This window comes from Leptodactylus fuscus, chromosome 6, assembly GCF_031893055.1.
Source record: "Leptodactylus fuscus isolate aLepFus1 chromosome 6, aLepFus1.hap2, whole genome shotgun sequence".
Lineage (NCBI taxonomy): Eukaryota > Metazoa > Chordata > Amphibia > Anura > Leptodactylidae > Leptodactylus > Leptodactylus fuscus.
Genome location: NC_134270.1, coordinates 40,823,775 through 40,895,863, shown reverse-complemented (window position 1 = coordinate 40,895,863; position 72,089 = coordinate 40,823,775). Strand labels below are relative to the sequence as shown.

Genomic DNA, 72,089 nt, shown 5'->3' with positions numbered 1-72,089 from the left:
GGTTAAAATGTAAATAAAACCATATAAATTTGGTATCCCCGGAATTGTACCGAAACACAGAATACAGGGGACACGTCATTTTGGCTGCACTTCACTGTAAAACCGATGCTCGTAAGAAAGTCGCAGAAATGCAGTTTTTCTTCAAATCCACCCCATTCTGATTTTTTTTTCCTGCTTCCCAGTACATTATATAGAAAAATTAATGGCGGCATCATGAAGAAAAATTTGTCCCGCAAAGATTAAGATCTCATATGGCTCTGGGAGTGGAAAAATAAAAAAAGTTATGGGGTTTAGAAGGAGGGGAGTCAAAAACGAAAATCAAAAAATGCCATTGGCGGGAAGGGGTTAAGAAAAACAATAAAATAGTCAAATGTCTACATTATCTCCTTAGTAAATGTTAAAAAAAAAAAAAAAAAAAAAAAGATGCATGTGCTGTTCAATAATAGAGCATGAATAAACTACTGTCCTGTCCCATGTAAGGGGAGAAGCTTTTACTGTGAAAGATCATGATCACTGTTCTTCCAAATACTGTATATACTATGTGTATACTATATAAGTGTATATCCTCCTATATAAATGTGAAAGTTTTGATGTTTGTGGGTTTGTGTGTTTGTTCCTCAATCACGCAAAAACGGCTGAACAGATTTGAATGAAATTCGGCACATCGATAGTTTGTAACCTCGATTAAAACATAGGCTACTTTTTACCACGGTGAATGACATGGCTTCATGACTGTTATGAATTTATGTTCCCATACTATATTACACTGCTCCTGCAGCAGCCTTAGCTCAGGTCCCAGGTCTGTTATCTCGTACACACATTTGCATATCATCTGATCTGCTCCAGGCAGTGCAGACAAACTGACACCTTTAATCCAAATTGGCAGTTTATCAATTTTAAACATGCCGGGAAAAAGAAAATCTAATTTGTCGCAAGCAACGAGAGCTATGAAGGTAGCCAGAAGTCACAGAGTTCTCCTCAAGTGGAGCTTAGGGGGATCATCGACGCCAATAACACTCTCATTATATGGCTTCCCAGCAAGCTGCTGAGGTGCCGGAACAATCCCAGGCACAGTGCGAGGAACATGTTCAGCGGCAGGCCAGCTTGAGAGTTGCCAAAACGCCGGAGCTTGTGGCTCATCAACACCAACAACACACTCATTATATGGCTTCCCAGCGAGCTGCTGAGATGCCAGAACAATCACAGGCACGGTGCGAGGAACAAGTTCAGCAGCAGGACAGCTTAAGGCTGCGTTCACATGTAGTAAAGTGGAGCGCAATCTGGCATGTATACGGCGTGTCAGAGTTTGCACGCTCAAAAAGATCCCATTGATTTCAATGGGATTTACGAGCGTATACGCCGCGTAATTTTACGCCCATAATTTTGCGACCGCAAAATTACGGGCGCAAAATTACGCGGCGTATACGCTCGTAACTCCCATTGAAATCAATGGGATTTTTTTTAGCGCGCAAACTCTGACACGCCGTATACATGCCAGATTGCGCTCCACTTTACTACGTGTGAACGCAGCCTAAGAGCTGCCAAAACGCCGGAGCAGGCAAACCATTAACGGCAGCTATTTGCTGAATATAGGCGGATCACCCAATCCAAAAAAACACAGACGAAATCGCGGGCAGAGGCTACACTATATATGTATGAATATCTATTTAACCCCTTCCCGACATCCGCCATATTAAGACACCGCCCGGTGTTTAAATATGGCAGTCGCTCGGGATCCGGGAGGCCACCATAGCCTCCGGGGTGTCTGCTGTTTTATACATTGCAGAATCGGTAAAAATAGAGAAAAAATAATCCAATAGACATTAATCTCATTAATTGGTCCACTTCAATTAATGGAAAAAAAAAGTAAAATTAGCAGCATACAAAAATTTAAATGTTATACGAATACAATTAGAATGTAATTAAAATAGATCTTATTTTTAAAAAATTCAATTTTTTTGTTAATTGAAGTGAATCATCATGTGGACTTATTGAGAACACTTATTGTGAAGCTTTTGTCGTCTGCTAGTGAAGTAAGAACAGGACGGGAAGGAATATTCACATTTATTCAGACCTTTTTATTCAAGTTTTTTGTGAATATATATGTGTATATCTGTCTACATATGCATACATATATTTATTTATAATAGCAGGATGATCTATTTTAATTGCATTTTAATTGTATTTTTATAGATTTTTATTTTTCATTTTGCATCCTAATTTTGTATGCTTGTTAATTGAAGTGGTCCATCTGGACTAATTAATGAGATTGATGTCTATTGATTTATTTATTTCTCTATGTCAGTGATGGCGAACCTTTTTGAGACCGAGTGCCTAAACTGCAACCCAAAACCAAATAAATTATCACGGAGTGCCAACACGGCAATTTAACCTTAAAACTCTGTGGGTCCACAATTGCGGACCCACAAATTACAGTCATGTGACTGGGGCTTTACAGATCTTGTACTGAAAGGTAAAGGTCTCTGCATTCTGTACTTTTAAACAATTAATTTTCACTATTTACATCGCACAGGATCTGTTTTATAGTTTACCGTGCAATGTTATTACATCCTGTACTAATTTCACGTCTGCTATAAAACAAATACTGTGTGATATACATAGTGAGGGGACCCCACACAGTACAATCTGCCCCTCAGTGGCCCCCCACACAGTACAATCTGCCCCTCAGTGACCCCCCACACAGTACAATCTGGCCCACAGTGGCCCCCACACAGGATTATACCTGTATACTCCACAGTAGCCCCCTCCCACACAGCATGAACTGGTCCACAGTAGCCCCCTCCCACACAGCATGAACTGGTCCACAGTAGCCCCCTCCCACACAGCATGAACTGGTCCACAGTAGCCCCCTCCCACACAACATGAAATGGTCCACAGTAGCCCCCTCCCACACAACATGAAATGGTCCAGAGTAGCCCCCTCCCACACAACATGAACTGGTCCACAGTAGCCCCCTCCCACACAACATGAAATGGTCCACAGTAGCCCCCTCCCACAGAGCATGAAAGATCCACAGTAGCCCCCTCCTACACAACATGAAATGGTCCACAGTAGCCCCCTCCCACACAACATGAAATGGTCCACAGTAGCCCCCTCCCACACAGCATGAAATGGTCCACAGTAGCCCCCTCCCACACAACATGAACTGGTCCACAGTAGCCCCCTCCCACAGAGCATGAAAGATCCACAGTAGCAGCATAAAATGGTCCACAGTAGCCCCCTACCCGCACAGCATGAAAGTCTACAGTAGCCCCCTCCCACACAACATGAAAGGTCCACAGTAGCCCCCTACCCGCACAGCATGAAAGTCTACAGTAGCCCCCTCCCACACAACATGAAAGGTCCACAGTAGCCCCCTCCCATACAGCATAAAATGGTCCACAGTAGCCCCCTACCCACACAGCATGAAAGTCTACAGTAGCCCCCTCCTACACAACATGAAATGTCTACCGTTGCCCCCCTCCCCTGACAGTGCAAACAAACACAATATAGTTACCTGAAGAGCTGCCGGGTGTTCTCTCTTCTGTTCACTGCGCGCGCTGATGACTTACGTCATCACGCCCGCGCTTGTTCAGAGGTCACACTCTGTAGTCAGTGTAGGCCGCGTAGTACGCGTGGCCTACACTGAGCTACACTGACAGCTTTCAGCTGGATGCGCATTTGCACAACCAGCTGAAGGCAGCGATCGCTCACTAACGGGGAATCCTGCATCGGATTCGCCGTTAGTGAGCGATCAGGGCGACAGCACGCGTGCCAGCAGAGGGGGCTCTGCGTGCCCTCTCTGGCACGCGTGCCATAGGTTCGCCATCACTGCTCTATGTTCACCTGTGTTGTCATGTGCTTGAGCAAGAAGCATCTCCAAATCATTTGTCTTATTTATATATCATTTTAATAAATATTTATATACAGTATTAGAATATACTCTAAGGGGGCAATCACACTATCGCCAGTGTCCACCTCGGGACACCGACGGTTACCGTATATACGCGAGAATAAGCCGAATTTTTCAGCACAGTTTATGTGCTGAAAAAGCCCTCCTATTCGAGTCAAGCAATAAAAAAAAAAAAAAGATATATACTATATACTATATATATATATCTATATCTTTTTTTTTTTTTTTTTTTTTTTTTTTTTTTTTTAGTCTATGACCAGCCGCAATAGTAATCCCTCCTTTCCCTATAGTACATACAAAAGTTGTAAATGACTGTGAAACACATACACATTAGGTATCCCTGTGTCTGACAGTGCCCGGTCTACTGAATATAGGGGATCTGCAGTGCTCCTGTTCCATCAGGAAGGGGTTAATAGGAGCACTGCAGATACCCTATAGTCAGCCAGACTGAATTCCAAGTGGGGGGGAAAACCCAGTCCTCAAGCTCAGGGAAGGGGCAGACAGACAACCAACACCCCCCCTCCCCTTTCCCAGCAACTACTGCACCCAAAAACTCCGACCATTTTAATTTTTGAAATTTTCCAGTAGCTGCTGCATTTCCCCCCCTCGGCTTATACTCGAGTCAATAAGTTTTCCCAGTTTTTTGTGGTAAAATTAGGGGGGTCGGCTGATATTCGAGCATATACGGTATATACCCATACACTCATCCATGGCATACAGCTTATGATAACATACAGTATCACACTATGTATCCACTCACTGTTAATACATCACCACACACATTCCTTTTTATTTAGACATCAAAATCTGAGCAAACATTCTTATGCTGATTAAATGTGAACTGTGGACAAGCCCGAGCTTGTACGGGAAACTTAAAAGGTGTCACTCCAGCAGGTAACTATGGAAACCACAAGGCCCAATCAAGACCGGGATTGCCATAAAGTTTTTACAACTTAAAATACTAGGCCACATAGTCATGTTTATGTGTTGAGTGGACGTTGTGCAGCCGTTTCTATATAAAATGCAGATTTCTTTTCTGTGTATTGGGATGTTATCATCCATATTCCTCCGTGTGGGTTCCATCCATCTACAGGAGTGTCTTGGTGAGCAGGTTCCTGGGGCCAGTGGAGTGTGCTTGCAGGTAAGCAGTTGGAAGAGTCACTCATTATGGGGAGCAGTTGGTGCACAATGCCTTGGCTTTGTTGGTAAACTCTTCTCTATGGATGCAGCTTGGTGGAATCCGAGATGACTGACTACGGCAGCAGGCGGGGTGAGTGTACAGGACTGTGAAGCCAGTTACCTTGGCTATCAATCCCAACAGGTGACTCATTTACATGTCTGACAGGCAACTGTATTACCTGACCTGATAAGTGGCATTATGTATAAGGCGCCTAAGGAGTATCAAACGGGGTGTGTAGATATACGGCCAAGGTTCTCAGACTCCTTCGGTCACAGGCTGAGATTTCCATGTCTCTTGTGCACTAAGGATCCAGTGACTGCAATGGGATTCTAATTTTATATAGTATTGATTTAGATGTGGATTCCATGGTGTTTGTGCATAGGTTGTAGAGTATGAATATTTTATGGGCTGCTTTACTTTATGCGAGAAAATAAGGCGTACAATAAGTGTGACTAATAAAGAGAACACTTGTCATTTTAATAATAATAATAATAATACATTTTATTTATATAGCGCCAACATATTCCACAGCGCTGTACAATTTGTACAAATACAGACAGAAAGATGCATTACAAAGAAAGTCATTTCACACAATGGGCTGAGGGCCCTGCTCGCAAGAGCTTACAATCTATGAGGTAGAGGGGGTGACACAAGAGGTAGCAGGGGCGGCATTGCTTATACAGAGGTCAGACAATTCTGTAACAGAGATGACTGTCATTACACAAACATAAGACTTTATGAGCCGTCACCAGTTGTGTCCTTTAACATGTGGATGGAGCTTGGACCTATAAAGTTAGCCTGAAGTGGCATCATATCATGTGGGGTAATGTGGGAGCGGGGACAGAGGAGGGTTAAATTTTGGGGATTCTAATTATAGTACGGAAGGGTTTACATTGGAAATTGTGATAGGCCTGTCTGAAAAGATATGTCTTTATTTTATTTTAAATTTGATTTTTATTGAGAAAAAAGGATTTTACAATATATAAAACAAAAAGAACAAGAAACAACCAGAGCACCGTACATTTACATATCAGCCTATAAGATCAATGCGCCATTCAATTCTCAGGACATAAAAGCGCCAAAAAGAACAAAGTACCAGTAACTACGGTGTAGCTAGAAGAACAAATAAGGACAGGAACAATGGGAGGGGGGAAAAAAGAGAACCACAAGAAGAGGACAAACAAAAAGGAGAGAGAACAGGGGTAACACAATAAAAACAAAAGAAAACAAAAGAAACAAAACATGCTCAAGAACAGTATACCTGAGTATAATGCTGGTTACACAAAAGAAATACAGCAGGAACGAAAGTGAAGCCACCCGTAGTCAGAGAGTAAATAAGGGATCTCAACGGGGCCTACCTAAGACTGTAAGGGAGGAGGTGCATTCCTAGTGTCCATATAAGAGGACCAAAGGGTCCACCTAAGACGGAAGTTAGCATATGTATGGTTTTTGTTGGCCAGCATACGTTCCATAGTAAATGCTAAGTCGACATGGTGGATTAACTCAGCTACGGTTAGGCAAAGAGCAGACTTCCACTGACGGGCGATCATAGCCCGAGCTGCCAGCACTATCTGCCCCAGTACAACCTGTGACCCCAAGGGGAAACGATCAGTGTCCAAAAAACAAAGAGCCAGACCAGGGGAGGGGTGTATAATAAGGCCAGCTACATTAGACATAAATTGAAATACTGCTGTCCAAAACGTTAGAATTGGAGGGCACTCCCACCATAAATGCATGAAGGAGCCTATGTGACTGCATCCCCGCCAGCAAAGATTCGAGCAGGAGGGATCTATGTGCGCTAATTGGCTTGGAGTCCTATACCAGCGTAATGCTACTTTCAGAGCCGTTTCCCAGTGGGCTGCACCCTTAGAAACCCGTTTGACAAACCCATTTGCAGCGTACCAATCCGACAAAGAAATGGATCTGGCAAGGTCTGATTCCCAACGAAGCAGATGGAAATGTTTGACCTGCTCAGCAGGGACAGAGAGGAAAGTATAAAATGTGGACAACCCACCTGAAAAGATATGTCTTTAGTTTACGTTTGAAACTGTAGAAATTGGGAGTTAATCTGATTGTCCGGGGGTAGAGCATGGGTCCGGGGTGGATGGGATTCATGTGAATCCGGGGCGCAGACACGCTGTTTTGGAAATCACACCATGTCAATTCTATCTATAGAAATCATCCTGACACCATTATTACTCTTTTCAACACTGTTTGGTCGTTATTTGAGACTGTTCACATTTTAGCAGTAGTGCCACCCTTTTGTTCTTTTTTTGCTATTATATCTACGCGGCTTCCCCGTAGATATAATGTAACAAAAAGTCTGTGGAGGAAAACGCTGAGAACTTTCTGTTTAAAGCGCTGCGGGAAGAACCGCGATGTGGATCGTCCCATGTGACCTTAGCCCACGTTGCGGAAATACAGCAGAAGGTAGAATCATAAGAACTTCCTATATATTTCCCATTCTTATTGTAACCATTCTTGGCTTTAGCTCAAAAAACAGCAGCAAAATCTGCAACAAAAAAAGCTGCGTTTTCGCAACGTGGGGCTTCAGCCTAAAAAGGTTGTCCAGGGAGCCTTTTTACTTACTGTACTTGCTCCTGGATTTTTTTCTTTCTGGACATGGAGGGTTCCTGGCTGGTTCCAACCCGGGGATCAGGTTATTAGGACCAGCACCTGACCCCCGGGTCGCTCTACCTCCTCCCTGCTCTCCTGTATTTACATGTAGTTACCTGGAGGTCTGTCTTTAGTATAGTCTGCTCAGAACCCCCAGATCCGGCATGAAAAAACCCCACAGCAAGAGAGTAAAATAAAACTCCCTGGACAACGCTTTTAAGTTTTAAGCGTATTTTCCTCACTCTGTATATATGAGCAATATAACACAATCTAATCAATTAACCCTTTGCTACGTTAGGGTGTATTCAATATTTACTAGGAGCCTCAGCACACATCAGCATGGGTTAATATATATTAACCCCTTAGTTTTTCTTCTTCTACTTTAAATAGCAAGAACTGTTTTTTCCATCAATGTAGCTGCAATTTTTGTGTTGTATTTTTCAGCCGCACCATTTAATGTACCATACCGTACTGAACAACTTTTATGGGATGAAAAGGAAAAGAAACTGCAATTCCACTTCGCTGTAAAAACAAAGGGGAACATGATACAACCCTTTGTGTTTCAGGGAAGTAGTTATATGTTGGGTACGTAACACATTGTGTACCGGTTAATTCCTCCATTGTTTTCAGGCTTAATTTTTTCACAGTGTTCGCTGTGCGGTAAAACTGACATATTACGTAAGTCCTCCTACATAGAAGTAGGGACATCTCAGCAGCCACCTGAGGTAGTTGGGATCGCAACTGTTCCTGAATGTCTCATAGATGTAAATAGGAGTCACAAAAACCTTTTTTGCTCCTTTAAGGAACCTGAACATGCAATCTCTATATTCTCTATCAACCTACCTATGTGACGTCTTATTCTTTGCGAGACGAGTTGTACTTTCATTCTACACTGATTTGGGGTACATATAATATTTTATTAAAATTTTTGGAGGGTCCGTGTAAAAAAAAAAACACATTGCATTTTGTTTTTATGGTGTTTACTCTGCATTAATATCCGGCGGGTCATTATGATTACGGCGATACCATATTTATATTGGTTTTATTATGATTTTTGGATCACTCTTTATTACTTTATTACTATTTTTGGGGGAAAGTGAGGTGACCAAAATACATTAAAGGGATCCTATCAGTAAAACACAATTTTTTGTGACTAACACGTAGGAATAACCTTAAGAAAGGCTATTCCTCTCCTACCTTTAGATGTCTGCTCCGCGCCGCCGTTCGGTAGAAATCCCGGTTTTCGTCGGTATGCAGATGAGTTCTCTCGCAGCACTGAGGGCACCAGCTCTCAAACAGCACTGGGGGTGTCCCCAATGATGCAAGAGAACTCTCCAGGGCTGCCTCCATCTTCTTCAGGAACGGCCTCTCTGCGTGTCTTCTTCCGGCGCTAGGGGTTAAACTTCTAGGCCTAGGGCTTCGGGCAGATCCGACTGCGCATGCCCGCGGCCACAAGAAAAATGGCCGCTTACACGGTAAGTAAGCGGCCAATTTCTTGTGTCCTGTGGACTTGCGCAGTCGGCTTTGCCCGAGGCCTAGAAGTTTGACCCCCCAGCTCCGGAAGAAGACACGCAGAGAGGCCGTTCCTGAAGAAGATGGAGGCGGTGCTGGAGAGTTCTCTCACAGCATTGGGCCCGCCCCCAGTACTGTTTGAGAAAACATCTAAAGGAAGGAGACAAATAGCCTTTCTTAAGGCTATTCCTATGTGTTAGTCACAAAAGATTGTATTTTAATGATAGGATCCCTTTAATTTACTCATTGTGGTATATATATTTTTTATGGTGTTCACAGTACAGTATAAATAATGCTATTTTTGAATAGTGGGGACTTACATGCACACGGGGATACCTAACAGCTTTTTTTTTTTTTTTCTTAAACTTTTTATTGTTTTTTTTTTTATATACTTGAATTTAACATTTTTTTTTAAACTTTTCACCCGTCCGACAAGGGGACTTGAACCTGGGATCTCTGATTCCCAGTGTAATGTACTGCAATACATTGTATTGCAGCACTTAGAACATTAGCTCTATATGTGTTATAGGGAGTGCTGTTACTCGGCCTCCTGGCTGCCATGGCAACCTTTCGAACCCCATGTTCTAATCACAGGGGATCTAAGAGGTAGAGGGTGGGGTAATACTGCCCTGGATGCCGTGAATACTATTGATTGCGGCATCCAAAGAGTTAATCCCCTGGAGTCGTGGCATTATCTATCCCCAGCGGCTATCCTGGAACTTGGCTGTGCAATACAGCTGAGTGCCGGAAGTAATGCCACAGCGTGACGTAACCGCAGGGCACAGAGAGGAAGAAGGTTAACTCGCCAAAAGGAAAGAAAATACATTAAGCATCCCCACTTCCCCAAACTGTCCCATGTAATAATATTTTTTCTATACAGTGAATGCCATAGTGGGGGGGAAACAAGAGTCAAAACTATCATTTTGTTTGCCTTTCAACCTCCCATAAAGAAAAGTTAAAGGGGCTCTATCAGCAAAATCATGCTGATAGAGCCCCACATATGCGTGCATAGCCTTTAAAAAGGCTATTCAGGCATCGGTAATGTTATATTACACTACCCCCCCCCCCCCCGTTTTAAAAAAATAATCTAAAAAAGAATGTTCTCTACTTACGGATCGTGCACGCTGGGTGGGCATTCAGGGTGTGTCGTCATCTTCTTCCCCGCCTCTTCTTCCTCCGATGTCCTCCGGTCCCGTCTTCTTCCAGCGCTCGCGGACACTGATATGAAAAAACGGCCTGGGCGCATGCGCAGTAGCATGCGGCTTCTACTACAGCTACTGCGCATGCGCCCCGGCTATCACTGTCCGTTCGCGAGCGCTGGAGGAAGACGGGACCGGAGGACATCGGAGGAAGAAGAGGCGGGGATGAAGATGAAGACACACCCTGAATGCCCGTCCAGGGTGCACGTTCGGTAAGTAGAGCACATTCTTTTTTAGGTTATTATTTTAAAACGGGGGGGGGGGGGGGTAGTTTAATATAACATTTACGGTGCCTGAATAGCCTTTTTAAAGGCTATTCACGCATATGTGGGGCTCTAGCAGCATGATTTTGCTGATAGAGCCCCTTTAAGGAATATCATGCGCCAAGAATGTTATTTTTTTAAAAGATTTTTTTTAACCCCTTCCCGCCGATGGCATTTTTTGATTTTCGTTTTTTGTTTTTGACTCCCCTCCTTCTAAACCCCATAACTTTTTTTATTTCTCCGCTCCCAGAGCCATATGAGGTCTTAATTTTTGCGGGACAATTTTTTCTTCATGATGCCACCATTAATTATTCTATATAATGTACTGGGAAGCAGGAAAAAAATTCAGAATGGGGTGGATTTGAAGAAAAAATGCATTTCTGCGACTTTCTTACGAGCTTTGGTTTTACGGCGTTCACTGTGCAGCCAAAATGACATGTCCCCTATATTCTGTGTTTCGGTACGGTTCCAGGGATACCAAATTTATATGGTTTTATTTACATTTTGACCCCTAAAAAAAATTCCAAAACGGTGTTAAAAAATTTTTTTTCTAAAAGTCGCCATATTCCGACGGCCGTAACTTTTTTATACATAGGTGTATGGGGATGTATAGGGCGTCTTTTTTTGCGGGGCCGGGTGTACTTTTTAGTTCTACCATTTTCGGGAAATGTTATTGCTTTGATCACTTTTTATTCAAATTTTTATCAGAATTAAAACAGTGAAAAAACGGCGGTTTGGCACTTTTGACTATTTTTCCTGCTACGGCGTTTACCGAACAGGAAAAATATTTTTATAGATTTGTAGAGCGGGCGATTTCGGACGCGGGGATACCTAACATGTATATGTTTCACAGTTTTTAACTACTTTTATATTTGTTCTAGGGAAAGGGGGGTGATTTGAACTTTTAATACTTTTTATATTTTTTTTTACTTTTTTTTTTATTTTATTTTTTTGCATTTATTAGACCCCCTAGGGGTGTTGAACCCCAGGGGGTCTGATCACTAATGCAATGCATTACAATGCTAATGCATTGCAAAAAATCATCATCTCTTTTGCAGGCTGTATACACCAGCCTGCAAAAGAGAGAATTTGCAGACCGGCTGGGAGCCTTTAACAAGGCTCCCGGCTGTCATGGGAACGTGACGTCGGCCCTGGAGCATGCTCCAGGAGCCGGCGATCCCTGCCAAAATGGCGGCGCCCATGCGCCGCCGGGAAAATGGCGCCTCCGGCGCCTTTGACAGCAGCGCCGGAGGGGTTAATGCCTCCGACCGGTCCGGGGACCGATCAGAGGCATTAGAGCCGGTTGTCTACTGCTTAAAGCAGTAGACACCCGGCGGCTATGGCGGACGCCCGGCTCCCGTGCGGTCGCCATAGTTACAGACCCGACACGCGCCATACTATTACGCCGCATGTCGGGAAGGGGTTAAAGAAAATATCAATTTTGTATTGCTGTAATAGGCTAACCCTCAGAATACAAACATAAAAAATAAACAAAATGAAGCCCATCAAAAAGTTGAACAAATGCAGCTTTTCTCAAAATCTTCCCCATTATGACATTTTTCCAGCTACCCAGTATATCATATGAAATGTTAAATGGTACCAATACAAAGTACATTTTGTCCTGCAAAAATGAAGCCCTCGTACAGTTCTGTGAATGAAAGTGATGGCTTTTAAAAGAAAGGAAGTAAAAATTTAAAAATGTCTGTGACGGGAAGTTAAGCAAAAACATGAAAATCAAGATGTTTGAAAAAAATGTTGATTTTATTTTTAGGTAAAAATCGCTCAGGCCTTCTCTGTTGGTTATATTAAGAATATTAATAGAACTTTCATTTACATGACAAATTTTTACCTTATGAGAAAAAATAAAAGCAATGTACAAATGTTAGTTGCTCGATTCAATGGTGGATCTACAGCTGCATCTAAAGAGGTGACCGCAGAGTAACATGTGAGTGTCTGATGTCTCACCCAGCCATGACACTAAGCGGTGAGAAACGCCCACCCAGTACTAGTCTATGGATGAGTACTTTCAGGAGGGGTGTTCCTCACAAGTTACCCTCATTGCTGGACATTAAAGGGGCTCTTTCATTGGGAAAAGTCATTTTTAGCTAAGCACATACTTGCATAACCTTTAGAAAGTCTATTCCACACTTACCTTTTGTATGTAAATTGCCTCAGTAGTTTTTGAATAAGTCCATTTTAAAAAAAATTCCTATGCTAATTATCCTTCTCCGTGCACCGGAAGTGTTTGTGTGCACCCTCTGCTATTCTCTATGTGTATGTATAGCAGGGAGATGAGTCATCAGCACAGCAGCCTCTCTGCTCCCATACACATAGCAGAGGGTGCACACAGACACTTCCAGTGCACGGAGAAGGCTAATTAGCATAGGAATAAAAACTGACTTAATCAAAAACTACTGAGGCAATTTACATACAAAAAGTAGGTGTGGAATAGTCTTTCTAAAGCCTATGCAAGTATGTGCTTAGCTAAAAATGACTTTTCCCAATGATAGAGCACCTTTAAGGCGCACCCCTCTGACAGTACAGGGCTATGGACAAATATTGTTGGGGAGAAGGTGTTACTCAGATCAGCTAGACTGTCAGGAACACCCTTCTGACAGTGAAGCACCGATGACTCTTGCCCTGGGGCATATAACGGCAAGGCTGACAGTAAACTGAATTCAGTGCACTGTCGGCTTTCTAGCAGTATATAACACCACATGTGCCCGAGGACATGAAAGATCCTCTTTAACCTCTTCAAGACCGAGCCTAAAAGTACCTAGATGACCAGGCCTCATTTTTCAAATCTGACATGTGTCACTTTAAGTGGTAATAACTTTGAGATGCATTAACTTATCATGGTGATTTTGAGATTGTTTTCTCGTGACCCATTGTACATCGTGTCAGTGGTACATTTTGGCCAATATATTTTGTCTTTAATTATGAAAAAATAGGAAATTTGGTTAAAATATTGAAAAAAAATGCAATTTTCAAACTTTGAAATTGCATGCCTTTCATGTAGAATGTCATACTACCCAAATTACTTCATACATTTAATTTACCATATCTCTGCTTTATATTGGCATCAAACTTTAATCACCCTTTCATTTTTTTCAGATGTTATAAGGCTTACAAGTCAAGCAGTAATTTTCCAAATTTTTAAGAATATTTCCAACACACATTTTTCAAGGGACCAGTTCAGTTCTGAAGGGGTCTTAAAAGGCCTCTCTAATAGAACCCCCCATAAATCACCCCATTCTAAAAACTTCACTCCTGTAAGAATTCATAACTGCATTTAGGAAGTTTCTTAACCCTTTCAGCATTTCATGGCAATTAAAACAAAATAGAGGTCAAATTTACAATTTCAATTTTTTTTCACTAATATTTTCATTTAGCCCTAGATCTTACACATTCACAACGTGTTAAAGGAGAAAACACATTCTAAATTCTATTAAGCAATTTCCCCCAAGCATGAAACTATTCCATGTGAGAATGTTAAAAGATGTATGGGCACACTGTAGGGTTCAGAACAGAAGGAGCACTATTGGGATTTTGGAGGGCAGATTTTGCTGGAATCTGTTTCAGGCACCATGTCGCATTTGCAGAGCCCCTGAAGTGCCAGAACAGTGGAAACCCCCTCAAAATAACACCATTTTGGAAACTAGACCCCTCAAGGAATGTATCCAGGGGTATAGTGAGCACTTTGACCCTACAGGTGTTTCACAGATTTTTTTACCATTGAGACATGAAAATTTTTTTAAAAAAGTTCCCTAATATAATGTCACTTTAGCCCCCAATTTTTTATTTTCAAAAGGGGTTAAAGGAGAAATTGCAACCCACATATTGCTACACACTTTCTATTGAATGCAACAATACCCCATATGTTCTGGTATATTGATATACGGACACATGGCAGCGCTCAGAACGGAAAGAGCGCTAATTGGGTTTTGGAGGCCAGATTTTGCTGGAATCATGATCAAGCACCATGTCCCATTTGCAGAGCCCTCTAGGTGTCCAAACAGTAGAAACCTCCAAATTGTGACCCCATTTTGGAAACTAGACCCTGTGAGTTATTCATTGAGGGGTATAGTGAGTATTTTGACCCCATAAGTTTTGAAAAAATTTGTGTCAAACTAAAATTTTTCATATTTTTTACACAAAAGTGTCATTTTAAAGGCAGCTTTTTTCCCCATAACACATGAAAATAAATAAAAACACCCCAAAATAGATGGCCCCATTTCTCCTGTGTTCAAAAATGTACACTTTGTGGCCTTAATCCTATGTATGGACGCACAGTAGGGCCCAAAAAGAAGGGAGCACCAACTGGGTTTCAAGACACAATTTTTGCTTCAAAATGTTTCAGACCCATTGCGCATTCAAACAAGATTTGAGTTACCAAAACAATTGAAAACCCCCATAAATGACCCTATTTTATAAACTAGACCCCTTAAGGTATTCATTGGGGGGTATAGTGAGCATTTTGACCCTATAGCCATTTCACAGATTTTAATAACCTTGGGATGTGTAGGTGAAAAATTACTAAAATGTCCCTTTATCTCCAAAGTTTTCATTTTCACAAGGGGTTAAAGGAGAAAAAGCCCCCCCCACAGTTTGTGAAACAATTTCTCTTGAACACGGCAATACCCCATATATGGCCATAATCTGCTGTATGGGAACATGGCGGGGCTCAGAATGGAAAGAGCGCTATTTTGCTTTTGGTGGGCAGATATTGCTGGAATAGTTTTGAGGTGCCATGTTGCATCTGCTGAGCCCCTAAAGTATCAATACAATGGAAACCCCTCAAAAGAGACCCCATTTTAAAAACTACACCCATCAAGGAATGTATCAAGAGGTATTATCATTCTGAGCCTAAAAATGCTTCCCAAAAATTAATGCACAAAATGAAAATTTAAATTTTGAAAGAAATATGCCATTTCGGTGCCCAATGAGTTGCACCCACTTTGTGCACTCCTAAAACTATTAAGGGGCCATCCCGAGTAGAAAGAAGTTATATATGTGGGTGTACACTGCTGCTTGGGCACACAGCAGGGCTCAGAAGGGAAGGAGCAGTGGGCTTTTCAGCTTTTGGTGTACAGATTTGGAGGGGTTTCCTGACGCCATGTTGTTTTTGCAGAGCCCTGGAGGTGACAGTAATTTGGAATTCCCCAACAAGTGACCCCATTTTGTAGGGGAGATTTTAGAGTCTCTACAAATGTGACATGGTGTCCAAACACCAACAATCTAAATCAGCTGTCCAAAAGCACATATTGCGCCTTCCCTTCTGCGCCCTGCTGTGTACCCAAGCAGCAGTTTATGCCCACAGGTATGACACTGGTGTACCCCGGATAAGGAACCTACTATAAATTTCCTACTATATCTCCAGTAGCTACTATGTTGGGGGGGTCACTAAGGGGGGCAGTTCTGGTTTATTTTCCGTCGTAAGCTCTACATCTGGTTTGTACCCCAGTATTCGCTCGCACAGCTTATACATTCCCTTCCTGCCGTAGCCAGTTGTGTTCTTATGATTTGGTGATTTGGTTTTTTTTTGTCTTCACAATGTACAGGCTATAATTTTTTTTAATTTTTCTGGTAATGTGGCCACATGAGGGCTTGATGTTTGCGGTATGACGCTGGGTTCACACCTGCGTTCAGGGTCTCCGTACTATGGTTTCCGTCTTCTGCATGGCAGAAGACGGAAACCATAGACCGGGTCCGGCCGTGCGCGGCGGTGAGCGTTTTAGGCTCTCCGCCGCGAAACCGGATTTTTTTATCCGGACACAGAGTAGTGCATGTCCGACTCTGTGTCCGGATTATAAAACCCGGTTTCGCGGCGGAGAGCGCAAAACGCTCACTGCCGCGCACGGCATGACAGCTTTCTCACCCATTCAAATGAATGGGTGAGAAAGTCTCCTGCAGGCTTCCGTCTCCTGCATCTGTTTTATGCAGGAAACGGAAACCTGCAATAAGGACCCTACAACGCAGATGTGAACGAGCCCTGAGATGTATTTTGTTATAACATTTTTGGGTGTTTAACATATTGACTTACTTTTATTAACTCTTTCTTGGTGAATTAAAAAAAAATCCCTATCAATTCTGGTATTGTGTTTTGCCTTTAAAAAAAATTTCTGCAAAGCGTATAGCATAAGTAACATGTGACCTTTATTCTGCGGGTCGGTACGATTACGGCGATACCTCATTTATATTGTTTTTTATGTGTTACTAGTTTTGCAGAACAAAAAATCCATTTGGGGATGTAAATCAATTACTTTTACATCACCAACTTCTGAGAGGTATACATTTTTATTTTTCGGTTGACAGAATTGGTTTATGGCTTATTTTTTGCGGGACAACCTGTGATTTGTATTGGTACTGTTTTGGGGTACATGTGACTTGATGGCGAAAAAACATTACTTTTGCCGGGTTTTTTTGCGTTTTTTTTTCCGGTATTCACTGCGTAGGTTAAATATTGTTTGTTTTATTGTACAGATTGTGACGGACGCGTTGATACCAAATATGTATTGTTTTTATTAATATTTTGGTTTTTTTTTTATATCATTAATTTTATATAAGAAAAGGGAATTTGGGGGGGGTTTATAACTATATAAAAAAATTTTACACACTTTCTTTCTTTATTTTTTAACTTTTTATTTAATTTTTTATTTGTTCTATAAGGACACTAGAACCAGCGATCAGAGAGGATCGCTGGCTCTATGCTATAGACTGCAATACAGTGTATTGCAGTCTATGGAGGAAGCCAGCTGATACAGACGCATCGGCTGGCTTCCTCTATACCTGGTAGGATCAACCAGGTACTGGGGGCTCTTAGAAGCCTGGGTTGACTGGTCAGACCCCAGGCTGCAGAAGATACTTATGGGCACCCCCCGATCTCGCCGCGGGGGTGCCCAGGGGGCACTTTATCTTTGCTAAGCCCCTTGGATACGGCGGTGATGTTAAACCGCCGGCATCTAAGGGGTTAAAACCTCCGCTCGGAGACCAGCTCCGAGCGGAGTATATAGAGCACAGTGTTAGCTATAAAATATAGCTAACACTTGCTTCCAATGCCGCCCGCAGGATCATCTAACCCGCGGCGGCATCGCATGTCAGGGAAAGTTTGTTACTGCAACAAACTTTCCCTGACATGGCCGCTACATGATCGGGACCTGAATCTACCGACCCTCGGGGAGACCCGATCCCCATTTTAAAAGGGGCCGTTAATTAACGTCGGCGCGGCACAGAGCCCAAGCCGTGCCGACGTTAATCTACAGGGGCCGGTCGGGAAGCGGTTAAAACTAACAGCTCTTATTGCTCAGGAATGGAGGGGACAAGAGAAAAAAATTCCAACTGCAAGAATCAGTGGAGCGTCTTTTAAATGTTTTTAAAGGTCAACACTCAGATGATGTGTCACTTTGATGGCCGTCAGAAATGGGCAGATGTGGACATTTTTCATGAGCGTTTAAAATGTGAAAAAAAAGCTTAGTCAGTGGGTTCTTAATCTTCTTGCATACGAACAAATATAATTTTGAATAAGAATGGTAGCATAGTTGCTTATTAGAGATGAGCAAACACTATTCGAAACAGGCGTTTCAAATAGCATGCTCCCATAGAAACGAATGGACATAGCCGGCACGCGGGGGGTTAAGCGACCAGCTGCCAGCAAAGTCTGCGTGCTGGCCGCTGCCATTCATTTCTATGGGAGCGTGCTATTCGGAATGGCTGTTCCAAATAGTGTTCGCTCATCTCTATTGCTTATACTAGGCACATATATGCAATGAAGACTGGACTACAGGGAGGGCACATGTGGCATGTGTTCATGGGCTTCCACCAGCTTGGGGATCGCCATGACCTTCTACTAACGCTATATTCACACATCCACATCTCACATAGGTTTCGTGAATATGCCTCCATTCATTTCAATCTCCTCAGTCAGACACTGTATTTTTTTCTGGAAGCAAGTTCTTTTTATTTTCTTTCAATGATGCCGATGAAAGAAAGTTTATGGGTCTGTGACAAAAATGGATGCCATTCATGGTGCAGAGGTTGTAGCCCTGTTGTAAAGCTGTATGCGCTTGTATTGAAAAAAAAAAAACTTACTAAGAGATGAGCCTTAGGGTCTATTCACACTGAGTTTTTTGGAACTGATTTTGACTCTGAATCCGCCTCAGAATCCACGTGGAAAAAAAGCCTCCCATTGACTTCAATAGGTTCCTTTTTCTGCCTTAGCCTAAGTATGGCCAGGGCCCCACGTGGCGTAAACGCAGTGGTTTGCCTTTGGCATTTTACAGTCCCTGATAAATGGATAGGATTCTAGCAAATCCCATCCACACATTGCAGAAAAATACGTGGAGTGGAAATGCCGCGAATTTCAAAACTGTTGCGTTTCTGGAAATCACAGCCTGTCAGTTATACTTTCAGAAATGCCGGCAGTTTCCCTATAGGTATAATGGAAGCAGAAAGTTTGCAGAGGAAACCTGCAAAATGGAGGTGCCCATGCACCACTGGAAAATTGGCACCTTTGTACAGTGGCTGTGCTTGGTAATGCAGCTCAGCCCACGTCGCTTGGATTGGACTGAGCTGTGAACATAAATTGATCTGAAAATGACCAACTCCTTTAAGGCTAAGGCCCCAAGTTGCAGAAATACAACTTTTTTGCTGAGGATTTTGCTGCAGTTTTTTGAGCAAAAGTTAGGAATGGCTTTAAAGGGATCCGATAATTCAAACACATTTTTTTCTCATTAACACGTCAGAATAGCCTTAAGAAAGACTACCTTTCATTATCTTCTCCGCGCTGCTGTTCGCTTGATATCCCGTTTTTTTGTCGGTATGCAAATGATTTCTCTCGCAGCACTGGTGGCGGGCCCCAGCGCTCAAACAGCACTGGGGGCATCCCCAATGCTGCGAGAGAACTCTCTCCAGCGCCACCTCCATCTTCTTCAGCAAAGTCCTCTTCACACGTCTTCTTCCGGCGCAGGTTTCAGACTTCTAGGCCTCGGGCATAGGGCACAGCCGACTGTGCATGTCCGCCGGCCACAAAAAAATGGCCGCTTACACAGTATTGTAGAAGTCTGAAGCCTGCGCTGGAAGTAGATGCATGAAGAGGACATTCCTGAAGAAGATGGAGGTGGCGCTGAGAGTTCTCTTGCAGCATTGGGGATGCTGTTTGAGCGCTGGGGTCCACCCCCAGTGCTGCGAGAGAGCTAATTTGCATATGACAAAAAACAGGATTTCAAGTGAATGGCAGCACGGAGAAGACAACGAAAGGGAGGAGAAGAATAGCCTTTCTGAAAGCTATTCAGTGTTAATGAGAAAAAAATGTGTTTGAATGATAGGATCCCTTTAATAGGAATGGGAAATATATAGAAAGCACTTACACTAGGTTCACACTAGTGACGGACAATCTGTCATTCAGGTCTGTCACATTCTCATTCACTTTGCTGGGACTATAAAAAGGAGCTTTTTTTGTCACATTTCCTCATCGTGTGGCCTCACACGACCATGTTCCACCCATGAACCCGTGTGTCAGCGAGATTTACCAGGGTGAAGATTGTGCTGTGAGCAGGACTCCTAGCAGTCTAGTTATCTATGATGGTTGGAGTCTTTGCCTCCCAGCGACATACTGTCATGTATCCACTACTGTACCAGGCAGTATGTCACTGGGAGGCAAGGACACCAACCATCATAGATAACTAGACTGTGGTTACCTGCGGACATTGGCGGTCCCCATAGACTATAATGGGGTCTGCTGTTTTTATACTGAAGTACCACAAGGAGGACATTTTTGCCGATATCTGCGGCGTGAGACTCCGGCACAAATGTGAACTTAGCCTTAGACCATTCTGGAGCTGATTTTCACTCGCAGAAATGTCTAAAACAAAATCTGCCCCGTGTGAACACACCTCTAAATAATATCGTCTCACTCACATCTCACTAGAATTTGCCCCACATGTAATAGCAAAGCAAAGAATGGGCATGGAGGCTGTATGTAACATTTCTGCCATGTTTTATCCCTACACTGGACTTTCTGTGGGGGGGGGGGGGGGATACATAAAGTACGCTAAAAAGTCGAAACTAACAGAAAGTCAGTCAAAGTAAAATTCTTTGTTGCCATTTTTCTACCATGGTATACGTATTCTGGAGGGACAGCACCTGTTGTAACGCCCCCCTTATCACTGACTATGAAGCCCCTCATATTCCCTCAGATCTATCACTATACAAGGTATGGCTCCAGCTATCTGCCCCCTGCCCGGTCACTGCCCCGCGCCCGCTTCTCCCCTCACTGCCCTCCGCTCCTTCCCGCTCAAAGTAGCGGCCACCTGAGTGGTGAGAGCGGCAGGTTATTCCCGCTGTCACCCGCGGCATCCCCGCCCTATAGGTGGCCTATATAATGGAGGTGAGGGCTGAGGTGAGGTGAGAGGCCGCCTGTGTAGTGGGCAGCAGCATGGAGCGGCTCCAGGTGAGAGTCTCCGCCGGCGGGGTGTGTGTACTGTCCTCCTCCTCCTCTCCCCTGTGTGTGACACTTATAGAAGGTTGTAATATATAGGGAGGATGGAGGAAGTGAAGGGAGATGTCACTTTATAGAACTTGTTTCGTTACATTTCTCTTCACATTCAGCGTTATGGTTATTTAGGTTGGGTAACAAGGGCTTAGGTTTTATATAGCAGTGGCCATATGTTCAGGTAGGTGACCCTGTATAGGTGACATGTTCAGGTAGGTGACCCTGTATAGGTGACACGTCCATCCCCTACTGTGTTACTATATGTCCTCTGCTGGCTCTTCACATGTTAGTGCTTTGTCCTTGGGGAACAGCCACAAAAACCAGCAGGGATGTGTGTGAGAGGTGAGCGCCAATGTGGGGAATGGCGAGCGAGTTGTGGCCACTAACAATCCATCACTAATGGACAATATGTGGTGCCGCCATTGTCTGTATTATAGGAGCACAACCTGTAGGGAGCCAAATACTAATGTCTGACACCCCATAGAGGGACGTGTAGGGTTTGTGGGTCACTAAAGGTGGATTTATGGACTGACAGGGAAAAAGTATTTCATATAACTAGCTTATTGTATGTAGTATACTGTATGGATGTAGTATGGGTACTATGTAGTATACTGGATGTAGTATGGGTCCTATGTAGTATACTGGATGTAGTATGGGTACTATGTAGTATACTGGATGTAGTATGGGTCCTATGTAGTATACTGGATGTAGTATGGGTCCTATGTAGTATACTGGATGTAGTATGGGTCCTATGTAGTATACTGGATGTAGTATGGGTCCTATGTAGTATACTGGATGTAGTATGGGTCCTATGTAGTATACTGGATGTAGTATGGGTCCTATGTAGTATACTGGATGTAGTATGGGTACTATGTAGTATACTGGATGTAGTATGGGTCCTATGTAGTATACTGGATGTAGTATGGGTCCTATGTAGTATACTGGATGTAGTATGGGTCCTATGTAGTAAACTGGATGTAGTATACTGGATGTAGTATGGGTCCTATGTAGTATACTGGATGTAGTATGGGTCCTATGTAGTATACTGGATGTAGTATGGGTACTATGTAGTAAACTGGATGTAGTATGGGTCCTATGTAGTATACTGGATGTAGTATGGGTACTATGTAGTATACTGGATGTAGTATGGGTCCTATGTAGTATACTGGATGTAGTATGGGTCCTATGTAGTATACTGGATGTAGTATGGGTCCTATGTAGTATACTGGATGTAGTATGGGTACTATGTAGTAAACTGGATGTAGTATGGGTCCTATGTAGTATACTGGATGTAGTATGGGTACTATGTAGTATACTGGATGTAGTATGGGTCCTATGTAGTATACTGGATGTAGTATGGGTCCTATGTAGTATACTGGATGTAGTATGGGTCCTATGTAGTATACTGGATGTAGTATGGGTACTATGTAGTATACTGGATGTAGTATGGGTCCTATGTAGTATACTGGATGTAGTATGGGTCCTATGTAGTATACTGGATGTAGTATGGTACTATGTAGTATACTGGATGTAGTATGGGTACTATGTAGTATACTGGATGTAGTATACTGGATGTAGTATGGGTCCTATGTAGTATACTGGATGTAGTATGGGTACTATGTAGTATACTGGATGTAGTATGGGTCCTATGTAGTATACTGGATGTAGTATGGGTACTATGTAGTATACTGGATGTAGTATGGGTACTATGTAGTATGGGTACTATGTAGTATACTGGATGTAGTATGGGTACTATGTAGTATAATGTATGTAGTATGGGTACTATGTAGTATACTGGATGTAGTATGGGTACTATGTAGTATACTGGATGTAGTATGGGTACTATGTAGTATAATGTATGTAGTATGGGTACTATGTAGTATAATGTATGTAGTATGGGTACTATGTAGTATACTGGATTAGTATATTGTATGTAGTATGGGTACTATGTAGTATACTGGATTAGTATATTGTATGTAGTATGGGTACTATGTAGTATACTGGATTAGTATATTGTATGTAGTATGGGTACTATGTAGTATACTGGATTAGTATATTGTATGTAGTATGGGTCCTATGTAGTATACTGGATGTAGTATGGGTACTATGTAGTATACTGGATGTAGTATGGGTCCTATGTAGTATACTGGATGTAGTATGGGTACTATTTAGTATACTGGATGTAGTATGGGTCCTATGTAGTATACTGGATGTAGTATGGGTCCTATGTACTATATTGTATGTAGTATACTGGATGTAGTACATTGTATGTAGTATGGGTACTATGTAGTATACTGGATTAGTATATTGTATGTAGTATGGGTACTATGTAGTATACTGGATTAGTATATTGTATGTAGTATGGGTACTATGTAGTATACTGGATGTAGTATGGGTACTATGTAGTATAATGTATGTAGTATGGGTACTATGTAGTATACTGGATGTAGTATGGGTACTATGTAGTATACTGGATGTAGTATGGGTACTATGTAGTATACTGGATGTAGTATGGGTACTATGTTGTATACAGTATACTACATACAGTATGTAGTATGGGTTCTATGTAGTATACTGGATGTAGTATACTGTATATAGTATGGGTCCTATATTTACAGTGTGTAGCATACTGTATATAGTATGGGTACCATGTTTACTGGATGTAGTATGGGTTCTAACTAGTATATAGTATGGGTACTATGTAGTTTACTGGATGTAGTATGGGTACTATGTATTTTATAACTAGTCTATGGTGCATACTGTATGTACAATGGGTACTATGTTGTTTACCGTATGTATTATGAGTACTACCATATGTAGAGAGTCCAGAAAAAAACCACGCTCAACCTTACGGAATAAACTGGGAATGGTGTATTATAATGGTAAGGGTTGCACGGAAACCTTTTGGCTAAAGGGTGGATTGCAATGGTAGGACAAAATGTAAAATCCAGCATGCCCGAAAACCAGTTGAATAAGATAAAATGTAACTTTTACTTCATTTCGGTTAAAAAAGACAAAAAATTTTTTATCTTACAACATGGATCCAGAGAAGACAAAAACAGATGGCCATCTGTTTTTGTCTTCTCTGGATCCATGTTGTAAGATAAAAATTTTTTTGTCTTTTTTAACCGAAATGAAGTAAAAGTTACATTTTATCTTATTCAACTGGTTTTCGGGCATGCTGGATTTTACATTTTGTCCTACCACTACCATATGTAGTTTACTGTATGTAGTAACTGCTGTAACCTGAAGCAATGAGAAAGAAAGTGACTCCTGGTGTCTTCTGCAGCCATTACCTGTGGCCCCTACTCCACATGTAAAAACACCCTCGGGCCCAAGCACCAAGTTGGAAAAACGTAGCTATTTTTGTTGCAGATTTTTCAACGTTTCTTTTTTTTTTTTTAGCCAAAGTCAGGAATGGATTGAGCAGAAGGTACTTCCTTTATACTTCCATTATTGACTTTGGCTGAAATTAAAAAAAAAAAGAAAAAGCAGCAAACATCTGCAACAAAAAAAGCTGCATTTCTACAACGTGGAGCCTTAGGTTGCAGAACACAACTAAGAAAAACGCTGTGGGAACACACTGAGTTTTGTTTGCAGCTTTTTTCATTGAGATTTTTCTTCCCTCATTAAATCTATGGGGAAAACATGAGCATTTCCACAGGTAAAATTGACATGCTACGTTCACATAGACATGCTGATCCTGCTTCCAGGACCTGCTGGGAGTTGTAGTTACTTATTTATAGGGCATAAAGCTTTAGCATTCTGCTATGGTCTTGTGAAAATCACAAGAATTTGACTAGACCCCTCCGCCTTTCACAGGCCATACACATTACATGCGGTCAGTCAAAAATATGTATTTGGCACAATTGGACATCTTGCACAGATTTACTTTGCTATTTTAACAACTAAACTATCCCCTGTGGCAGTGAAGTACCGTGAAGGAACGATCCCATCACCAGACAGCCTACATGGCTCCCCATTCACACAACAGCTTTACCCGTTAACTTTGTCCATATATTGGCTGGATTTTCCGGCCTGAACAGTATACTGGGAGAAGGACGTATAGTAGAATAGTTATCTACAAAGTCCTGCATGTCTGACTTTGTGTCCGGTTAAAAAAAAAAAAGTTTCGTCGCAGAGACCCCAAAACGCTCACAGGCGGACGCTTGCAAACCCATTCAAGTGAATGGGTTTGAAAAGTGACTCCCGATTTCCATCTCATGTCCAGTTTCTCAGGCAGAAGACGGAAACCTGAAAGTGGAAACCGGGCGCAGGTGCTACATGGTGACTTTTAGCTGTGACATTAAGATTACAGATGTTGTCACATATAATGTCACATATAATGCGCTTTGCACAGAAGTCTATCAGGCTTGGATCTTTGGCCGCAGGTCACTGCTCAAAACTGAAGATTTTCTCATCAGGCACAATATAGTAGCGGTACATTACAGACGTATGTCATGTGATGAAATGTCACCATATAGCCCTAGCCTCAACCCACACTCCACTTAATCCTGTTCCTATGTGTAACCTGTTAGCAGTGACCTCCTATAAGTAACTTGGCCCAGGTCTGAGTGACTTGCTATGATTGCTCTTTAGCTTTTCGTTTTCTTTCCTGCTGTCCATGGAAACCCATGCTGATCTACAGTCCTAGGTAGCAGCCCTGCCTGTCATGTGGCTTGGCACTGACCATACACCTGCCTTCTCTTATGTTGCATACACATGTCCATGGATACGGTTTGTATACAGACAGAAAAACCTCCATAGGGTTGGTCTAAAGGGTTCAAAAGAAGCTTTTCCTTGGAGGAGCTTCCAGGGCTTCTCACTGCTCCCCAACTCTTCAAATCTGGATTTCTGAAAGGTAAGTGTCCAATTTCTGGAGCTAAAGCAAATGGACAGGACCCCAGCAATGTGGTCTAGGCTGATCCTACTGTATACACTCATTGTAGATATGCTATAGAGATTTGTTTACATGTAGTGTATTACTATTAATAGGCTTTCTGTTTTCAGGTCTACCGTATGCATGGATCCTTCCCTGTGTTTGGCTTTCAGGCAGTGTAGTTAGCTGATTGTGTGTGAACAGTGGGCAATCACTAACTAAACTACCATCAAAACCTAACGCAAAGAACAGAGTACCAGCCCTTGTATAAGGTGTTTCGATGCTGGAGTATATTGATTCCTTACTGTGTTCTTGTTTGCTGTTCGAGTCTTGTAGATTTGTTCCGGGGTAAATCTAGTGGAGTTTCGCTCTTTATCTATGGAAGTGGTAACCAGCTCCACGTATCTCACGAACCCATTGGCGCGGTAGATTTTGTCGTCCTGTTGCAGATTGATGTGTTGTGTGGCCAGTGACAGCCCAGTTACCAGGCAGTGTAGTTAGATGATGTGACGTCTGATCAATCACTAACTATACAGCCAGGTAAAGGGGACTGAAGAGCAGCAAAGACCACCGAGGACGGACGGCTGGATACGCGGACCCTTATATCACACACAGTCTGTCTTCATGTATTCATGGAACGTGACAAAGATAAAGCATTAAAAGGTTTCAATTGAAAACTCCGACTATGGAACTTTATTTCTCTACAAACATGTTTATAGTAATACACAATAGTCATATACAGTAGATGAAATACAGCTTGTCAGATTATGGCTATAGCACTATATACACACAATCTAGTCTGCAATGTAGGCAATATATCGTTTTGGTTTACTGCAGTAAAGGAAGAACAGGGATTGTTGTGTAAAACCTTGAATGAAAGTATTGTCACCTTCCCCATAGCCTTCAGTTTACACAATATACAGTAAACACTGGATAGAATGGGGCTGATCTACAAGGGGCCATAGCTATCAGTTATAACTGTGCTCAACTACTGTCAAGCCTAACCTAAGAACTTGAAATATGTGGCAATGTATTTAAAGGGGTTGTCCAAGACCCTGGCATAATGGATACTAATGGCCTATCTAAAGGATGAGTCATCAGTATCAGATTGGTGGGGGCCTGACACCCAGACCCCACACTGATCAGCTGACAGAAGCCATATACAGTGTTTGACCTTAGGCAGTTCTGCTCCTATTGAAGTAAATGGGAGAAAAGGTGCAGTTATGCAGTGCCTTCACTACAGTGTACAGAGCTGGAAACTGTACACATGGGGCTAATTCCTCAATCTCTCTATGCTTGAAACATGTTTGAAACAAGATGCTTTCTTGCACAAAATGTGAGTTTTAAGCCCTTATCTGCAACTCATCCGACACATTCTGTGAATGTGGGAAGGGATTGGGTCGCTTTGGCATGAGTTGAAATGGAAATCTACTCCAGAACCTGCCTAGCAAGGCAAGATTTCTATTCTGGCGCTGAAGCATTCAACAAATTTAAGAAGACGTCGTAGCCACTTGACAGATCTCAGTCCCTGTTCCAGCCGGGCTGTTTAAGACTGGCCTGTGATACAAAAAAGGAGCGTGGCCTAAACTGTGCTAAGTACTTTTAAGCCAACTAATTAGAAGCGTGGCAAAAGCTAGATTTATTAAAAAAATATATATATATAATAAACATTGATAAAAAAAATCTGTTGCAGTTTAAGACAGCCTAGTCCAGGGGTCTCAAACTCAACTCAGCATGTGGGCTGCAGAGCAAGATCCCAGCCAGTCGGCGGGCCGCACCGCTGCAAATTTAGCTCCGCCCACTTTTATGTTGACTCCGCCCATTCATTTTTCATGTGCCCCCACACTGTATAATCCTCCTACAGTCACCCGTAAACTATATGCCCCCCCTCCATCTTTCCCCCAGTTACATATACACCCTTCATCTGCCCCCAGATTCATGTTCCTCCATCTCTGCCCCCAGATTCATGTCCCCCATCTCTGCCCCCAGTTTCATGTCCCCCCATCTCTGCCCCCAGTTTCATGTCCCCCCATCTCTCCCCCCAGATTCATGTCCCTTCCATCTCTGCCCCCAGATTCATGTCCCCCCCATCTCTGCCCCCAGATTCATGTCCCTTCCATCTCTGCCCCCAGATTCATGTCTCCACATCTCTGCCCCCAGATTCATGTCCCCTCCATCTCTGCCCCCAGATTCATGTCCCCTCCATCTCTGCCCCCAGATTCATGTCTCCACATCTCTGCCCCCAGATTCATGTCTCCACATCTCTGCCCCCAGATTCATGTCCCTCCATCTCTGCCCCCAGATTCATGTCCCTCCATCTCTGCCCCAGTGTCATGCCGTTCTCCCCCCTCCCTTCGTCTGCCCCCAGTGTCATGAGCCCCTTCATTCCACCTCAATGTTTAAAGAAGACCTTTCACCATTTTGCCCACAGGCAGTTCTATATACTGCCGGAAAGCTGACAGTTTCTGCCACTCAGTCAGAGACGTCCTTCTTCACAGCACAGTCTATCGCGCTGTGCTGTGAGAGCCGGGAGGAACGCCCCCTCCCTCCCTGATAATGCTCGTCTATGGACGAGTACTGCGAGCAGAGGGAGGGGGCGTTCCTCCCGGCTCTCACAGCACAGCGCGATAGGCTGTGCTGTGAAGAAGGACGTCTCTGACTGAGTGGCAGAAACTCCCTTCTGACCATAGAAGAGCTACGGTACCGGACCGTAAGCTCTTCACACTGGGCCCACATTGGGAAAGCCGACAGTGCGCTGAATTCAGCGCACTGTCAGCTTTCCGGCAGTATATAGAACTGCCTGTGGGCAAAATGGTGAAAGGTCCTCTTTAACACACAAAAAAAACACTTATACTCACCATCCAACGCTCCCCCGCCGCGCTCTGCAGTTTCACTAATAGACCTGTAGGCGCGATGTGATGATGTGACGTCATCACATTGCGCCTATATGTCCACTAGCCGGAACGTAGCGGCTAGTCACGCTAGGGACGCCGGATCCGCGTTGAATGCATTGCGAGATGATTATATCCACTAGCCGCTAGTGGATATAATCATCTCGCAATGTATTCAACGCGGATCCGGCGTCCCTAGGCTTGTGCGGGCCGCACAAAATTGTTCGGGGGGCCGCGAGTTTGAGACCCCTGGCCTAGTCTGTACTGTTTAGCTTTTTGATTGTGTTAGTAAATCTGCCCCAATTTGCTTGAAATGATGTATCCTAAGGCCTAAGCCTGTGTGTACAATGATGACAGTAAGATGTCAGACATGGTATCAACACCACAATACCGAATAGATGTGTTTATATCAAAGGAAGAGTTTCTCCTGAAAACATGAAAATGTGTATAAGAAAAATTCCTTATACCTTCATATATTTACATTGGTCTGTCAAGATAATGTGCTCTCTTCTGGACCATTGTAAGGGCTAGTTCACACGGGGGTTCCACGTGAACACATTCGCGACGGGATGCCGGTGCAGTGCACTGGCATCCCGTCACGGCTTTCCGCTCCGGATTAGGTCCAAATGAATGGGCCTAGTCCAGAGGGTGGTGTCATGAGGCGGACGCCGCTGCTGAAACAGCCGCGAAGTCCGCCTAAAGAAAGGGCAGATTGCGGGAACAAACCACTTGCAGAAAAAGGAAATAAACAGCTCCCATTGTTTTCATGTTTTTTGATGCGGATTCTGACCATTTTGCCCCGTGTGAACTAGAGCTAACTTGAGATCAGGTGCAATATACAATGCTTGGCTGTAGGTTCCAACAAATCATCATGAACTGACTAGTAGCGCCTCTCTACAGTATAATGCAGTACTACTTGTACTCACAGGATGAGCTGCTTCTGTGAACACCAGGTGACAGCGGCTCCATTATATATTTTGGGAGCATTGTATATCATGTTCAGGATCCTGAAGAAGCTCCTGTCGTGATAGAAAAAGATTTACAGCTTCCAGTACCTTTTTTGTGACTTTCTTGTGTAAAGATATGTTATATTTATATTATCTGATATCTTTTTGATATTTCGGAGTCTTGAGAACTCATGCACACTTTAACTTTTATTACAATAGTAAACAAACATGATGGAACATAGTGTCCGTTGCTGTCATCCTATGACGGAAGACAGCAACGGACATTAACCCCTTCCCGCCGATGGCATTTTTTGATTTTCGTTTTTCGTTTTTGACTCCCCTCCTTCTAAACCCCATAACTTTTTTATTTCTCCGCTCCCAGAGCCATATGAGGTCTTAATTTTTGCGGGACAAATTTTTCTTCATGATGCCACCATTAATTATTCTATATAATGTACTGGGAAGCAGGAAAAAAATTCAGAATGGGGTGGATTTGAAGAAAAAATGCATTTCTGCGACTTTCTTACGGGCTTTGGTTTTACGGCGTTCACTGTGCAGCCAAAATGACATGTCCCCTATATTCTGTGTTTCGGTACGGTTCCAGGGATACCATATTTATATGGTTTTATTTACATTTTGACCCCTAAAAAAAATTCCAAAACTGTGTTAAAATTTTTTTTTTCTAAAAGTCGCCATATTCCGACGGCCGTAACTTTTTTATACGTAAGTGTACGGGGATGCATAGGGCGTCTTTTTTTGCGGGGTCGGATGTACTTTTTAGTTCTACCATTTTTGGGAAATGTTATTGCTTTGATCACTTTTTATTCAAATTTTTATCAGAATCAAAACACTACGGCGTTTACCGAACAGGAAAAATATTTTTATAGATTTGTAGAGCGGGCGATTTCGGACGCGGGGATACCTAACATGTATGTGTTTCACAGTTTTTAACTACTTTTATATGTGTTCTAGGGAAAGGGGGGTGATTTGAACTTTTAATTCTTTTTATATTTTTTTATATCTTTTTTAACTTCTTTTTTTTTTTGCATTTATTAGACCCCCTAGGGGTCTTGAACCCCAGGGGGTCTGATCACTAATGCAATGCATTACAATGCATTGCAAAAGAACATCCTTTCTTTTGCAGGCTGCATAGACCAGCCTGCAAAAGAGAGGATTTGCAGACAAGCCTGGGACTCTGTACAAGGCTCCCGGCTGTCATGGCAACGGGACGTCAGCCCTGGAGCATGCTCCAGGAGCCGGCGATCCCGGCCAAAATGGCGGCGCCCGTGCGCCGCCGGGAAAATGGCGCTTCTGGTGCCTTTGACCGCGGCGCCGGAGGGGTTAATGCCTCCGATCGGTCCGGGGACCGATCGGAGGCATTAGAGCCGGTTGTCTACTGCTTAAAGCAGTAGACACCCGGCGGCTATGGCGGCTGCCCGGCTCCCGGGCGGTTGCCATAGTTACAGACCCGACATGCGCCGTACTATTACGGCGCATGTCGGGAAGGGGTTAATAAAGATAATATGAACCCAGCATTACACGGCATGCAAATACTTTGTACAATGTTAGTACAGCTGAAAGCTTCTACGCACAAGGTATGCCAGTCTGACTAAGGGGACTGACTGAATCATTATATTATAAAGCCAGTCCCCATAATACAGGTAAGTAACTACCTGTGACCATTGGAGAGGAGACAGAACAGATCAGGGTCAGAACCAGAAAAGATACCAGTGGATCATCTACAATAGAGCCAGGAGAAGGAGGCATAGAAACCCTTCCTGGTGGGCTTCATAGGGAGTTGGGACCGGAATATATCTATCAATACTGTAAGCAGAATCCTGAAGAGTGACAGCTGCAAGTCTAAGGGGGTGTTCACACTACTATTGGATGTCCATTCTGTAAAAAAAATATATATATATATGAAGAGCTCAACGGAAAAATGGCCTAAGTCCAAAAATCAATATTGTGAGAAAAACGAAATTTAAAGTTTTAGCCTAAAGCAAACGGGCATTATTGTGGAATATATCTATCCAATGTAATCAGCTAATGAACACTGTTAATCCTAATCATAAATTGTATTATTTATTAAAAAAATTGCAGCTTCATGTATAAATATTATTTATTTAATATTATTAATTAATTACTACTATTATTAAACGATGAAGAATAATAATTACCTGCCTCCCTTTTCGGCGCTAAATATGTGCAAAAGTCGATTTAGAGCCTTTTAAACAATAAGACAAAGTTTTTCCACTAATATAAACAACAGACCGGAAGTCACGATTTCAATGAAAAAATGACCAACGAGAGTGAAGTAAGTAAGTTTGTATTGGACTTAGGCCATTATTCCATTGAGTGTAAATTCTTCTGCATTGAAATATATGGACTTAGGTCATTAATCCTAGGTACCTTGTAAACCCAATGCATAGAACGAGGTACAAAGAAGCTTTCTAGGTAATAATTTGAAATATGACAAAATGTGGACTTAGGCCATTTTTCCGTTGAGCTCTTCATATATATATATATATATATATATATATATATATATATATATATATATATATATATTGTGAGGGTGTGAACCTAGAGGGCTCTATAGAGTGGCCCAAAACAGGGTTAAAAGGGACTCTAATCACACCCATAGCGGAGAAAGTGGCTCAACTCCAGAGGGAATGCACACAGCAAGAGCAGGTGCACGGTGGACCAGTTGGAGACGGACAGGAGGTCTGTCCCAAGAAGGCTGGATTCCAGAAGGAGCCCACTCCAGAGAGGAAGGTGGACCAGTTAGAGACAGACAGGCGGTCTGTCCCAAGAGGACTGGATTCCATAAAGGACTTGGATAAGCTCAGTGTGAGCCAGATTGGTAAGACAAAACCTCAGAGTATCTTGGCCCAAAAGATTAGTCAGGGTTCAAGAAGTGAGGTATTGGCCTGTGTGTGGGCTAGGCAGTTTGTTGTTTTGTTCCTGTGTAAGCTGAATAAAGCCACTTATTTTGGATTGTACCACCTGATCTGCTGTTTATTTGGCACCCAGCACCACCACCATCTCTGTAAATCCAGGAACACAGCTTACCTTTGATGCTAAATTACCCCCAATTGTCACAATATATATGCCTATTATAACAGACAGTAACTGATATTAAAGTGTCTGGTTTTTTAAATTGATCCATTCTGTCATAAGTCCATTATTTTGAGTGGGAACAAGAGTCCTGCACTCTGCGCTATGTCCACTAAAATGACAGATTTGGTGAAAACAGACAAGAGATCAAATTCCACTGAAATCATTGGGATTTTTAACGGATTTATGATGGATCTGGTAGCTTTCTTCATTAACACGGTAGTGTGAACGCCCCCTAAGGTGTCTGCGACTGTTGCAGCTCCATTGTACAGAGCTGTCTATGTCTGTCACTACCATCATTAATGTCTGTTCCTCTCATGACGGATCAGAGAGCAGCAAACATTCACAAATCTGTTAGCCCTTAGTTGTCTGTGTGCATTAGCCCTAAAGGGCCTTATATAAGCCAACAATCAGCAGACTGAAAGTTCTAGTAAGCCTCGGGACTAAAGATAAGTTAATATACTCGATCAAATACCTCCGCCGCATAGCTCCCGGCACCAGGGAAGGTGAGAGGGGCAGTAAAAATTTGATGCCCCGGAAGTGTTTATGTACCGTGAGCCATGCGGCGGAGGTAGTCGATCAAGTATATTCGCTCATCTCTACTAGGGACTGGTGACCCAAATGGAGCTGTGAGTATGTAGTGTGATATAGGATAGCCGTCTGACCACTGAGACATCACTGATCCTGAGAAGGGGGTCTAGTTCCACTAACCTAATGAAGTGGTAGGCCAAGCATGCACACAGCTGCTCCTTTCATTCTTTAAGACGGTGCCAGAGATAGTTCTGGTATTAATAACAACAGACAGTTATGGACTATTACGTGGCCATTATTGACATGTATAAAAGTCATGTGACCATATCGCTGTCTTTGGTGCTATTGTAGATGTCTGTGATGGAAAATATGCAGCACATTAATCTCAATTCACATAGAGATACCCACATACTCTATGTATAAAGCTGTGTTTAGTGTCAGCCCCTGCTCCTATACCCAGGGGCGTAACTAGCAAAGACTTGGGGCCACACAGTATAATGCCCCATTTACACACTATAATGTCCCATAGTGGCCTTCAGACAGTATAGCGGCAACACATCGCCAGTCTTCCCGCTGCGCTTTAGACAATCGGTAGAGTTTTCCTTCACGGACTTTCTGCCTCAATTATATCTATGGGGAAACCACCGGCGTTTCTGTAGGTATAATTGACACGTGCTGGTTTTGTGTCCGCACCACGGTTTTTACCACAATGTGGACCCCTTTGCCCTGACTGTAAAACTTTTTCCCATGGCATTTCCACCTTGGGAAAATCGCGGCATTTACACCCCATGAGGCCCCGACCTTAAAAAGTTTTTTAATAGCAAAAACAGACCTCATATAAAAAAAAAATTAAAAAAACAAAAAACAAAACATGCAGAAATAAAAAGAATGTAAAAATAAAGCCTGAAGTGTCACTGAAAAAAGAGGCAGAATGAGCTGAATAACGCAAATGATAAAAATGTGTCTGGTCCTGGAGCAGAAATTAGTCCGGTACTGAAGAGGTTAAAAAAAAACCCCAGCAGGGCCCGGTGAGGTCGCAGGTGACGTCACTGTCTATACCGTTCGGTTTTACACCGGGACTTCTCTTGCTGACGTTCCCCCATCACTTGCACTTCGCGCATGCGCGGCGTCTCATCTCCATGGTGCCTGAGTACACACGGCGGCATGGAGGAGCGGGGTTATGACGATTACACGGTGTTCACCGGCTCTTCTGAGCACGACGTGACGTGCAGCAAGATATTCTGGAACTCGGTGACCCTGCAGCCGCCGCTGGAGTCCAGACTGGTGTCCGGGGATGTGGAGCAGAGGCTGAGGGCGGCCGGGACGGGGAGGCTGCGTGAGTGACAGACATAGGAGCTGGGCGTTACTTCTGTGCCAGCCTGCAGAGACACCTTGTATACATTAGCATTGGGCGGGGGATATATCAGATATAAATATGTAACCTGACCTATATGATGTATAAATGGTCTGGTGTTTTACTATTGGCGCTCTTGTAAACTATATGTAAATTCAGATGAGGCGGTTCAGCTTGGTAAAGCTTATCAGACCTCAGCAATGCTCCATGAAATTACTTGTAAAACAAAAAAAAGCCATGAAAGGTGGAGATGGAGAAAATAAAAATAAAAAAGTTGCCGAGCGTTATCGCCATGTGTCATTAAAGGGTTAAAGAAATAATGAAAGGTATGGTAGATTTCATATACGTGTATCATAGCATATATAATACATTACATATATATACACACACACATATATATATATATATATATATATATATATATATATATATATATATATCTACGACTATGTAGCAGTATTATACCGCCATCTGAACACAGCCTATGTATGCTGGCAGTAATATGTCACCCACACCTTATACACGATGGGGCCCCATAATAATCAGACATGCTAAACATATATTATAGATTTTTCTGTAAGCGCCAGCTATCTGTGTTGGCGAATAGAAATCTGGGCACTATGGACTATTAACTAGTATTGATCTTGTCCCCTATGTGTTACCATCATGAGGTGTGGTTTACAGCATATGCACAATCCCCCCGTCTAGCCGCAGAGTACGCCGGGCTCCTGTAGCCCTTACTGGGCCATTAATCCTCTAATCGCTACATTAAATAGGACTGGAGTTCACTAAAATGACACTAGAGCTGAAACCGCCTTGTCAGGAATACATAATTAAAGGGATCAATACACATTTACTTTTACTCACCGATCCCGTATAATGTATTATTCTAAAGATAAACAATGGCGACAAGAGTACCTGCATGGGGGGGAGGGGGGCAATGCTGGACTGCTGCGTGATTGCCGAATATTTATTCATTAGTATCTGTCTTTTTAATTACCAGAAAAGAATTCTACACGTCAGGAACTGGAAGATCTCAGTAAGTATGAGATATATGGCTTCATGACTGTATAGAGGAAGAGTAACCATAAGCGGGCATATATAGGGCTTTATCGTGTATTGTTACCCCCCTGTCTCTGACCAACCCTAGTGGAGATGGTGTGTACTGTTCTTAAATAGGTTACCCAGCCATTTTGATATTGATGACCTATACTACATACGATAGGCCATCTTTATGAAAAGACAGGACAACCCCTTTAATAACTGACCCTAGACTGCACGTCTCTCTTCCTTGCGTAGATTGTACAACAGCTTAAATTCTGTGTCACTGTAATGTGATGTCTCTAGGAAAAATCCATTCACAGAATCCAGGCTGCTGGAAGTGGCAGGCATTCATTACTGGTAATGGCTGCAGAGTAATGGCGAGAAATATAAAAAAAAAATTCCCTGTTTATAAATATAACACTCTGGCTTAAAGAATTTTTAATATCAAACGATTTGGTCAGAGGGAGGATGTACTTTCTTAGGCCCGGTTCACATCTGCATTTGGGTTTCTGTTCAGGTAGTCCGCTTGTGGCACTTTTCTCTCCGCATGTTTTGTGCAGAAACCACATGGACCCCATTATAGTCTATGGGGTCAACGCAGGGCCGTAACTACGGGGTAGCAGTGGTAGCAGCTACCACAGGGCCCAGGACATTAGAGGCCCGACGACAGCCGCTACTGCTGCGTTTTATTTTTCCTTAATAGGCCATTACCGGCTGGAGTTACTCTTTAACGATCCTGGCAGGGGTCGGAATTGTTAAGTGACACCATGGGCGCCACAAACACTATTATTATACTCTGGAGTATAATGATCGGAGGCCCAGGAGAGGTAAGAGAACATAAAAAACAGTGTTAATTACCTCTCCACGCACCAGGCAGGCTTCGGGCCTAGTTGTGTGACATCCTGGCCGTCATTGAAGATGGCCGACACCACCGAGGAGCGCAGTGAAGCCGGAGATAGGTAAGTAACAGTGTTTTTTATGTTTCTATCCCCCTCAGTCTCCAATTATTATACTTTGGGGTGCAGGGGCCACAATGGGGCATAATAGTGTGTGCATGGGCCACTACGGGGCATAATAGGGAGGGGGCATGTCAAAAGTTCGCCACGGGGCCCTGCCATTCATAGTTACGCCACTGGGTCAGCGGTTTTCCTTAGGTAACAAAGTACAGAACACAAAATGAAAGCTGCACCATGGTTATAAGGGTTAGTTCACACGGGGAGCGGAAGCGCGGATTTTGGCACCGAGAGTGACGCGGGGCTAAAATCCGACTATCGCGGCTTCCGCCAGTCGCGGCTTCTCCCTCCTGGGTAGGCTCAAATGAATGGGCCGACTCCGTAGGAATCCGCCTGACGAAAGGACAGCTCGCTTCTTTTTACTGCTACCAGTCTCCAAAGACCACCATTGTGAGGGGGCGGATTATGACGTGGATTCCGCGCCATAATCCGCTCCCTCTGTGCCCGGGTGAGCTAGCCCTAAATCTTCCCTATTTTCTATAAATTTATTCTTGTAATACAATTGTTAGTACGACCCCACATGAAATATTATCGTCAAAGAGAATATTATACACTGTTAGAAAAAGTGCTGAATTTCCAGAATGCTTCCCGGTGCTGGAGATATTGATGCTGTTAGTTTCGGCACCAATATCTCCCCACTGTCAGAAAGACGGGCCTTACAGTCTAGCGTCATTGCTGGGTTGTAAGCAATGCCCCCTCTGACACTACAAGACTATGGAAGAGTACTGTCAGTGGGGCGCACTCACAGCTCAGTGATGATGCTAGGCTGTAAGGTCGGCCTTTCTGACAGTGGGGAGATATCGGTGCCGAAACTAACGGCATCAATATCTCCAAACACTGCATACCAGGAAAACTAACAGTGCGCCGAATTCAGCACACTGTTGGCTTTCTAGCAGTATATAATACCACACATCTGTGAAATGTAATCTTTCAAGGGGTCTGCCAGGAATTGGAGTAACCCGTAGGGACGCCGGGGAGGTGTCAAATTATATATATATATATATATATATATATATATATATATATATATATATTCAGCTGTCCATCAGGGACACACCTCACCCCTATTGTGCCCGTGGGTTCTGATGGGAACTAGGGGCCCAACAATTTCCTCCAGGTCTGTCAATGATGAAAGCCAGAAACTGGGTCTTATTTACAGGTCTGTCAATGTAATACCTGCAAGTATAATACAGGGCAATAGAGCAGCATCGTACTGCATTTATACATCATTCCTTTGTGCAGTGTGAAGTGACTTGCATCTCTCCAAGCTCATACCATTAATAAGATTTTCTGTCTTATTTCAGAGACTGAGTATTTTTTATTGGAAGCGCAGAGAGTGCAAGATCTAGAACAACGATCCATTTATATGCAAAAAGTAAGTGTAAGATTTCTTATCTTATCCCTGAGCCTGTAATGCGGTAAATGACAGGGATGTGCATACTGTAAATCTTTGTATCCATGACCTGTGTACTTGCATAAGTTTGGGCCATACAAAAACCATGATGGCATGTGACTGTATTGGTTTTTAAAGAGAACCTGTCAAGATAAACAGAATGCCATATGCCACCCATCATGTCAGTGTTGCTGTGCCCCTGAACAACTTGCCATTTATTTTTTGGTGAGGGGTCTTTTTTAAGTTAATTGTTAGGTCGGGGCCCCATGGGATGTAAACGCCGTGATTTGTCCGCAGCGGAGACGCTGACAATACACTATTATATGACGTCCCAGCGAGCTGCTGAGATGCCGGAACAATCACAGGCACGGTACGAGGATCAAGTTCAGCAGCAGGCCAGCTTGAGAGCTGCCGAAACGCCAGAGCAAGTGGATCATCGATGTCAACAACACGCTCAATATGTGGCGTCCCAGCAAGCTGCTGAGATACCAGAACAATCACTGACACGACGCGAGGAACAAGTCGAGTGGCAGGACAGCTTGAGAGCTGTCGAAACGCCGGAGCAGGTGAACCATCAATGGCAGCAATTTGCTGAATATAGACGGATCATTGATGCCAACACCACGCAGAAGAAGTCGCGGGCAGAGGCTAGTGGCTCTATAAATGACATCTATTTGCTTCTCATACAGAAATAAGAGTCAGGGCTCGTTCACATCTGCGCCTGGTCTCCGTTCTGCAGGTTTCCGTTTCCTGCCTAAAACAGAGGCAGGAGACGGAAACCTGCAGGAGTCTCTCTCACCCATTCATTCGGACATGCAGTACTCTGTGTCCGGATAAAAAAATTCTGGTTTCGCGGCGGAGAGCATAAAACGCTCACCGCCGCTCACGGCCGGACCCGGTCTGTGCTTTCCGTCTTCTGGCATGCAGAAGACGGAAACCACAGAACGGAAAGAAGAACGCTGGTGTGAACCTAGCGTCAGTATTCAACAGGAAATTTCTTATAAATTAGTCCTATGTATATGTAATATAACATCTATAAGGACTGCTCTATTGTGAGGGCCATAGTAGTTGTCAGTTCCCTTCCCCCACCCTGGAGTGTATGAACGCTTATACGTCAATGCCTATTTCATGGCTGAATGATACCTTTTAATTAGAAATAATCTATTTTATTATTATTATAACAAATCCAACCAATTTTGCTGATAGAAAATCCTCTTTCCAGCCTAAAGATTGAAAGCCCTAATACTGTGTGCACATAATAGACCACAGGAATGTCAGATTTATGTGGGCAGTGTATTTAGTTAATAGAGTTTCCTCTGTAGAAGATAGCAGACATGAGCGATGGAGGGGTCAGCGTGGGCTTCAATCTTCTACTTTCTGGCAGCTGTAGGCCTCTGCCAGGGATATACTATGAACTAAAAGATAGAGGGGGATGGGGGGGACTATGATTTACAGCTGTTAAAAGTATCTCATCTGTCGGGGTCATTTCTGTGTCATCCTGAATAAATAGCTTTATTATATCATTGCAATCATGTAGGTTTTATTGAATACATTGCTTGGCTGCTTATAACTGGAAATGCTTATGTGCTTGCCATGCAGTATATGAATATATGCCCCTTTCAGGACCAGCATTATCTAGTGGCACAGTAGGTATAACGTAAGTGCCCCCTTCAGCTTACTAAATAGTTGCATTACCTTCGACAGCAAGACTCGTAACCAAACAATTTCTATAGTTTTCTATCAGCCCATCAATGAGTCAGTCTTGCTGAAGTTTAGGGGAAATTTGTGTAGCCAGGAGCACCCCTGTGTAGAGAAAAGCAATGGACAGCAGAAAAATGGCGTTGAAGCAGTGCAGCGCTCATGGACGGTAAAGTGGATCAGATCGAATCACATTGACCCTTGTGAGAAGGTGACAGACAGAGTGCTGGAGTCCAGATATATTAGCCCAAGGTTTCTGACATATGTGTGGTCCAGGGTGGATCTGGAGTAGGCCTCAGCCCAGGTGTAGATCCTTGGCTCAGTACTGGGCAAGAATAAGGCTGCAGCTCTTGTATTCCAGTGCAGGTCCATGAGGTGAAAGGAGGTGTATGGTTCTGTCCTGTAACCCCAAGTCCGGTGAGACAATATTGTGCCTGTTTTGTTCGTGTGGCTGGTAGTAAGCCACACGTATAGTTAAGTTATCAGTTCTGTTTAGTTAGGGCGGGTTCACACCTGCGCTCGGTCTCCGCTTTGCAGGTTTCTGTCTTCTGCCCAAGAAACTGGACAGGAGACAGAAACCGGCAGTCAGTTTTCAAACCCATTCATTTGAATGGGTTTGCAAAGCGAGCGCCCGTGAGCATTTTCTGCCTCTCTGCGGCGAAACCGGGTTTTTTTAACCAGACACAAAGTCGGACATGCAGGACTTTGTGTCCGTTTAAAAAAAAACAACGTTTTGCCGTGGAGACCAGAAGACGCTCACGAGCGCACACTGACTGCCGGGTTTCCGTCTCCTGTCCAGTTTCTCGGGCAGAAGACGGAAACCCACATAGTGGAGACCAGGCGCAGGTGCAAACCCGCCCTCAGATGAGCAGGTTTTTATTTTTATTTTTTTTGTCGAAGTTAAGTCTGTATTTTGTTTTGTTCATTTTGTGCCAGTCAAGGTTTATTTCTTTTCCTATTTTTTTCTAAACAAACCAGTTTGCTGTACGTTTTGTGTCCCTGTCTTGACTGTTTGCGTCCGCACCACTGCTTCTACCAAGCTAACTTCCCCACACCCTTCAAAAAAAAAAAAAATCAGGCCTGGGCCCCACGTGGTGTAAACTCTGCAGTTTGGCCTCGGTGGAAAAACCACGGTGTTTTACAGTCACTTCAAAGTGCAAAAAATACGCACAGCGTGTCAATTATATCTACGGATATGCTGGCGGTTTCCCTATAAGTATAATTGAAGAAGAAAGTACCTGTGTACCTTATACTTATAGGGAAACCGCCGGCATATCCGTAGGAATCCTCTGTGGACTTTCTGTGGAAAACACTGCGGGAAAAAACGTGATGCGGTTTTTTTCCACAGCCCTTTTTTTGCAGATGTTCCCTGTGGAGATCCCGTAGAAGATCAGATAGGTGTGGACTTGTTTGAGCTGGGACACCTATTAGGCCAGCCTCACATATAGCTGAAATCACACCTATATACTGTGCCCAGGGTTCTCAAATAGAGTATTAAGTGACATGCAAATATCCTGGCAGTACCACGGTTTTACACGTAAAGCCACGTAACCATTTTATCGGTATGCAGGCACCACTTTGTAAGAACCCATCTTTTGTCAGTCTCGGGTAATTGCCCAAAATGGGTAACCTTTGACCTGTTTGCCAAGAGTTGTGGAGAGCGGTCCCATTTTAAATACTGCAAGCGTGGGCATTTTGCTATGTGCCATTACTGGGGGCTCTTGCGTTTGCTCAGCGTCTATAAGGGATCTGTTCTGCTGATATTTTCCTTTTGCAGAGATTCCAGTCGCTGATGCCTTGTATAGCCGGTCAGGAGAATACAGCTGACATGTGAAAAGCCCCTAATGTTTGGTTTTATGTGCCATTGATTGTGGAGACTTTGCTTCTTGACTAGCGCTGTTGTTTCCGTACCATATTTGTAGTTCATCTTCTAGGAAAGAAAATCATTAGACATCGAAACCGGGATGCCAGCATTCGTCTTCTCAGATTGATCCTTGTCAGAGGGATATAGGGGCTACTTAGTACCTTAATGGAGAAATGTCAGATGTATTAAATGAATTGAATGAAGTAATTAAACTCCAGGCTTTGTAAAATCCCATTATGTATTTCTCAATGATTCCTCAGCCATTGGTCTCACAGAGAATAAAAAGATTTTGCATTGATCTCTTGTTGTTAATAGTAATAGTACCCTATGTAAAAGGTGGACACAAATGGGAAAAAGGGAAACCTGGCATTGTCTAGTTCTGCGTACACCTAGAGTAGTCGCTCAGTAAACATGTGCAATGTTGGGGACAATTTTTGGCAGGGCATTTTTTTGACAGGACCTGAGTAACAATAAAATAGAGCTAAAGCATGGTATGAATTGCGCATGACCCATCCACTTTTTATACAGACAAATTGCCATACTTATACATTCTTGTCTGTGTCAGGTACTGCAACACCTTGTTTATGATGAGGTCAAAGTCGTGTTTATGACTAATTGACCAACAATCCTGAGTACCGTATTTTTCGGACTATAAGACGCACCGGACCATAAGACGCACTAAGGTTTTAGAGGAGGAAAATAGGGAAAAAAAATTTTTTAAGGAAAAAAAATTGGTGAAATATTTAATAACCTAATAATATAATATTTCACCAATGTAAATAGAACCAGGGGCTTTCGGACACAGGGATACCAAATGTGTATGTGTTTCACAGTAATGTTTTTGTTTTATATGTATTCTAGGGATATGGGGGTGATTTGAACATATCTATCTATCTAATCTATCTGTCTGTCTATCTATCTGTCTATCTAATCTCATCCATGGATGGAAAGAGACACCCTGCAGTGAAGCTATGCAAGAAGAGAAAAAGGGGCGGGCCAGACGGGTGAAGGAGGTGTGGTTTTCTAAGCAAACTTGATAACACGCCTCTTTCACCCGTCTGGCTCGTCCCTCCTTCACTACCTCTCAGATCTTGCTCCTGCAATGAAGCCACACAGGCAGTGAAGGAGGGGCGGGCCAGACGGGTGAAGGAGGCGTGGTTTCAAGCTTGCCGAGAAAACCACGCCTCCTCCTCCCGTTTGGCCCGCCCCTCCTTCCCTGTCTGTGTCGCATGTTTGCAGGAGCCAGATCTGAGAGGCAGTGAAGGAGGGGCGGGCCAGACGGGAGAAAGAGGCGTGGTTTTCTCGGCAAGCTTGAAACCACGCTTCCTTCACCTGTCTGGCCCGCCCCTACTTCCCTGCCTCTCATATCTCGCTCCTGCAAACACGCGACACAGACAGGGAAGGAGGGCCAGAGCAGGCAGGCACCGTGCTGCTCTCCTTTTGATTCTCATAAACAGGACACAGACGCTGCACATGCTGCATTCGGACTATAAGACGCACACACATTTTCCTCCCATATTGGGAGGAAAAAAAGTGCGTCTTATAGTCCGAAAAATACGGTAACTGTTTTCGCCCTAATTAATTAGGCTGAGTGCCAGGCGGTGAAGAAGTCACACAACTCTATATGTTGGTATTAGTTTCTCTTTCAACCAAGAAGGAAATACTGACGCACTTTTATTAAAACAACGTGGGGTTAAATAGCAGAGAAAGGGAGAGAGATAACAACAATGTACGTTTTCGTATTTATTCCTGATAGGTATGGTACATCTCAATCAAACAGAAAAAGTTTAAGCAGTTCCAAATATAGCCAACTACTCCCGGTCCTGTGTGGTAACCTTGGGGAGCTGTCTTCTGGCAGCAAGCCAAGCATTTGTTTTTCTTGCACCCATCTTAGATGCAGGCGCCATCTTATCATATAACATTATACCAGTTTCAAGCATAAGCAACTATATCTAATATTCAGCTTTTAAGGATAACAATGTTTTTCATGATTAGAACCTTCACATTTACTTGAATAGGATAAGTTGTATCAAACGTAGGCTGGGGCCCCACATGGAGTAAACACAGCGTTTTATAGTCACTGCAAAGTGGATGGGATTCTAGCAAATCCCATTCCCACTTTGCGCGAAAATATGTGGTGTGGACACTCAGCTATTTCCAAAATGGATGCTATTTTGGAAATCGTAGTATGTGAATTATATCTATGGAAATGGCGGCAGTTTCCGTATAAGAAATAATTGAAACAGAAAGTCTGAAGTGGAAACCTCTACAAACTTTCTGTGAAAAAAGTGGTGTGGGGAGAACCGCTGCGGGGCGCCATGTGGGGCCTTCTCCTTAAAGGAAGTCTGCCATCAGAACCTGGTATATTAATCCAGCCCTGCAAATGAGTTAGGGTTACCCGAATCAAATTTTGTCTTCCCCATGTGAATTGCTGCAATCCTATATGACCAAGCCTGCAGAATAAAGAAACCGTGTATTTCAGAGAGGACGACATGACAAAGTACATCGCACACAGCTCCAATAATGTGAAAATTGTCATATTGGCGAGCCAAATCCGATATTAGAGAGACAAATGAATTCTGGGCACTCAGACAAACATTGGCAATGTAGAGAATCTGTGTTATGTCTCTAGTGACCCGAGCATCTCCGCACCCATTATCAGTAATGTCATATTTCCACTCCCCTGTCTGTAGATGCCAGTTTTCCAGATCGGTCCCTACTAAAGTCCTATTATTGACTGCCACTTTATGGAGATTGAGGTTTTTAATTATTTTCTTTACAGGTGTAAGTACCATAAGTAGTTTCCCAGAAGACTGTGCCGGAAAGCTTGTATATTAATAGAGTGCGCTCCCCAAGGAGCATTGAGCTCTTAACAGATCCCCTGACAGCTTTACATTCACATATGCTGCTGTAAATACATTATTTTATGTAATCCAGAGAAGTCTATAAACCTCCGGAGAGAATAGCTTATTGCAGAATCTATAAAAGTCCCAGCTAGCAGACTATTATGGGGTATCTGTGGCTGTTGCAATGTTATGGGGGCATCTGTTGCTGCTGCACTGTTATGGGGAGTATCCAACACTGAGCCACTGTTATATAGGGGATCTTACTGGTCCGTTGTTATAGTGCACTGTGATAAGGGGCATCCTTGGCTTTTACACTATTATGGGGGTGGCATTGACATGCACACTGCTATGAGGAGGGGCAGCTGTGGCTATTGCACAGTTCTGAAGAGTATTGGTGACAGGTCCACTGTTATATGGAGGAAATGACTGGTCCATTGTTATGGGGGCACTGTTATGGGCTGGGGAATCTGTGGCTGTTGCACATTCATAGTGAGTAGCCATTCAATATGGCAGCTGAGCCTCCTAGGGGGCAATTTGCTGCACAGTATTATGTGGGGCATAATTGGAATTGTCATTGGGGCAGCTGTAGTAGGGGCACTGTCATGTAGGCATCTGTGGCTAAGATATACACATTCCAGTCATATTAATGTGACCACCACCTACTTTTGACGTCAACGTTAAATAACCAATGGCAGAAGGCGCGTGTCATCAGCCATCTGGGTGCGCTCATCATTGTGGAAGGCTCGATGGATCAACACAAGTATGCATCTATCCTTGCGGACCATGTTCACCCCTACATGCGAATTGGTTTTCCTCAGGATGATGGCATCTACCATCAGGACAATGTGACGTGTCATAAAGCTCGCAGTGTACGTGTGTGGTTCGAGGAGCACCAGGATGAGTTTACAGTACTCCCTTGGCCAGCAAATTCCCCCAGACTTGAACTCAATTGAGAATCTGTGGGACCACCTCGATCGGGTTGTTCGCGCCATGGATGCTCAACCACGTAACCTAGTGCAGCTGGCCACGGCACTGGAGTCGGCATGGCTCAACATTAGAGATGAGCGAACACTGTTTGGATCAGCCGATCCGAACAACACGCACCCATAGAAATGAATGGAAGCACCTGTGACGCTGACTTTGCCGGCGGCCGGCCGGAGTCACAGGTGCTTCCATTCATTACTATGGGTGCGTGCTGTTCGGATCGGCTGATCCGAACAGTGTTCGCTCATCTCTACTCAACATCCCAATGAACATCATCACAACATCTGCTCCCTTCCTGCACATCTCACAGCGGTCCGCTCTGCCAAAGGTGGTTGCTCTGGATTTTGACAGGTGGTCACATTAATGTGACTGGACTGTGTAAATATATATATATAATATGTGTTCACATGTCAGTGTGTATGTGCATACTGTATATCAAGGGGTTAAACTACTACTGTAATGAAATATCTCCCTAATGCCTGCCTATCTCCATTACAAACCTAACTAATATGGACAGTCCCGATTCCCTTAATAATCTCAATTAGATTATAAATGCATCCCATGAATTTCTATCCAGCAATCCTTTTACCATGCAAGTATTAATGGAGCGTAATGAATTCTCTAAAAGTCATTAGATGTGGCTCTGAATCTGGAGTAAGTGTAGCAGGTAAGTGGTCAGACTCATTCAGAGCATTAACTATAGACATGAGAGAGCGGACACTTTCTGCTGTAATCCTCAGAGATATATATGTGTGATATGTGTGAAAAGCACATCCAGTTTCTGCTACACCGGCACGTACAGTTAACAGGCTGCACAAACTTGCAAGAGCAGGATATTACATTTCTTGTACTGATCATGAATTACACCCTGTGCTGTAGTTATTATAGAAAGCCTGGCTTCATCTGCAGGTTGTGGCTGTAGGCTATCTTCCAAATCCATAGCAAATTTACCTCTTACAAATCATGATTGTGTGAACTTACTCCAACTATCCCACTGTGTTACAGGAGCTCATATAGGGGAGCTCATATAAGCTGTTAGGTGTGTGTCCGTCGGCTCACTTGTTGACTATTTGTAATGGCTGCTCAGGATTTGTTACGCTTCTCACTGGAAATATTGGTGTGGTATTAGCTGGACTGAGATACAGAGTATAAGAATTTATCTGTTTTTCACTGGTATGGACTTTCCTAGTCAAGTTCCTAGTTTGCGTTCCCGGTATCACCAATGACTGGTGGCAGTAGTGCTGTAGAAACGGCAGTGAAGTCAAGAACAGAGCCAGGAATAGAACAACATGCACCAGACCAAAAACCGCAGCAAAATCTGCAACAAAAAAGCAGCTTTTCTGCAACCTGGGGCCTCAGCCCACATTGCGGAAACAAAGCTTATTTTTATTGCAGATTTTGATGCAGTTTTTTGAGCCAAAGCCAAGAATGGCTACAAAAGGAATGGCAAATATATAGGAAGTTCTTATACTTCTCTCTTCTGCTCAATCCACTTCTGGCTTTGGCAAAAAAAAAATGCAGCAAAATCTGCAACAAAACTGCATTTCCGCAACGTGGGGCCACAGCCTAAGACTGAAACCCCACGTGGTGTAAATGCTTTAGTAAAAACCACTGTGTTTTATAGTCCATGCAAAGTGGATGGGATTCTAGTAAATGTTTTGTATATAAACATGTCTTGACTGGTGGCTTTAGCCTCAGATCTATTTGTAATGGGAAGGAATATCGTAAAACGTGGATTCTTCTGTACCTTTGGTCTCCTTTTTTGCTCCTGTATTCCTCTGCCGATTTTCTTTCCAATAATTTGAATTGCAAATCCACCACATTCCTCTCCTGTGTGGGTGTATCGTAAGACTCATGCACATGACTGAGTGTGCAGGCCAAGGGGGTCCGATATTTTATTGGAGTTCACTGAGATGATATCTGCGTGCCTTATATCTCCTATGGATTTCAGGACCTGATGATAGGATCTGCTTTATAATTAACAGAACGGAGCATCGGACCCCTCCTCAGAAGAGCTTCACACACAAGATCACGTACATGAGGCCTTAGAATATGTTCCAGCATTTCGAAGGATGCAAGTAGATTGTATTGTTTGTTTGTGGTGGTGTATCTATACAGGCTGCAGTGTTGGCAGTCGTGACCAGGCCCAGAACCCTGCAGGGTCCTAAAGGTCTTTCTGAAACACAAAATATACCATTATTCTAAATGGCACAATATAGGTCGGGGTCTCTTTACAGATTTTTGCACTAGGCCCTGGACCTTCAAGTTGTACATGCATGTGTTAATTGGCTATTAAAACCAAACATTTTTCAGCAAAATTGTGTATATTGATGACCTATCCTTGGCACAGTGGCTCAGTGGTTAGCACTGAAGTCCTGGGTTTGAATCCAGCCAATGAGTACATTTTCTTGGAGTTTGTATGTTCTCTCCGTGTTTGCGTGGGTTTCGTCTCATACTCCAAAATTTAGATTGTGAGGTTGCTGTGGAATATGACGGGGCTGTATAAGTAAGTTAAATAAATAATATGTGGTCAGTGGGTCTGATACCTGTGATCCATCCAATAAACAGATTTTTTTTCTGGGCTATGATATTGAGGTAGAGGTAGAGTCCACGCCTGGCACCCCTTCAGAACAGCCGATTCCCAGGCTAGTTATGTCACATTCACTGGTCACATGGCCACACTTCTACTTCTTTCCATTCAGATGTTTTTGTGTTACATGGCGCTGAGCCTGGTATGCACTGAAGAGCCTGCAGTATTTGTATGAACTGCGGTCTTGGACTTCCACTGATCTGATATTGATGACCTAACGTAAGGATAGGTCATCAGTATGAAATGTCGGGAAAAACCCTTTAACAAGATTACTAATTGATGTGCAGTTTTGCCAGAAAAGCTGTGATAGTATCAGCAAAATCGTGCAGCCAATTAGCCGTCTATTGGCAAGCCCCGCCCACTTCATATAGGCGTGGCGTCAGATGGCGTGCAACGACCGCAATCCAGAACCGTACCCTAATGTCACAGTCAGATATTATACCCATGAATCAGGAAAATCCAGATGAGTAGGGCTATAGAGAGAAGACGCTGTCGCTCCATCATTCCAGAACTAATACAAATGGCTTTCTTCTGTATCGCTATAATTACGGCTTAAGCCTCGGTTCTGTCACTCGATCTTTGCACCCATCAATACTGGGTCAATGAGGAATGGCTGGCCCTGTTTAGCTTCTATTAATGTGTACTCTTCCATGCTAAAGCTAATTGAACACATCCCGTCTGTTTTATGTGCCCAGCAGTCTGCACCCCATCGGCCATAACTTGTGCAAACTGGCAAATTTGCTGTCATTCCAGTAAAATTCTGTCCCTCTTTAATGCAAAAAGAGTGCACTGAGCGGCCGGGAGACTTGCCAGCCATCCAAATCTTTATAGTACTCCTGAAGAAGCTGAGCTATGCAGCGGGTGCATTCTGCAAGTCAGCAAATACGCGCTTGCAATTAATTGTACGAGTGGTGCTTCAGTCCATTAGGAAACATTAAACATTTCTTTCCAAATCGGATCAGCCGAGGAGCAGAGCTGCTACTGCCGGAGCCTTTAACCATTTTACTACTGTTTAGAAGAGACGGGATTTCACATATCATAGATTCTTGGATGATGTATCATTATACACATGGCGTGATATTACATGATTGTGGTTATATTACACGTTAGCTTAAAAACCCCATGAACAAAACCATATTTAAAGGGATTGTCCAGAGAGTTTAATTTAAATTAGCTTACTTTCTCAGGGGATTTATTCGACCTGGGCCTGGAGGTTCCGACCCTAGATCATGAAATTGGAACCCGCACCAGGCCCTGGTCACTCCTCCGTCCTCTTATGTTTTCACGGGTAGTTACTTGTTCTATGGGGGGCTGTATGACTAGTAAAACCAGAACCCATAAGGCCCAGTTCACATCTGCGTTCAGGTTTCTGTTCGGGGAGTCCGCTTGGAGACACACACACACACACACACAAACGGAAACCTAATCCGCATAAAAAAGTGGTGTTAGTCATTTGTCTTGATAGGTTTCCAATGAAAACAAACACGAACGTAGAATCTTTAGGGTAACATGGGGTTTTGGATCGGAACCTGAGGCGGAGGCTGCCTCAGGTTCCGATCCCAAAGCCAGGTAGCCGCGACTGAAAGCCGATGCACTGCAGCGGCATCCAGCCGCGCACTCTGCTCCAGATTAGGCCTAATGAATGGGACTAGTCCGGAGGAGGTTGTGTCTTCAGGTCGAATCGCAAGGTGACTCGGCCCGAAGAATGAGCATCTCGCTTCTTCTTTCTGAGTGGTTCCCATTGATTTCAATGGGAGCCATCTTTTTGGTCAGGGTTTTGAGGCAAATATGGCCTCACAATCCTGACTAAAAAACTCAGTGTGAACTTACCCTAACCCTCCTGTCTCCGAGCAAATCTAGTGGAGATGGTGTGTACTGTTCTTAAATAGGTTATCCAGCCATTTTGATATTCATGACCTATACTACATAGGATACGGCCTCAAAACCCTAACCAAAAAACTCAGTGCGAACTTGCCCTTATGTGGTTTAGGACGTCTTAGAAACCCAGCCATGATCTCCTTATTGTGTCCAGGTTTTCTTCTCATACACACAGTTCAGTAACCTAGCTGAGCCAATTTTCTTTGTTAGTGCAGGTGACTGCTAAGGAAAGCTGATCTTGGGGGTACTGGGTATTGGACCCCCACCATTTTGATCTAGATGACCTTTCCTAAGGAAAACTCCTTTGAAGGTACCCATACACCATAGATGGCTGTCGATTGAATGCTTGTTTGTCCATTGAAAATACATGCATGCTTGGCCAAACTGAGGGTGCATGTGTTCTTAATCGAAAGAAGGAAGAAAGATCCTTTCAGACACCCCAGGTGGGGACATAAGTGGACCTTTCACCACCTCTACCAACTACTCTTTGCAATCCTTAGTAGGTTCTACTTGACTGATTATGGCACAGCTGGTATTTTTTCTGTAGCCCCCACCGTTCCTGAACAATTATTTTTGTTACTTTTAGCACAATCATGCTTTCTACTGTCAAGTGGGTGGTCCTGGACTGGAGCAAACAGACACTAGAGAGTGTGATTGTGCTTAAAAATGACAGCTCAAAAACAGTGGGAGCTAGAGGAAAAATTCCAACGGTGTATCAAAAAATTGTAAAAAAAAATGAGAAAAGGATGGTAACATTGCCAAAACCAGCCCCACGTGTCTGCTCCCTTAAAGTGAATAGAACTAAGCTGCTATACAACACACATCTTGTGAACAGGAGAGCCGCGCTGACTCTGTACTGGTGGGTCATCAATCTTAGAAAATGGATAACCCCTTTAAATTAATGTAAATAAAGGAAGCCATGTATTAACCCGATCAGTGCTGGTTTCCTCTTACTACATTGTGGATGTTGTTCAAGCTTGCACTGTCCTAAGGCTGAGCACCACCAGGCTTCTAGAGTGGACACGCTATAAGAAACACAACTGGCCTGGAATAACGTGAGATGTATGCACCACGAGGCAGGGCTTACATGATGTGTTTTTTGTTTTTTTTTGTTTTTTTTTTAAGAATTCACCACGTCTTGAGAAAAACATGCCATATAAGCCCAACTTATTTCTTTCTTTATTAGCATATGAAATCTGTTCCTGCTGTGTAGAATGCCTTTTTGAAAATTCATTGGAGGCAAGCCCCCACCCCAAAATACTGGCGTAAAATAGTAGCAAAACGTATCTGCGCAGAAATATAGCGAAATTTTTACATTTTACATTTTATTTTACTCTGAGGGGGTGACTTGACTCTGTAAAGTTTGAAACACAGACATCCTTGACTCCTCACTTCCCCACGCACCCAACCCATATATATATATATATATATATATATATATATATATATCCATCCCACAGTAGCCCCTGCAGCCTATATTATGCCCCATAGTGGCACAGTAGACTGTGGGGCATAATAGAGGTTGCAGGGGCGCCACTTTGGGGCACAATAGAGGTTACAGGGGCCACAGTGGACCCTTCAAGCTCTATTAGGCCCCACAGTTGCACACCCATGAACTATTATTATACTCGGGGGTCTTTTCAGATGTGTATAGTATAATAATCAGAGCCCCAGGGGAGGTGAGGGAACATAATAAACAGTGTTAATTACCTCTCCAGGATCCGATGTTAATCCTAGCAGGCTTCGGGCCTATATGGTAATATCCCAGATGTTACGTGATCTGGGATATTACCATACAGGCCCAAAGCCTGTGGTAGCAGTAACAGCCTGTTGCCTTACAGGCCCAAAGCCTGTGCTAGCAGTAACAGGCTATTACCACTAGTCCAGGCTTCGGGCCTATATGGTACTGCTAGCACAGATTTCAGGCCTTTATGGTAATATCCCAGACCACGTGACGTCTGAGACATTACCATATTGGCCCGAAGCCTGCTAGGATTAACATTGAATCCCAGAGAGGTAAGTAACACTGTTTATTATGTTCCCTAACCTCCCCTGGGGCTCCGATTATTACACTTAGTATAATAATAGCGGTAGTGGGATCGCGGCCTGGGCCTATCCACTACCGCCCTTTGCAGCCTATAGTACAAGGGGAAGCGGGGGCACAGTGAGCAAGTCCGGGGACGTTGGTGAATAGGCCGCTACCTGATGGGGATACTCCAGCAGGTAGCGATCTATTATAAAACAAAAAAAAAGTTATTTTACTTACCGACCTCACGCTGCTCCCGCTGCCGCCCCTCTTCACCCAGCAGTAAAACGTGTGTGTCTCAGCGTAGGCACTGCGTAGACGTCTGAACCAGCGCAGGAGGGATGCAACTCTCCTGCGTTAGTTCAGCGCAAAAATAGTAAAAAAAAAAATCGCCCGTGCTGCCGCCCCCTCCGCAGCGCCGCCCGAGGAGGTCGCCTCACCTCGCCTCATTAGAGGTGTGGCGCTGGGTGACAGCAACAGACATTAATAACTGTAGTACGAATGTAACCAAATTTTTTACATGATGTTTGATAAATTTGGTGCAAATTATAGGAAAGCAGATTTAAGCAAAACAGAATTTCAAAATTAGCCTCATGGCTAATACATTTTTAAAATTAAGCAAGACTTTTCTCTCCATATTTTTTGTCTTTTTCGGGTTTTCATGGGTAACTGCTTTTTAAGCAGATTAGGGAAGCCAAATGCTAGTGTGAACCTAGTGTAAGTTTCACCAAAGGTGGTGATGCAATATTTTACCTTCCTATCACATCTCTTGAGTAGAGATGAGCGAACACTGTTCGGATCAGCCGATGAAATGAATGGAAGCACCTGGCACGCAGACTTTGCCAGCGGCCGGCCACTTCCATTCATTTCTATGTGAGCGTGCTGTTCGGAACGACTGTTCCGACCAGTGTTCGCTCATCTCTACTCTTGAGTAGATTGTCCTTGTATGGGCAGAATACTTGTTGGTATAAAGATATGTAAGATGACTTGTAGGATTGGATCTGATTGGGTTGCCCATGTATTGGTGACATACTTTTCAATAATGTAAAGATGTAGAAGATTGCAGTGATTTGTTGGATGTGAAATAAATCCTGTAGCAGAGGAAGCCGCTCACTATATTACAGCCCTCATCGATCACACCCATCACTCAGGTTAATGGGCTCCGCTGCTTGCCTGATGATAATTAGAAAATTGCTCTGATTGGAACGTAAATAAAAATTTGTGCTTCTCATAAAAAGATTATTATTGGGAAATGTCTGTATATATGGTCACCGAGTAATTACATGACATATGACAATACTTAAGTGAAGAAAGATGGTGTGTCCTATCCATGCAATGAGTAAAATATATGTCCCGTCAGAGCTCTGCTGGCCCATCACCGGGGTATCCTCTAGTGGGCTAAGGCCTGATAACATAATGGACGCCAACTGCAAGATCCAGAAGAGTGTATAATGCAATGAAAGGGGACATGCACTGTATAGATGTGTGGTGAGCACCCAGTCACCTCTGATCTGATGGACTTACAAGAACACTAAAGACATAAAATTCACCACAAAAAAGAGGAAAAAATAGCACTTCCTCCCTTTGTTTTTCCTTTCCTGTGATCCTATTTTGTCTCTAGTTACAATTAAAACTGCAAAAAATATAATTCAATCTTCTCTGTCCCAGGAGATATGCCATGTCTCTGCCCCTTCTCCTCTTCATGTAAGACAACTGGCTGGTACAGGAGCCTCCCTGCTGTGTGCTCTCTCTCCGGTAGGACACACAGTTTAACTTCCACTCTTCTTTGTGAAGTCCCACCCCTTCAGTCAACCATTAGCCAACAATGGAGATCTGTAGGAGATTAACCCCATGTTCTCTAGAGGATTTCTAACTGATGTTTTGTTTTAAGATCACTATTATCATTTGCTTCCAGGTTTAGTGTTCCTTTAAGACGGTCCAGTATACCTTTGGTCCTTACAAACTTAGTTCTTACATGATAGATTTATATTTAAAAAAAAAAAAAAAAAACTGTGGCTACCGACCATTTCTAGCAACTGCTCGATCTCACATGGCAGTAGTGGTGCTTAATATGTTCTAGTTTTCGGCTGTGACTAGTATTGCAGCTTGGCCCTATCCACTTGAACTAGGCTGAGCTTCAATACCAGGCACTAGTACCAAGTACACCTGTTTTATCTCTTTTATAAATAAATTTAAAAAATGTGTCTGCGTGTGTATTATAGTGAGATTATAGTTGGGATCAAGCAGCAATATATGTATGCTGACACTGGGTCAGGTTGTATTGATAGGTTTGCTGGTATATAGAAAATAAGAAAAAAAACAGCAACAAACTAAAACCCTGATCTGTCCATCACTTACTAAACATTGAACAACCCTAGCTAGCAGCTGGAAAGCTTCTCCCTGCCAGCTCACAAACAAAACAACCTCTTGCTTATGTATCTCTCACACAGACTGGCTTTCTGTGACCCCAGACAGAGAGAGAAAGAGATTCTCTCGTAGCCTCTCTTAAATACCCACCCTCTCTCAATTAACTAATTAATTAATTAATTATACAGGTGAGGTCCTATGCCTGATACTTCACATAAGAAAGGAATCTGGGAGAAATATACCTCCCCTCCACAACCAAGCTTGCACTGATGTCACAATGTACATTGAAAATAAAAATTATATGTTTGTTCTTTTTCATGGTCAGACGACTAGACCAATCTTCACCAAATTTGGTATATCTGAATGACATGACCTTTGACAGTTCAATCTCCCACTAAGGGGTGCTTTCATACGGAGGGAGTCTACGCTCTGCTCATTCAGCCACGTAAACACGTGTCAAAGTGACCGCTTCAAACAGAATCCCATAGACTTCAATGTGTGCCGGTCTTACGCGCGCTACACATTGAAATCAATGGGTTTAAAAGCCTACCATTGATTTCAATGTGTAGCGCGCGTAAGAGCGGCACACATTGTAGTCTATGGGATTCTGTTATGCAGTGGTCACTTTGACATGTGTTTACGTGTCTGAATGAGCGGAGCGTAAACTCCATTTGAAAGCACCCTTATTTCTCATTGTTTGTGTGATCTTTAAGAAATGACATGCTACACCATAAAACATATTTTCTTCCTTACTTACTTTTCTTTATGGCTGGACATGTCCATATATGTGTTTCACATGATGACCAGCTCTTTAAAACAACACAAGTGTGTGGTATTCTGTCACAAGATGATATGCTATATGTGTGCCCATCCAATGATTATCTTGTACATTGTAGCTGCCATGGATTTTGCTAGCCTGTCACAATACATTATTGAATTGGTTTCAAAAGATATTTCCTTAAAGGGGTTGTCCCATCACAAGGATCCTATCTATACTGCTTGTTAATGTGGATGTAAGACTTTTCCTAAATACACTGCTTCAGCAAAACTGCTTTGTTTGGCCACTATATTACTTTATTCAATTCATTGTTGACACAGCCCTTGACTTATCTGCTCAAAAGTCAAGTGATGTATCTGCCTGCTCTCAGGGGGGAGGGAGGAGGGGCTAAGTGCACGGGAGCGAGCCTGTGTTTCTAGCTATTCCTGTGTCTGCACCACGTGACCTACCTCCCTACTATCAGATAGAGGAGAGGAGCTGCTTGCATTTCTGGACTCGTCTTCTGTTCTCCCATTTATCAGGTTAGCTAATTCAATTGTGTTCATTATGGCAGAGACAAGCAGTATTGTGCATATAGTGTTGTTTGAAGACCTTTGATGACATCACAGGCCCTTCAGCCGCCCCATAGGATCACGCTATGTGGTGGGCGGAGCTACACACTAATTTGGGGGCGGAGCTAAACGGCAGGTTGCAAGAAACCCCGCCCACCAAATGATGGAAGAAAGAAGATTTTACAGCAGTGAAGACTGATGAGTATGCGACGTGAGAATATCCCATTAACTAAAGCAAACTAAGGCACAAGCGGGCACATCTGTACTTCAAAGGGGCAATAATGTATCATGGAAAATCTGCTTTATTGGCAAATATCCAATGGTCTAAAGGTAACTATTTTGCTGTTTTCTTTTGTAAAGGCTAAACGAAGGGAAGAAATCATTGCCCTGCTGAAAAGGCAAAGAGAAGATCGAATTAAGGTATGAGATCATTCCATAAATACTGAGGACTTGTATGAGGTATACAGTCACTAAGACTCCTCCTTAGAGGAAACCTATAGAGTATAATTATAAATGATTTGGAATAATAGATTTAATATGACTGTCGTGCATTGGTTCTATATAAAAGCACTGTTCTCGTCTTTTTGTTGCCACCACTATGGGGCCAACTGAACAGGATATGGCAGGGGTGTCCAAACTTAAGGTCGCAATGACATAATGTGCAGCTCATGGGTGCCCTATGGTAGACCAAGAGGGAAGAGGTGCTGCAAGCATGACCCTGGATAGGCATTAGCAAACCTCCACTTCCTATTAAAGAGCAATGTGGATCCAGTAGGGTCCCCTAAAGTCAACAGTGCTGGCAGGCTGGGTAAAATTAGAACATGGGCCACATTTGGTCTGTGGGCAGGATGTTGGACATGCCTGCTGTAAAGTTAATGAATTCGGATGCTATTGCTACCTCTGCCCCCCTATGGCTATTTCCTTAGGGTTAACCACATGTCTATTACTTATTATAGAGATACCTAAAGAGACTCAGATACACGGCAGCTTTATAAGCACTGACTTCTTTATTTAGTTTATTCAAGATGATAAATGTAGATGTTTCCAGAAGAATTCAGGGCACTAATTCTTAAAGGCGGCCTTCATGATGATGGGTGCGGGGCTTGGTGATGATACTTGGACGGCGAGATGATAATTATTGGGCTGAGCTGGCAAAAGGCGGCTGTTGAAAGTGCTTGGTGAATGTCAAGTCCAGTGGTGAGAACAGAGACTGAGTCCAAATCTACCTCAGGAAATCCATGTTAGGAACCTGATGCAACAAATAACTCTGTAAGACCTGGACAACTAGAATTCCCAAGCGCTGAGAAAAAAACAGTCCAGGGTGTGCTACACTCTCCTAACCGGAGTGGAACCAGGCCCTGGAGTTCTTCACCAGAGCTCCTGATGGTGGAGTTGGACTTGATAAAAGTCTGAGGCTCAGATCCGCAACTGTCCAGAGAGTGACACACACCCAGCGAATCCCAAGTAGGAGGACCTAGAAGAACCCAGACATTAACCTTAGAGTGAAGTCTAGAGGAGCAGGAGGGTAATCCAAGGGAGTCACACAGATACCCAGGGAGCAAATACATGGTCAAACAAGCCAAGTCGATAACTGGAGTTCATGTGGTAGCAGAGGCAGAAGCCTAGTCAGGGAAGCCGGGTCATACACACAAGGTCAACGGAGTAGCCAAATCAGGTTCCAAAAGGGAGGTCCGATGGAAACCAAAGGTCATACACAGGAGGTCAGGAAGGTGCCAAATCAGGATCACGGAGGAGAGGTCTGTAAAGCAAGCCGGGTCATACACATCCAAGGAAATCCAGCTACAGGGAAAGAGGCAGGACAGGAGACAGGGAACTGGATAGACTCGTCACTAGGGGAGCTCATACTGCAGGGAAATGAATAACCAACTGACCACCCTGACCCTGGAAGGTGCCGGTCCCAGCGCTAGGGGGAAACCGGAACCTCCGTAGACTGAAGCGGATTCTTGTCCAGCAGACATTCCGGTGCTGAATAGGGATCGGGTTGGGCGCCTCCACGCAGCACAGTGGAGGCCACGGCCCATCCTAACAGTCCACTTCTTCAGCGAATATGTCTGACTGCAGAAAAGTTGAGTGAAAATCATATCCAAGGTGAGTGCAGCAGGAAATCCACTTATTAGGTGAAAGCATCTGACTGCAGAAAGTCTGGTGAAGTCAAATCCGAGAGCCAGAGCAGAGACCAGCCGGTAATCTGCCTCTTGCTGCAGCAGGAAATTCAATTACTCAGGAAAGAAAGTCCGGTGAGGGTCAAGTCCAGTGAATATGTCTCTGAAGCACAGGTCATCTGGAGGATTAGATTCGCGCCTCTTCACACAATACTACACAGGGAGGTTTAGATACGTGCCTCTGCACACAGTACCACAAGCCGTAGGATTAGATATATGCATCAGCACACAGTACCATACGCTGGAGAATTAGATAGACGGCTCTGCACAGAGTACCACATATTAGAGTTTTATTCCAGGTTTGCATAGCAAGCCAGCCATTTTTCTTCACTCCTGTATGTCAGCTTTAAAGAAGCAGAGCACTGTGGATGACACTGTTACACAAGGTCACATTCACACAGCTTTACTCCAGGTATCCATAACAACTGATCACAGGTTTTTCACTGATATCAAAAATGAGATGCACATGACGCTTATGAACATACACACAAACAACTTACAAAATACACCAGTGCAAAATTGGACAATTCTTATGGGGCCACTACACAAACAAAAAATGTAATATACCCTTGGGAAGCTGGGTCCTCCTGCTGGTAAACCTATATATCACACATCTCAGCTTCTCTCCATCATATAAACCTATATATCACAGAGCTCAGCTTCCCTCCTCTATCATAGAACCCTATATATCACAGAGCTCAGCTTCTCTCCTCTATCATATAACCCTATATATCACAGAGCTCAGCTTCTCTCCTCTATCATATAACCCTATATATCACAGAGCTCAGCTTCTCTCCTCTATCATATAACCCTATATATCACACAGCTCAGCTTCTCTCCTCTATCATATAACCCTATATATCACACATCTCAGCTTCTCTCCCTCTATCATATAAACCTATATATCACAGAGCTCAGCTTCTCTCCTCTATCATATAACCCTATGTATCACAGGGCTCAGCTTCTCTCCTCTATCATATAACCCTATATATCACAGAGCTCAGCTTCTCTCCCTCTATCATATAAACCTATATATCACACATCTCAGCTTCTCTCCCTCTATCATATAACCCTATATATCACAGAGCTCAGCTTCTCTCCCTCTATCATATAATCCTATATATCACAGAGCTCAGCTTCTCTCCTCTATCATATAATCCTATATATCACAGAGCTCAGCTTCTCTCCCTCTATCATATAACCCTATATATTACAGAGCTCAGCTTCTCTCCCCCATCATATAACCCTATATATCACAGAGCTCAGCTTCTCTCCTCTATCATATAACCCTATATATCACAGGGCTCAGCTTCTCTCCCTCTATCATATAACCCTATATATCACAGAGCTCAGTTTCTCTTCCCTATCATATACCCCATATATCACAGGGCTCAGCTTCTCTCCTCTATCATATACCCCATATATCACAGAGTTCAGCTTCTCTCCTCTATCATATAACCCTATATATCACAGAGCTCAGCTTCTCTCCTCTATCATATAACCCTATATATCACAGAGCTCAGCTTCTCTCCCCCATCATATACTGCTTTCACATTGAGCAGCAGAAATCACGGGATCAGGTTAACCCTGGGAGAGAGGTCAGATTCAAGCCTCATCATTTCCTACTATTTGTTTTAATTGGTGTCCCAGCACAGAATTATAATCTAATAGGTAAATCCCACATAAAATCTGTAGTTTTACAGTCAGGCAGAGGGCAGCCCATTGCTCTATAAATCTCCATAGGGCAGTAAGGTATGCTCCTCTAGTATGTGCTGACTGTAAAGCAATTTTCACTTATTGTAATAAACCATTTGCATTAGATTTAACAAGGAAATGCATTGCTCGCAGATTGATACTGCAGCACAGCGGACTGGGATGTGCTGTATCAATCTGCCAGCGTTACTACAGCTGCTATCAGTGATTTATGAAACCATTGCTCTGCCATTTGCCGCCTGCCATCCTGATCCTTATTGATCTCTCTTTAAATTTGGTATTAATAATACATTGTAGGTTATCCCATTGCAGGACGGCTGCAGCTGTAATTACCGCCGTAGCTTTCGTCTGTTGGATCGTTTTTCTGATCAATGTTTAGTGTTTGTAAACACAATAGAAAAATGGCAGAAAACATATTGCTCCTCTGGCTGGACAAGCCGACTGGCGCATACACAAGAGCACTTAAGTGGCATGATGGCACCCGCACCTTGGCACCTAAAAATGGGATGATGGATAAAATGAATGCCAGCCCACCTACTGAAGAGCTGATGTGATTTATATAGAACTGCTCAATTTAAGGGGGGCAGGTAGCCAATACATCTGCATAAGTTATTTTTTGCAGTTCTTAGTAGTGATGTTAGTACATCCTTGCTGACTCTTTAAATTTCTTCTTAGCTCATCAGAAGTATAGGAAGGAGTTCAGAAAACTTAGCTGAGTTGTATAAGTTTCACTTAAAGGGGTATTCCCATGAACATAATCATATCTATATTAGAGATGAGCGAGTACTGTTGGGATCAGCCGATCCGAACAGCACGCTCCATAGAAATGAATGGCTGCACCTGGTACTTCCGCTTTAACGGCGGCCGGCCGCTTAACCCCCCGCGTGCCGGCTACGTCCATTCATTTCTATGCGAACATGCTGTTCGGATCGGCTGATCCAAACAGTACTCGCTCATCTCTAATCTATATCCCTATATATAAAAATGAGTTTCTGTCTGTCTGTTCTTTATGCGCGACCAAACGACTGGACCGATCCTCACTACAGGTTTTTTTTTACTGATCACATGACACCTATGGACCAATGGAAACTCGCAGGTTCATCAGACTTCACCTACTCCCTGCTTTACACCAGGTTTCCATAACAATCAACCTTTTCTTATTGGGCCACTACACAAACAAAAAATGAAATATACCCGGGGCAACACGGTGGCTCAGTGGTTAGCACTGTAGCCTTGCAGTGCTGGAGTCCTGGGTTCGAATCCCGTCAGGAACAACATCTGCAAGGAGTTTGTATGTTCTCCCCGTGTTTGTGTGGATTTCCTCCCATTCTACAAAAGGCATACTGATAAGGGAAAAAAAATGTACATTGTGATCCCTATATGGGGCTCACAATCTACATAAAAAAAGAAAGAAATATACCCGTGCAAAGCCAGGCCCTTCTGCTAGTTTGTAGATAATTATAAGTTAAACATTTTTGCAAATATAAGTAGTTAAAAATTCAGAGTTTTAAAGATTTCTTTAACCATCTTAGTGGTGACAGTCTGTTATCTTGATCGGTTGCCAATGGATACAACCACAAATGCAGAAACTTTCTATGTTCTGGGACTGGTCTGGAACCCAGCCATGATATTCTTATTGAAGCAGGGTCATCAGACAGGGACACTACATGTATAGATAAGATATAAGATATATAAGATAAGATAAAGATATATAAGATATAATTATATATTATATAATATTGATATACCGTATTTTTCGGACTATAAGACGCACTGGACTATAAGGTTTTAGAGGAGGAAAATAGGGAAAAAAATTTTGAAGCAAAAAATGGTAAAATATTTAATATATGGGAGTTGTAGTTTTGCAACAGCTGCAAGGCCACATTGACAGGTGACCCTGCAGCTGTATGGGGACGCATAGAGTGTTTGTTTTGCGGGGCCAGCTGTACTTTTTAGTTATACCATTTTGGGGAATATCTATTGCTTAGATCACCTTGTATTGAAAAAAAAACCCGGTGGTTTATGGGATATATATATATATATATATATATATATATTTATATATATATATATATTTTTTTTTTTTTCTAGGGACAGGAGGTGATTTAGAACTTTTATTTATATTTTTAAAGCTTTTTTTTTTTTTTTTACTATTTTATTCCCCCCTGGGGGCTTGAACCTGCGGTCACTTGATTGCAAGTCCCATAGACGGCAATACAACTGTATTGCCGTCTATGGGACATTCTGTCTATTAGTATTACGGCTGGTCATAGAGACCAGCCGCAATACTAATACAGCAGTGACAGGCCGGGGAGCCTCATTAGGCTCCCGGCTGTCACCCGGACAGGTCGGCTCCTGCGATATCGCCGCGCAGGAGCCGGCCTGCAACTTCACAGGTACGGGGCCGGTGGGGACCGGCCCCGGGGGAGAAGGGGCCACCGATACTGACCCGGCATCCGCTGTACTAGAGAGGCGGATGCCGGGGAGGGATAGACGCAGGCACAGGTGCCGGGCCTGAGACATCGGTGCGCTCCACTGTCCTGCATGAAGCCGCTGGCTTCATGCAGGGCACAGGTGCGCAGCGATGTCTCAGGCCCCGGCGTCTATCCCTTGCCGGCATCCGTCTCTCTATTACAGCGGATGCCAGGCGCCACATTCGGACTATAAGACGCACCCTTCTTTTCCCCCCAAATTTGGGGGGGAAAAAGTGCGTCTTATAGTCCGAAAAATACAGTATATTAGATAAGATATAAAGATATATAAGATAAGATATCCCAAAACACAATAAGCAAATCATAGCTAATTTTCTGACCTTAGAAAGATCTTGCATTGATGGTCGTATCCACTATAACCGATCAAGACAACAAGACTGTGACCACAAGATATTTACAGAAAATCTTTAAAACTCTGAAAAATGTTAAATTACTTATATTTGCAAAAATTTTAAACTTTTAATTCTCTACAAATTTAAAAATGGTTATATTCATGGGAATCCCCCTTTTAGGCTGAAGCCCCATGTTGCAGAAACACAGCTTTTTTTTGTTGCAGATTTTACTGCAGTGTTTTGAGCCAAAGCCAGGATTGGATTGAGCACAAGGCTGAAGTATAGGAGTTTCCTATATATTTCCCATTCCTTGTGTAGACACTCTTGGCTTTGGCTCAAAAAACCGCAGCAAAATCTGCAACAAAAAAAGCTATTTCCACAACGTCAGGCCTCAGCCTATAGGAGGAGCAGAAAATTAGGAAAACATGGCTGCTTTAGGAATAGTACCACACCCGTCCATGAGATATGTCTCCTATAGCAGTTTAGCTTCATAGAAGTAAATGAATCACTGCACACTTCAGAATCTCTGACTTATCCCTCCCTCCTCTCCTTTCCCCTTTGCTCCTTGTTTGTCTCCCCCTCTTCTGACGTCTTGGTTGTCATATTTTTATTCCCTTGTTGGCGTTACATTTATTGTTTTTACTCCCTGGTATTTCAGATTTCTTTTCTATTATTTACCTTTAAAACTTTAATAAAAACTACAATCATAAAGAAGTAAATGGAACTGCAATACCACCCACAACCTTTAGAGCGGAGTGGTGCTGTTGTTAGAAGAAAACAGACATATTTTTCTAATCTTGTGTAATCTTTTCAATTTCAGTATCAGTGGTTAAGGCTAAGGCCCCATGGGATGATTCGCAGCACTAAAGCGCTGCGGGAAAAAAACGCGGCGGGATTGCATTGTGGTTCTTCCCGCAGTGCTTTGAACAGAAAGTTCACATAGGTTTCCTCTGCAGACTTTCTGTTATCATTATATCTACGGGAAAGCTGCCGGCGTTTCCATAGATATAATTGACACGCTGCGATTTCCAAAATCACAGCAGTTTGGGATATCACAGTGTGTTCGCGCTGTGGATTTTAACGCAAAGTGGGCATGGGATTCACATGAATCCCACCACTTTGCTGTTACTGTATAATGCCGCGATTTTTCCTGTGGCGTTTCCAGCCCTAAAGGGGTTTTCTGGGCCCAAATAGAGTGTTCACAGGATGGGATCTGACACCTGGGCCCTCCGCAGAGCAACTGTTATGTATTGAAAGGAGGTGCAGTATTGTAAGCGGCCATTTTCTCGTGGCCTCTGGGCATGCGCAGTCTGCTCTGCCCGAGGCCAAGGCCTAGAAGTCTGAAACCTGCGCCAGAAGAAGAGGATGAAGAGGACACTGCTGAAGAAGATGGAGGCGGCGCTGGTGAGAGATCTCATTTGCATACTGACAAAATCCGAGATTCCTACGGAGCGGTGGCGCAGAGAAGACAACGAAAGGTAGGAGAAGAATAGCCTTTCTTAAGGCTATTCTGACGTGTTACTCAGAAAATAAAGTGTTTGAAAGATAGGATCCCTTTAAGTATGGACACTCAGCTGTAGTAAAGTGCAGAAGGTGGAGCTTTCTATTTCAAGCTCCATCCCTTGTATAGTTCTGGTGACACAAGCTCCTTAGAACAGCTGATTGGTGAGGGTACCAGGCGTCAGACCCCACGGATCATCAGTATAAAATTCCCAGAAAAACCTTTTAAGTCCAAGCATGACAGACCCATGATGGAAAGTGTCACTTTAAATAAAGCGTGCTTTAGCTCACAGGGATGGGAGCCATCAGACACTTGTGACAGTCTCTTATGTGTCTTTCTGCCATCCCTGTCTCTCTCTGGTCCCGTACTGTCAGCAGTGTTGAGCATATTTCTTCTTCTGGTGCACAGGGTTACAGTAAGTGCAATATAAATCCAATGGAATTTCAGTTTCGAGACAGATAAATGCAGTTCAGACAGTCCAGTCCACTCATTTTCCTGTCTGCTGTAAAACAACAGACTGCATTTCATAATTGACTTGTTTTTTATATTTAGGATGATTTTATTTGGATCTAAAAGCTTTATAATATCTTCTTGCTGTAGCCACGGGTCTCTTCACACAGTCCAGTGTATGTAACACAGGCTCTTTCTGCATTCAGAATATTCATTTGGATAATATTTTTGATAAATAATAATAATTAGATCATTACAATTTTATGTTTCTATTCCTTTCCCGTATAGGCATTGAAATTGTAGATAAAGGGGTTTTGCCGCTACAGACACGTATTCCCTATCCACAGAAGAGGGGATACGTGTTAGATGGCTTAGGGCCTGTCATCGGGTCCCCCAAAGGCTTAAAACCCCATAAAAGTGAATGGGGCACCTATCACTCTGGCGTTCCATTCGCTACTAGGCCATAGGGGGATTCCTCATAGGAAAGCTCCACGAGGCCCCCAATTCTTGAGATAAGTTCAGGTTGCACTGACCTCTGTCAGACATTGATGGACAGTCAAACATACAGACAGCGATATGTCATCGTATGCCTTTTCAGTTATATATATATATATCTGCCAAAATATACCACTATAGGGCTTGTTGGGGCTGACGAGTGCCAACATCTCGCAACCAAAAGGACACCCTTTGACGTATGTTTTCCCATTAAAGTATACCGATAATGGCAGATTTTTCTGGTGTATACTTTGACAGTACAGCCTTACTTCTGCTCGTAAGAACAGAGATTTAGGCAGTGGATGTGTTTTTGGGATGTGCTAGCAATATGATTGCCTATTATCTAGTAAAGATTTAACAAAGCTGAACCTTCCCTTTAACTAACCTTGCCTTTGATTCATGTGTGTTACATTGTATCACTCTCTTCTGTGCAGAAAGAACTTGTGTCTTTGGACCATAAACCAAATATCCGAATGGATGAGCGAAGGTGAGTTGGTTTATTATATTTAGGCATCTAAAACACTGTATAGAGAAATGAGTTTTTTCACCAAAGAAATATATGACACAGGAGATGCCAGTAATATCTGATACATGAGGGTCCCTGGGTGCAGTGGTGGTCCATACTGTCCTCACTATAGCTAAATAAACATAGAGCAGCACAATGGCAGCAGGGAGACTTAAAGGGAATACCTAAGAAATTATTATTTATTATTATTATTGGGGGTGAACAGGTGGTCCCCAGCCTGGATCAGCTGTATGGGGTCACTTCCGATGCCCATAGCATATACAACAGAGAGCCAAAAGCCGATGGCTCTATATGACTACTATAAAGGGGACCGGGGCCAACCTGCTTCTGACCCTGTGTTGTTTAGTACGAGGGCCGTGTGGGGGCCACCGGTCACAAGTATAGTATAGTAATAGAGTTCGTATTGGAATAGCCTTTTTTAAAAAACAAAACAAAAAAACAAAACAATAAATAAATTTTCAGCTGTTTTGAGAAATTTTGTAATAAAATAACATGTAGTTCACAATGAGTGAATGAAGATCGTTAGTGTTACTGAACTGTCGCTAATTTTGCATAAATCAATACTACAGAAACTATGTAATATATATCATATCAAGAAAAATGGGTTTTTTTTATTCATATTACTAGCTTCTGCCCACGACTTCATCTGCGGGTTGTTGGTGTTGATGATCTGCCTATATTCAGCAAATTGCCGCTGTCGATGGTTTGCCTGCTCCAGCATTTTGGTAGCTTACAAGCTGTCCTGCTGCTGACCTTGTTCCTCACAAAGTGCCTGTGATTGTTCCGGCATCTCAGCAGCTCGCTGGGACACCACATAATGAGCGTGTTGTTGGTTTTGATGATTCACCTGCGCCGGCGTTTCGACAGCTATCAAGCCGGCCTGCTGCTGAACTCATTCCTCATGTTGTGCCTGTGATTGTTACGGTATCTCAGCTGCTAGCTGCGACGCCATATAATGCATGTGTTGTTGGCGTTGATGATCCCCCTGAGCTCCAGTTGAGGAGAACTCTGTGATTTCAGACTTCCTTCATAACTCTCGTTGTTTGCGACAAATTAGATTTTCTTTTTCCAGGCATGTTGAAAATTGGCAAACTGCCAATTTGTATTAAAGTTGTTTTCCCATGTCAGTTTTTCAGCACTGCCTGGAGCAGATCAGATAATATGCAAAGGCATGAACACTGAGGGTTAGTGAGTGTTTACATAGAGAGATAACAGCCCTGGGACCTGAGATAAGGATGCTACAGGAGCAGTGTAATATAGTATGGGAACATAAATTTATAACAGTCGTGAAGCCATGTCGTTAACCGGTATAAAAAGTAACCTATATTTTAATCAAGGTTACAATCTATCTGTGTGCCAAATTTCATCCAAATCCGTTCAGCCATTTTTGCATGATTGGCACACAAACACACAAACTTTCACATTTATAATATTAGTAGGAAGTAGGATTGTTTTAACGCAATAATTAAAAGTTGGTAGATATAAGAAACTTAGTAATTTATGTTGTTAGAGAAAAACTGACACCCACTCTTGAAATCTCTGCTTAACCTGTCTTGCTAGCAAGATGTACTGAATTGAGAGAAGTATCAGATTACATAGAAGCTTATGGAGAGGCTGAGTGAGGAATGACACTGACAGAGACTGCTGCAATATAGTACTTAGGAAGGGGTTAACTAGAATGAGTAGGCTATATCTGACCTTCTAGCTGATATTTTCTCTATGGGGTGGCTCCATATGTGATCGGCTACTGCTGTAACAGGAGAGGATACGATAGACCAAGAGGCAAAGGATCAGGAATAGCTTGGTACCATTCGGGAATGGAGTGTAGTTAACTTAGTCCTCGTCCTCGTTGGTACAAACCGTATCTCTCTGCCAGTGTCTTGGATAGTGTTCCTAAGCCTAGCAGGGTTACAATATACAATACCTCCCCTCACATCTATCAGCTATTTGCTTTGTTCTGCCGGCATGACAAAGGCAGTGCTTTTAAGATAGGTGAATATGCGGGCGAGAGAAGTCTGTTAAGCGATTTTATTCCATAGGCTTCATTCTCTCGTCCAGGAACATTTCCCTATATTTTGTCTAAGTGTATACAGGTTGGACAGGGGGTATGATGGATGTGTAAAAAGAGACTTATGTCATCATTGCTCACATCTACCCTGCCTAGCTATCAACAAAATACACAGGACAAGCATTTTTATACCATTTATTTGTGTTGAACACATAAGGGTTTTGCACTCATAATAAAACAAGACATTTTTTAACAGTTCACAATTATTTATTAGCAGTGGCGTAACTAGGGATGGCGGGGCCCCGTGGCGAACTTTTGACATGCCCCCCCCCCCAACCGACGCCGAAGACCTCGACCGACCCCCTCCTCCGCACTCTATTATGTTCCTTAGTAAGCCCTGCACACAGTATTATGTCCATTAGTGTCCCCTGTACACAGTATTATCCCCAATAGTGTCCCCTGCACACACAGTATTATCGCCAATAGTGTCCCCTGCACACAGTATTATCCCCCATAGTGTCCCCTGCACACAGTATTATCCCCCATAGTGTCCCCTGCACACACAGTATTATCGCCAATAGTGTCCCCTGCACACAGTATTATCCCCCATAGTGTCCCCTGCACACAGTATTATCCCCAATAGTGTCCCCTGCACACACAGTATTATCGCCAATAGTGTCCCCTGCACACAGTATTATCCCCCATAGTGTCCCTGGGCCCTGCACACAGTATTAACCCCAATAGTGTCCCCGGCACACACAGTATTATCCCCAGTAGTGTCCCCTGCACACACAGTATTATCCCCAATAGTGTCCCCTGCACATAGTATTATCCCCCATAGTGTCCCCTGCACACACAGTATTATCCCCAATAGTGTCCCCTGCACACACAGTATTATCCCCAATAGTGTCCCCTGCACATAGTATTATCCCCAATAGTGTCCCCTGCACACACAGTATTATCCCCAATAGTGTCCCCTGCACACACAGTATTATCCCCAATAGTGTCCCCTGCACACACAGTATTATCCCCAATAGTGTCCCCTGCACACACAGTATTATCCCCAATAGTGTCCCCTGCACACACAGTATTAACCCCAATATTGTCCCCTTCACACACAGTATTAACTGCAATAATGTCCCCTGCACACAGTATTAACCCCAATTGTCCTGCTTTAATGACGTTGGACGTCACATGACCCGGGAAGCAGGCCCGGGTCATATGACGTCAGAGACGTCAGACACGAATGACTGAGGCCTGGCAGGATCGTGGAGAGGTAAGTAACAGTATTTTTTATGTTCCCTTACCTCTCCCGGTCCGCCGATCATTATACTCGGGGGTCTGCAAAGACCCCCGAGTATAATGATAGTGTTTGTGGGGCCCGGCCCAGCCAGGATCGGCAAGTAAATAGGGCCCGTAACGGCCTATTAAAAAAAAAAAAAAACGCAGCGGTAGCGGCTGTCACCGGGCCCCCAAATGGCCCGGGCCCTGTGGCAGCCGCCTCTGCGGTAGTTACGCCCTTGTTTATTAGGTTAACCTGTCTTGCTAGCAAGATGGACTGAACTGAGAGAAGTATCAGATTACATAGAAGCTTATGGAGCGAGGAAGAGTAGCAGAGGCCGAGTGAGGAATGACAGGCACTGTCAGAGGCTGCTGCAATATAGTAGTTAATAATAAGCAGAGTTACAGAAATATAAGCCATGTTGGGATCTAGGAAGACAGGTCCACGACAATAGAGGTAGCTCAATGAGACTTCAGACACATTCCACTCAAAAACTGAAGAAGAAAAATAAAGCAAACCATGCGTGCTCAGAATTGGAATAATGGTAAAAAAAAAAAAAAAAAAAATTTTTTACAGGAAATGCTATTTTCTGCATCAATATAAACTAAACAGTAGGCTTTTGGGATTATTTATGACCCCACAAACCCTTTAATGAAGGAAACCACATATATCTGCATTTATGGCTTTCCTGACTGCTGGTGTTTAGTCGTCACATCTGTGATCAGCTTTTATTTCATGCCTTTCACTGTGAAAATGAAATGAACTAAGGCTGAGGTTACTTGCCACAGTCTTACAGTACACGTCGTGTCTGTGTGAGGAGGACAAGACCTCGGTATTGATCCTGCAGCCATTTAATCAACATTGAGACAAAGATTTACCAACACTGCTGCTGTTCTAGGTGTGTTGGTCAATGGTAATAACATCACGTAACAAGAACAGGACTACAAATGTATCATTTATGGCGGTATTTGAAGTTACGCCAACTACGTATAATATTGGGAATCATTTAGTGTGAAGGCATAGACACGGTGCGCCCCCTTTGACTTCTGGTTAAATACAACCTCGGATGAACATCAGACAACAGATTGCACAATTAGGCTAAAATGGAAAATCTATTTGTAAAAAAAGTAAGTCCACCCCTTGAAGCTTGTAGAGTCACCTAAACCATATAAGTGTCCTCTCAATGTGACCACCTTCTACTAGCTAGAGTGAACTTCTACCGCTAAATGATCCTCTCCCATTCCCTATTATAGCGGGTTCACACCAGCACCCAGTCTCCGCTTTAGGCAATCCGGCAGGTTTCCGTCTTCTTCCCAAGAAACTAGACAGGGGAAGGAAATCCGGCTGTCAGTTTTCAGACCCATTCACTTGAATGGGTTTGCAGAGTGACTGCACATGAGTGACTTGTGCCTCTCCGCGGTGAAACTGTTTTGGTTTTTTTTAACCGGACACAAAGTCCTGCATGTCCGACTAAAAAAACGGTTTCGCAATGGAGAGGCACAAGATGCTCATGGGCGGTCACTCTGCAAACCCATTCAAGTGAATGGGTTTGAAAAGTGACTGCCGAGTTTCCGTACCTTGTCCAGTTTCTCGGGAAGAAGACGTAAACCCGCCGGATTGCCTAAAGTGGAGACCGGGTGCAGGTGTGAACCCGCCCTTACTGAGGTTCCCAACTAATAACAACTACTTAGGAACAATTATAATCTCCTCTCCAATCCACCACTCCTGGTCCAACACTTCCTAGATCCTTCACTGGTCTCTATGTCCTTGTCCATCTCATCATACAAGAATTGACCACCTAGCTTTGGCCAAATACAGCACTCTGATATCTCCGGCAGTCACATAGAAATTCCAGGAGTGACAGTATACCTGATCCATGCAGACTGGGCTACAAGGCACCACTGTTCTTGTGATCGGTAGGGGTCTGATCTGTAGCTGTATTCTTGAACAGATCACTTTAATCAGCAAAGAAATTTGGACCCATTTAGGTTAAATACACTCACTCATAGCTAGATTTTAGTTAATTGGCATCATTTTGTCAATGAGATTTCTAGATTTCTAGTTTTCTACACATTTAGCAGCCTCTAGTTGTCAGACTGAAGTACATATACTGCACAGTAGAATGGTATAGCCCATTGCCAGCCCTGTGTAATACATTTACGTGATAACACAACAGGACTGAACATGGAGGCGGTCATGTAGTACCGCTGGTATTTACTAAGCACCTGGATTACATACATGTGTTTGACTGGCACACAAGATACATCCATGGGAAAAGAAATCGGACCAATGGTGGAAACAGATCTTTATTTATAACTATTTCACTGTGTGTAGACTTCAATGGGTGTCTATTTGTAGGTGATTTGTAATATGTCTGTCTGTCTGTAGGAGTTTTGTAATATTGCTGTCTGTCTCTAGTTGATGTTGCTGTCTCTACACATATAGAAGAATATTACATGTTCTTCTCCACAGATACAATGAGATGATGCTGTAGTAATACTGTATATACTGTGTTCCTCAATACTATTATTGACTGCCTGGGTTCACATGCTTAATCCCATCTAATTCCCCTACAAATGCATTGCACAGGACTGAGAATGGACCATACCATTTTTTTTCTCCTACAGCACCAATAAAATAAGAATTTGAAAGCAAAATTTTAAATACAGGTATAATAGAAAAGTGTCTGCTATTCTATTCTGTACAGAAATACATTGCCATAGAAGCATAGTCTAGCGTTTCACTCTCCTGTTTTTTCTCTGCAGGTTACCCACACCGGATATAGATAAGGTGGAAGATATAGAGGCTGTGAGGAAGCTTCATTAACTGTACAGGGGGGGGAGGGCAAAGATTTCTCATTTTTGCTGTTTTCCTTTTATGCACTTAAAAGTCTTATTTAATGAATTGTATAAGTGAATATATAATAAAATGTAACATCTTATTTAACAGTCCAGTTATTGATTTTATCACAAATACACTCAAATGTGTGTTTGATACAAATGTATAGATTGTATTATCTCTGACTGACACTCTTTAAGACTTCATCCTTAAATTGAAAGTGACCACTGCAGGGTATGGGGAGGAAGGGGAGATCTGATAAATGGAGAAATAGTCTTTTTCTGTAATAAGATGTCTTACTTCTCATATTATTGATGTATAGGGAAAAAACTGAAATATCTACTCC

General features: G+C 43.2%; 1 protein-coding gene across 1 annotated transcript; it reads left to right on the top strand.

Annotated features, from left to right (window-relative positions):
* The first annotated feature begins 34,701 nt into the window (after nucleotides 1-34,701).
* On the top strand, nucleotides 34,702-71,743 carry HOATZ (HOATZ cilia and flagella associated protein). Its single transcript, XM_075279821.1, has 6 exons — nucleotides 34,702-34,873; nucleotides 35,895-35,930; nucleotides 38,253-38,323; nucleotides 56,284-56,343; nucleotides 65,524-65,576; nucleotides 71,671-71,743. The coding sequence occupies exons 1-6, from the start codon at nucleotides 34,702-34,704 to the stop codon at nucleotides 71,729-71,731; spliced, it is 453 nt and encodes a 150-aa protein (XP_075135922.1). The 3' UTR covers nucleotides 71,732-71,743.
* Nucleotides 71,744-72,089: the final 346 nt, after the last annotated feature.

What these genes read in the sequence shown, in the direction of transcription:
- HOATZ (XM_075279821.1), top strand. Translation starts at nt 34,702, where the DNA reads ATGGAGGAGCGGGGTTATGACGATTACACGGTGTTCACCGGCTCTTCT. An exon ending in GGCCGGGACGGGGAGGCTGC is followed by an intron (nt 34,874 to 35,894) that starts GTGAGTGACAGA and finishes TTTAATTACCAG; the next exon opens with AAAAGAATTCTACACGTCAG. An exon ending in TCAGGAACTGGAAGATCTCA is followed by an intron (nt 35,931 to 38,252) that starts GTAAGTATGAGA and finishes GTCTTATTTCAG; the next exon opens with AGACTGAGTATTTTTTATTG.